This window comes from Trachypithecus francoisi, unplaced genomic scaffold (assembly GCF_009764315.1).
Source record: "Trachypithecus francoisi isolate TF-2019V2 unplaced genomic scaffold, Tfra_2.0 Lachesis_group0, whole genome shotgun sequence".
NCBI lineage: Eukaryota > Metazoa > Chordata > Mammalia > Primates > Cercopithecidae > Trachypithecus > Trachypithecus francoisi.
The window spans coordinates 90774167-90846255 of NW_022681453.1; the positions used below are offsets into that span (position 1 = coordinate 90774167).

A 72089-nucleotide genomic window follows, 5' to 3' on the forward strand; every position below is an offset into this window, starting at 1 on the left:
CATTTGAGGATGCTAATGTGAACACTTTAAGAAAATGTAACAATGTTTAGGAAGTAACCATATCAAAATGACAATTACATAAGTGACTTGTGTATGGACTAAGTATAGGCTTCTTCTAAACATTGGAAAAGACCAAGGAAAATTATTTGACTTGTCATTTTCCTTGTATATACCAAGCTCTTCTTGGGTGCCACTATTTCATTCTTTGATTAAAAAAAAAAAAAAAAAGCAACTATGTGGATTCTAAACTCCATGAAAAGCAAGTTCTGCTTCTACCTTTTAAACTCCTATAGAGTCAAATAAAGTGATATACATATATCACTCTATTTATTTATTGTGAACAAATACGAATATATATATATATATATATATATATATATATTTGTTCAACTTTTTTTTTTTGAGATGGAATTTCACTCTTGTTGCCCAGGCTGGAGTGCAATGGCACTATCTTGGCTCACTGCAACCTCCACCTCCCGGGTTCAAGAGATTCTCCTGCCTCAGCCTCCGAGCAGCTGGGATTACAGGCATGTGGCACCACGCCCAGCTAATTTTATATTTTTAGTAGAGACGTGGGGTTTCTCCCTGTTGGTCACGCTGGCCTCAAATTCCTGACCTCAGGTGATCCACCGGCCTTGGCCTCCCAAAGTGCTGGGATTATAGGCATGAGCCATCATGCCCGGCCTCAACCTTTGTTTTTTTTTTTAGATAGAGAGGGATCTCACTATGTTGACCAGGCTGGTCTCAAACTCCTAGCCTCAAGTGATCCTCCCATCTTGGCCTCTGAGAGTGCTGGGATTACAGGCCTGAGCCACTATACCCAGCCATGTTCAACCCTTTAGTAGAAATTTCAGTGCATTTATATGCTTTTTGTAATTGCTGATGTATTTATGCATACATATGCCATTTTATTTTGTGTTTTTTATTTACTATGTGTTTTCTTTGCTTTATTTTCTCCTTTCTTGCAGTCTGTATTTTGTCAGTGGATAAAATAGTTATATTCATCTCAAGTACTTCAGTCTGAATATTAACAGCATCATTCAATAGATGCTTTTCAGCTGCAACTGTATACAGTATGTCTGTGGGTTTGTGCATGTGTATAAGAGAAAGAAAGAGCCTGGGTGCAGTGGCTCATGCCTGTAATTCCAGCACTCTGGGAGGCCAAGGTGGGCAGATCACTTGAGGTCAGCAGTTTGATACCAGTCTGGCCAAAATGGTGAAACCCCATATCTGCTAAAAATACCAAAAAAAAAAAAAAGTAGCCTGGCATGGTGGTGCACACCTGTAATACAGCTACTCAGGAGACTGAGGCAGGAGAATCGCTTGAACCCTGGAGGCGGAGGTTGCAGTGAGCTGAGATTACGCCAATGCACTCCAGCCTGGATGACAGAATAAGTGAGACTCCATCTCAAAAAAAAAAAAAAAAAAAGAGAAAGAAAGAGATTTTGTGAATGTGTAACTGCAATATGCCTGTTTTAGAATCCACCAATTGCAATAAAAAGATTTAACAATTTTTATGGCTGTCATGGTGCATTGTGTACGATAGACATTTTGCATTCACAGTTTGATGTTTGAAATTTTGATTGAAACTCCACAGCTGTATGACATAAAAAGCAGACATTTAAACCACTGACCTATGAGGTGATACGAAATGAGTCACTTAACTAGTGAGTCAGGCCAAACACTTAGGATAGATACCTCCTTTCAACTTTTCTTTTTATACATTTTACAGTAGCTCTGAAAACATTACATTTTATTCAATTCGTATGAAGTAGATTATATGCTATATTGAAGTTGGTAAATTTAGGGATTTGTGGAGGTTTTACAATGGATGGTTATGAAATACAAAGGGTCTATATATACTCTGTAAGGAAAAGAGCAGTATTGCTTGCTGAAGGCTTTGCCACAGATATTTTTTAAATTAAAAATAAAGTCTCTAGTCATACATAATTTTTGATGCATAAAATGTTATTTTTTCTGTAAACATCACAATAATAGTTTGTATCTCCTGTTTTGTATATAATTAAGAGCAGATGAAAGAGTGCATTTATAGTGTACAGATCACAAATATGCTAGGCAGGAACACTTTTTTGTTTTATTTTGAACTAATAGAAACACATAAATAAAATATTTTAAATCAGCATTGATAGGACCTAGCAAGTAAAAATGTTAAATTTCCTATCAATGTTGACAAACATGAAGCACTCATAGATGATGTTTAACTCTCTCTAATATGAGAGTGTTAGAAAACTAGTTAATTATTATATATATTTAATTAGCAAATAAGAAAAATCACTGAATAATATCAAATTGACGAACATCCTTTACTAGGTTGGCAGATAATTATAATAATAATGTGAATATTTTGTCATAGATCTTTTTTTTTTTTTTTTTTTTTTTTTTTTTTTTTTTTTTTTGAGGCGGAGTCTCGCTCTGTCGCCAGACTGGAGTGCAGTGGCCAGATCTCAGCTCACTGCAAGCTCCGCCTCTGGGTTTCCGCCATTCTCCTGCCTCAGCTCCCAAGTAGCTGGGACTACAGGCGCCCGCCACCTCGCCCGGCTAGTTTTTGTATTTTAGTAGAGACGGGGTTTCACCGTATTAGCCAGGATGGTCTCGATCTCCTGACCTCGTGATCCGCCCGTCTCGGCCTCCAAAGTGCTGGGATTACAGGCTTGAGCCACCGCGCCCGGCCATGTCATAGATCTTTAAGCACATGCAGCTAACTCAGAAAGTTTCACGGTAACTTGAAAGTAGCTTTGGATCTTAGAAATTTGGTGCTTATATACATAAACCAGAAATTTTTTAGTTTAATAATGTCTGCCCAACTGGCAGAATACTTTCCCCCTACTCTTAGATTAACAATGAGCATTTTATGTAAATTTACATTTCACTACCATTTACCTTGTCATGAGAACCTTTATGACTAGTTTGATACTTTGGATATTTAAAGTAGGGTTTTTTTGTTTTGAATTTTGTTTTTAATGCTGTAGGTTTATCTTAGGATGCAATTTCCACTTGTCATATATGTTTAGGAAATACAGCTCTATTAAGGAAATGGCAAAGCTAACAAGAACCAATGAGTGTAACTCACCCTAGGGTGGATTTTTTGCATTTACAATATAAAATCAAGTCACTGGCACAGTTGTTTTTCCCTGTACACTTATACATAAAGTCTAGTCATAATCGTTTACTTCTAAAACTGATAAAAACAAAGAATGTTGGGTCAAAAAAAAATAAAAAAAGAAAAAAAACCTCTAAATAATAACCAGCATTTGCAGGGGAAAATCCAATTCACATCAGACTCCATGAAAGACAAAAGGAACTTGCAGTGGTATGTAACGGTTTGCAAATATTTTGGTAGTTACAATCATCCTCTTGCTTTTTCTTCTGTGGCACCTCTTTTTCTAATGGGGCTGGAGCCATTATCTTGCTAGCAGGTTACACCAGTGGTCTGGTTTTAGAAGCAAATTTGTACTTCTTTTAGTTTTGCCTGGCTTTTATGAATGAGCTCTGTAGGAAAATAGGTTCTTTGTGGCATGCACATTTGACGAGTCATTTCTCACTTCTGAGATCGCTAGGTAGAATAGAGAGTGATTTGAGGAGTCAAGATGAATCACAGAGGAAGATTTTTTTCCACTCACCTTATCATCATACTGTGCATTTCTGCATCTATTTAAAAATTAACTTGTGACCCCTAGTAATAGTCCATTCTCAGTCACGCACATAGCTTCCCTTTATGACTGTTGTTATAACTTTTCACCACAGAAGTGATTTTGACTTGTTAAGAGTGGACAGGTTAAGAAACTCCCAGGAATATCAGGTTAGTTTCAACCTTTCAATACAGCCCAAATGGAGTAAATATGTTTGGGACAATATTTGCGACCATGCCTGTCTTGAGTACATTTCTTTTAAAATTAATTGTAAAGTATCAGACAACACATTACCTAGGATTTAATGGAGAGCTTTTCTGGGGTAAGTTTAAAAAAGTTGTTTGAGAAATGCTTGAGAGATCACTATACTTTTATATTTGTCATTTACATCCTCACAGTAACTTTGCAAATGACAACAAATAATGTTAATCTGTAGTGATTTCCTTGTGTGTTACGCTGAATTGTAAAAATTTTATTTTGTTTTCCTAACTTTGGATATAACTGGCAAGGCATGATTGTGTTAGGATGATAGAGTAATTTTCTGGAAATTCTTGGCAATGTGTTGATTTGTTCTTTAATGACATTAAATTATCACAAACTAGCCTTTAGGCTAGTTTAATTCAGATAATAAAAATAATGAAAAGTTATAAATATGAGTCTGTGTTTCTGTGTATATCTGTATGTATATGTAGAACATCTAAATATGTATAGAAATAGAAATTGTTCAAATTAAAAATGAAGAAATATTATGGTTTTTTTTTTGAGACGGAATCTCACACTGTCACCCCAGCTGGAGTGCAATGGCGCAATCTTGGCTCACTGCAACCTCCGCCTCCTGGATTCAAGCGATTCTTCTGCCTCAGCCTCCTGAGTAGCTGGGATTACAGGCGCCTGCCACCATGTCTGGTAATTTTTTGTATTTTTAGTAGAGACAGGGTTTCACTATATTGGTCAGGCTGATCTCGAACTCCTGACCTCATGATCCACCTGCCTTGGCCTCCCAAAGTGCTAGGATTACAGGCGTGAGCCACTGCACCCAGCCTATGGTTTTAAAAATATGCAAAATGTCAGACAACTAAATAATTTGTAATACGTTTTTAATGCTATTATAATATAATGTAATACTGTAATATAATGTAAATGTAAATTACATTTCTTACCAGCAGAATCCATATATAACAAAATAATGTACAAACTTAAGCTTTGAACTTTTTTCTATTAGAGTTATACTACCTACAAAATTATAGCTATTTTTTTTTCAGAATTGGTACATTATGAATATAAAATACACTAAGATTTTATTAAAGCCTACCATTATTATATCTATTTAAAGTATTAAGAAACCGATAATACATATTTTTTGGTGTTATTTTAAATATTCTCAGCAAAATTAAAGTGAAGAAGTAGAAATAAAACAAAATCTCAGTATTTTAAAAATGAGAATGATTAAGAATTATTTGATGTTAGTTTGAAAATTTGTAAGTAGTCAATAATAACTTAATAATCAATTAATTAATAACAACAATTAATTATAATCAATAATTCATAAGTTTGCCAATTTATAAAACCGAAAGCTCTATTTTCAGCTTTTAATTAGGCTACAAGGAGATGTTTGATATTTCAGATTTCTCTTAATATGAAAGATACATGAGATGAAATTAAATTGGCTAGTCTTTGAAAGGATTCTAAGTTTTTTCTGATTTTCAAATCTAATATTTAGAAGTAAAATGGTCAAATCACTTTATACAGTAACTTTTTACTCCACATTTAAAACTTTATTTATATTTATTATTTTTACAGTATCCTTGATAATTCTATAGACATAGATATTACCCACTACATTTAGGTATGAAAGATTAAAATGACCTTATTAGTACCACAACATTAAGGGTGAAGCTAAAATTAATAGCACAGGTTTTCTCCTTTCCCAACCAATAACTTAGCTGATTGATTCAGCTATTTTTTAAAGGCAGTATTTTTCAAAGGCAATAACTTTCATGATTAGTAACGGTGTTTTTGCTGATTTGTTTTAAAGAAATGTGTGTCTTCTACCTTCTATACTTTGTTTTTGTTTAACTTTTGGAGATCTATTCAATTGCATTGAATTTAGTTTTGAAGTTTTCCAAGAATATTTATTTGTTAATATTTACATGGTCTTTTTTTCTATAACCATAATAATTTATTAAAAGGTTATTAGAATTAGGATTAATATTAATATGTTGTTAGAAATTAATACAGTTCAGAAGAATACTTATGTAAGGAAGTTATACTTTTATTTAATAATAGTTTAAGAAAAATTAACAAGTTTGCCAATTTATAAAACCAAAAACTCTATTTTCAGCTTTTAATTAGGCTACAGGGAGATGTCCAATATTTGAGATTTCTCTTAATATGAAAGACACATGAGATGAAATTAAATTGGATAGTCTTTGAAAGGATTCTAAATTTTTTCTGATTTTCAAACCTAATATTTAGAAGTAAAATGGTAATTCATTCAAGTCAACAGTGGAGGTAAAAACATAACCACTTTCCCTTGAATCAAAAGATGTTTACAGTAGCATGCTTGCTGCTACAGAGTCTTTTGTGATTGTCACTCTAATTACATGTTTTTCACATCAAAGTCTTCAAAAGTAATATAGGTACAAATTGACTCATAACTATTTATTGGGTAAAGGAATTCAAGAGAAGTTTTCTGTGTATGGAAAAAATGTATGTAAAATACAAGTGATATCTTTGTTAGATATTTTCTACTTCAGCTGAATACAGAGCAGCCTGTCTCCCTATATTACTGGATCTTATCTTGAAATTATAGGCACCAAGCAAATAATGCTATAGGGAATGTGTAGCACTACCATTTTAATTAAAATACAAAATGATAATCTGCATCGGGGTAGAGTTAAGGATTTGATGAGTTCCAATTATATTAGTAATAACATTTTCATTTGATAACCAGATAACTGGGTAATTAAAAACATGTGATTAAAGCAAAGTCAAATCCTAATTTATAAAGGCCATGAAAACAAAAGAGCATAGTAAAACCCCATTAAAAAGTAGTTGCTGCACCATTATGAATGAGATACATTTTTATCAATATCTTATAAAGCAAATAGAGGTTGAATCCTGCCATATGTTTATATGTTAAAATACTAGAAGACCATATGATAAAGTCCCAAATCACAAACACAATACAAAATCCCCATGAGTTGTTTTTGCCAATGCAAAGCCATTGTGAATAGGCGTAGGATGAAGTACAATGCTGGAAGATGATGAAGAATCACTGTACAAAGCTTCAAAGATTGAGGTCAGAATCTAGCTTAGTAACTCAGAAACAATTAATTGCAGAGTGCAGGTATATTATATTTTTGTTACCTGCATTGTTACTGCATTTCTCATCTGAAATAGGCAGATTCTAAATGATTCTGAAAGTAGGCAGAATCATTTAAATGTAGTCCAATTTGGAGCCCAGTATGAAGGGTGGTGGGGATGAAGGTACCGTGGTTTTTTAGAGAGGAAAGGCCCAAATGTGCATTAACAATCATGAAGAAAGGGACTGGTTCAAGCAGGAGCCTTTATCCAAGAGTTCAAGGACAGATGGGAATTGAATTTTCTCTGGTGGCCTTGATTGGCAAGGGTCGAAGAAGTCTGCTCAGCTGAGAAAACAGCACATGGCCTAATTATATCCACAACACAGGGATTTTTCAGTCCTCTCTTTAAAAACCAACTCTTCCTTGCATCTATGAAGCAACGTGAATCCTATCATTAACACTTCTTTCTTTGTTGCTGACAAAAATTAACTCCTAAACCCACCAACAGAGCTTGAAATGTCACAGTTCCCTTTAGAGGGACACAGACCTCTTCCTCCTCCTGGCAAAATCTTCTGCATGAATGAAGGTGGAGAGAGCCTTAGTGAGGTGACTATCTGATGTCTCAGTGCTACTCCCAAAGTCATAGTTTTTCAGGCAAGGGCACAAGCAGTGGACAATAGCCCGGCGGATGTAGCTGTCGAAGATATAGTAAATGAAAGGGTTGACACAGCTGTTGGCAAATGCCAAGGGTCCACTCACCTCCATACCAAGCTGAAGAATGGCTGAGGGAAAATAGCGTTCTTGCTGCAACCCAGAGACAATGGCCAGGAGCTTGAAAGTATTGAAGGGTAACCAGGAGACAAGAAAGGCTGCCACGACGATAAAGATGATCTTTATAGATTTCTTCAGCTTTTTGTTGTGCTTTCCTGACTGCTGGTAATGGGCACACAGCTTCCTTGCAATGCAACAGTAGCAGGTAACAATGCTCAACAAAGGGACAAAAAAGGTGAAAATTAAGGCCACCAGGGACCATATGAGTTTAACTGGAGTTGCCTTTTTCTCTGCACAGTATGGCTTATCATCAATCAGCGTGAGCTCCCTGGACAGAAGAGTAGGCAACCCCAGCAGGCAGGAGATAAACCAGATGCTGGCACAGACTACATATGCACAGTCTGTCCTTCTGAATTTCCTGGATACGACTGGGCACACAATGGCCAGGTAGCGGTCAATACTCATGCAAGTGAGCAGGAAGACACTGCAGTGCATATTGACGGAGATCATGTAGGAGCTCCCTTTGCACAGGAAGGAGCCCGTCCTCCACAGTCCTAAAGATGCTTCTTTATCCACCCAGAGAGGCAACGTGACAAGGAAAATGAAGTCAGAGGCAGCCAGATTGATGATAAAGATGTCGATCAGTCTTCGGCTGCCAGGTTTGAAATACAACGCTCCCATGAGAACAAGGTTCCCCAGCACTCCAGTCAGGAACACAGCTGTGTAAAAGACTGGAAGGAAGACAGAGGTGTAAGGAACATGGGAGTGGGTCTCCCTGATGTCAGGGTTTGGGCTTGTAGCATAGTAATAATCCAAATAAACTGAAGTTTCTTCTGGGTCCATCACCAAAGAGCAGATGCCAAATCTGGTGAGTTTCCTCACCTATGATGTTTTTGTGTAAATATTAGAAACCTCAAGGGAGTTTCTTTTATGCAGTACCTGCCTCTCTCTCTATTTTTTCCCCTCCCTTTAAAGATCTTGGACAAACATGAAAGCCGAGATTAAAAAATGCAGTTTCTGCCAATCCTCAGAAAGGGCCCACAAGGTGCACCACTCTGATTGGTGTTGGTTGGTTGTGGTTGTGGTTTTTTTTTTATTTGCATTTGCTCATGAAACTGAGATGCTTTTTGAGTTCTTTTTTCAAGATATTCAATTTATTTCTTTAAGGCCAGTAATTAAGAAGTGAATTAAGTTGATTTTTCCACTTCCTTTAAAGACGTCCTTTGCTTTTGACACTGAAATTTATTTTGATCTAGCCTTCTGCTTCACATAGAAGATACTGTTCTACTTTTAGAATTGTAAGGCAATGATGATGTATTCTTTTTATTTACTTTGTTGGTGAAATAGGAAGAAAACTAGTCTTTCATTGTGTAAAGAGTGAATGAAAATTTTCCCAAATCATACCAGTCTACAACTAGGTCAAACAACATGATTCCAATTAGGGCATGAGAATCTCCCCATCTATTTGGCTCTTTCCTTTCACATGTAATCAATTCTGTTTCATAAGTTTTTAAAAATCCCCCAAAGACTGGGACCACATTTTGTGCTCTTATTATTATTATTTTAAAATTTCCATTACAACTAGCATAGCATCTTGCACATAGTTGGTGCTTTGGAAATGGTAGTGTATTAGGTTTGATTGAGAACATTCTTTTTGTTATCCAGCATAACTAGCAGAAATGAATTCACTGGGGTCTAACTTCAGGTATTGTTGTTATTTATGTAACTTACAAACACAGGTTTAAAAATCTCAAATTGCTATTTTTACCCTCCTATCTGCTATTGTAATTCAACCAGTGAAGTTCCCTTTTGTTAAGAGTTAACATCATTGATTTGGAGATTTTCTTCCTATGAACCCTCAAATACGCTTCATCAGACTCTGGATCCCCTCTGATCTTCTCTTCATTATACCACACCTGTGTAGCAGTGATTTTTTTTTAGCTTCTGAGCCATGGCCTTCTGGTACCTCCACACATGAGTGAACATCACTTTTGGAATTGCTGGTTACTGATCTGGCAACAGATAGACCTATAAGTGACATCATAATGGAGGTGCCAGCATGGACACTATAAAAGGGAAGATTTTTTGGTACATATAAAACACTTGGGGAACAGGCTAAAACAGAAAGAATTCTATCACATTTTTCTCTCATATGTTTCCTTTTGTATTATGATGACCATAGTAAAATATAACACATTTTGAAGCGGGCTCCATTTATTTCAGCTCTTTACTGGCCAAAGTGACTCAAGGCTCTCTTGCACTCTCCTTCTCTCTTATCTGATTTAATCTTCAGAATTCTAGTTTCAGGTTGATATTGCTATTCATAGAAAAATGTATGTTTGTGGATGAAAATATAGTCATTAAACATTTGAAGTCCTTTCTTAAGTTGTTTTTTCATTTGTTTGTTTGTTTAATTTTTGAGACAGGGTCTCACTAGGGTGTCACTTTGTCACCCAGGCTGGAGTTTAGTGTTTTGAACACAGCTCACTGCCAGGCCCATGCAATCCTCCCACCTCAACCTCCTGAGTAGCTAAGACTACAGGCATGCACCACCATGCCGGACTAATTTTTGCATTTTTTGTAGAGATGGGTTTTCACCACGTTGCCCATGCTGGTCAGGAACTCCTGAGCTCCAGAGATCTACCCGCCTTGGCTTCCCAAAATGCTGGGATTACAGGCATGGGTCACCAAGCCTGGCCCTGCTGAATTGTTATTTCTTCAGTAATTAGTATATTAAAAAGAATCATCCCGCCGGTGGCACTTCCTCCTTCCCTCTTCCTCCTGATACGGTATAGTGTCACCTGAGTCTTAGGCAAGTAAGCTGAGGTCAGGGAAGGATGAAGGCTCCTCTGACCTGGGACAGTCCCAGAAGTCACTCTGGAGTTGATTTGTGGGCCTGAGCCTGCCTTCTCCTGTGTCCCTGACTGCTGTGCGCAATTCATTTAATTTCATGGAGGGCATATTCTTTACTAAATATAGACTACAGATCAGAGAAACTAATTAACCGCTTTGACATTTCTGGGACAGAAATCTTTCCCACTGGGTAAGCTTTAATTATTTAATAGAATCATTCATTTTGTCAAAAATTGGAGTAGGACAATATTTACTCGAAAAAGATTAATAGGGTAATATAGAATATTTAAACACATCATCTATATCTGTGTGCCTGTGTGTTAAAGCACTAATCATGTATATTCTTTAGGTGTACTAAAATTTTAATATTAGAATGTTGCACCCTAGAACCATAAGTTCTTTTGACATTTGAGAAAATAAGGTTGATTCTGGGTCTAAGGTTTTTCTACCTTTTTTTTTAATCCTTCGATATGTCTCAAGAATTCTACCTAAAGATATTATAAAATGGAAAAAGAGTTCATGCTCATACTGTAGAGGAAAATATTTGGCTGCACATTCATTCTGTATCTCTTACATTTTTTTTTTCAAATTTCAAATGTTCCTGGACTGCTGATGTAAACTATCTCAAATCCGATTTCCTCAGCAAACTATTGAAGTAGTTGTAGATAAAATCGTTTGCTTTATCATATATGGCCACTTTGAAGTATGATATTTAATGGTAGACTGCTACAGTGTGAGAATACCCACCGTCGATCAACAGTTTCTTGGTACCCAAATCAGAAAACAAATTAAATGTTTTAAGCCAAAAACGGACACATAGCATAGTGCCAGTCTTTGAGTACCTCAGAGTGCAATGCTAGTACAAGACAGAATTCACAATAAAGCTGGTTAAAGTGGGGTTGTAAATAAGCTGGTACAACGGTCAATTTTAGGAGTTTGAGTGTTCTTTCAAATAAACATGAAGATACTAACAATAAAATAGACACCCACACATAGATCAAAACTCAAAAGCAACACTGGGTTCCATAAACATACGAAAAGTCAGTGTAAACAGAGTGATGGCAAAAACAAAAAAAAAGAATAAGATGTAAGTATTAGTAACTGAATTAGAGCATATATGCCATTTCTCAGAAAATAACGCTCAACTTTCCCCCCTGACTCCTGGCAGAAATAACTGCTTCTTCCTTTGTATTTCCTAAGAACTTTAAAAATACTGGTTACAAAGTACTTGTCTCATTTCACACTGTTAGTTGTCTTTGTATCTGACCCTGCAGCTGATAATGAGCAACCTGAAGGCAGAGTCCATTAGTTATCTCTGGACTGGCCTCCAGCATACAGAAGTTACCCAACTGAAGTTCTTTTTGGACTCTTAAAAAAGCCATTGTTTTGAATCTGTGAATGTCAGATAGTATTACCCAGATTAGAGTCATCAGGGACTCTTGCTAAGCTGTAGATTGCCAAACCCTATTCTAGATGTCTTCAGTCAGAATCACTGGGGAAGAAGTCTAGGACTTTGTATTTAACAAGCATTCAAGGTGATTCTTACACACACTAAAGCGCTAAAGTTTAGAATCACTGTTCTAATTCACATACGTTAATCAACATTATATATTATGTTTTGTTATTATTTTGACTAATTTTTTAAAAAGATTTAAAAGTTACCTCAAAATTTGAAATTTGTGGAAGTCTTTTAGTCTGAATATCACAAAATTTGAAGAATTAATTTAGATTTCTAGGCCCTACTTATTCCATGTTCCAATTCCTGAGTTATGCCCCGAACTGGTTCAGGTGTTGAAGATGAAGACAGAGAAAGGTTTTCTCTACTGAAATGTCTGCTCAAGTGGATCCATTATTATTTGCTGTGGCTGCAGCCTCTGCTTCACCAGCAGGCTGAGGATTTAATAATAGAGCCACCCCAATTAGGCTTATTGAACTTATGATTCTATTACTTCGGCCTCTTCCCTGTCAACCACCGTATCAGGTGGAGACTCATCAGATTGCATGCATATAGCACAGAAGAAAGAAATCCCTGGATACAAAGCCTTTGACTCACACATGCTCTGCTGATATGTCCCAGAATAAATGGCAAAGAACGTGAAGCAACTAATTATTTCTCATTAATCTTATCAAACAGTGTCATTATATATTCACATGTTAGATACATTATCTTGTCCATTTCTTACAAGTATCATAAAGTGCAAAGTCAAATGGTTAAGTTTATACTCTAGGAGTTTATTTTTATTTTTAAATTCTCAGTTACTTGGAGAATTTAGTGCTATATAATTTAATATCATATCATGCCAAATTAAGGGGCATGTATTCACTATTAGGAGGGCCTCCACTTAATTTACTGGGTTATTTCCCTTGGTAACTAATACTTAGATAGAAATGATGTTACTATTCTAGGAATATATACTTTAGGTTTCTTCATAATAGTGGATTTAATCTGAATTTAGGTTGTGCATAACAAATTTTATGTTTATTTATGTTGGTGTCCTTGGCATCCAGCAGAGTGTCTGGCAAGCAATAGATAGTCAATACATGATTGTAGATCTGGGATGAATCATGCTTGAATTCTGAGTTATTTCCGAAGAGTAGGGACTTTTCACAAACTTCTTAGCTTCCGTTTTCTATTTTCCTGGGATTGTCACATCATAAACTAATATGAGGAGATGTTTCTAAGTTAATGCAGCATATTTTTTTGTCAACTTATGCTAATGTTTTCACTTAGCACATCTTGTTGAATCAGAAGCAACTTGCAAACGAATAAATGTGAAAAATATCACTATCAGGGACTCATAATAAGTATGATGGATAGTGATGAGAAGAGGACTCCCTCAATGAAGACTCTTAAGTTTATTAATAATTAAATTAATTTATTATATTAGTTTCTTATCTGCAATAAAGATTTTTTTGAAAAGATATTTTTGGGAGGTCCACAATTCATACTCATAACTCTATACTAATAAATGTCAATTAGAAGAAATCGAAAAAGTTTCCTTCTATAATTTTACCTTCATAATTACTGTTAATCTTTGAAATAGCAAGGGCTTTTTTTCGGTATCATTTCTAATCAGAATGCACATAGTCTTCCTCCTTTTCCTTTGCAAACTACAATTGCCACTATCTCTGCTTCTAGTACATTGCCTAGGCTTGAGGTATAGGGTATATAAATTCTGCAATGAAACTCTAATGCTGTGGATCTATGAAAAACTGTATTTTGTAGTTGCATTATTCTTCTTCCAGTAGAATTACAAACTGTAAAATTTTAGAGTGTAAAATCGTAAAGTGAAATTAATGATCATTAGTACAACTGTTTTACTAATGAGGACCCTGGGGTCCATAAAGGGATCATTAACCAAAGATCCATTGATAATTTTAAAATAAAGGATAATTTAAACTTAAACTCCGCATTTACATATGGCTCATTCGCTGTCTTTCAGAAGCATGGGCATCTAAAAATTATAGTTTTTTTTTACTACATGTGGCACTTTACTGGAACTGCTAAAAAAAAAAAAAAAGACATTTTAGATGCATTTTTCTATTTGCCTTGATCTTGATTCTGTTATTGTTCTACAGTGAATGGGTGCAAGGAAATTCAAAGATAGGTACATTTTTAAAAATGGTTTTTGATTGGAACCCAGAATTGTATATATTCCCATTTTCTTCCTTTCTAAAGTTCATAAGGAAAGCAAACAGGAAAAAAATTACATGAAAAAACATAATGTAAATATATCTTATAATGTAGATATAACTTTTAATTCCTAAAAATGTGCAATTAAAAATAAAATAATATTAAATGTATTGGAGAATTTGGTATTGATGGAAATTCTAGTGTGAAGGGTTGTTTTGTAAGTTCATAGTAAAAACAAGTTACAACATCTGAGTATCTAGATTTTCAGTTATCGGTTTGATTTTAAATGCGCTATAACTATAATGCCTTCCTGTTGAAACTAGAACCATCTTTAACAAGTTCAGCTAGATGCCTCATTTAACTTTGCTTTTAAACCTAAATTCCATAATCTCCACATGGTTGCACAAAATCATCTTTCATATTTGTGAAAATATGAGGCTAGCTACCGTTTCTCAAACAGCAGAGTAAGAAGCAGAAGTAGAAATTTAGCTCCATTAATTAAGGATTTATTTTACCTACTCATACAACAAACAAGCATAAACAGAAACTAGGAGACACTAAAGATGCAGCGATAAACCAGAAATACGGTTGTGTGGTTGGTGAAACTGGGTGTAAAGAGGCCGTTCAGGTCCTCTCTCAGGGTGATCGAAACCACAAACACGGAGACACCTCCAGGTTCACACTAGGTTGGTCAGTGAAATGCGTCCTAAGTGTTTTCTAGGCATTCTGAAGACTTGAAGGGTGCAAGTATCATCCTCCTTTGCAGGTTTTCCCAGAAACATCCACCTCCTGAGTCATGACGACTTGTGTATGATATGAACCCAGGCCTGGGAATCTACTGAGCAGGGCTAAATAAGGATGCCCAAAATACTAGCCCTGGCAAATCTTTCCTAGTCATTTGGTGGTCAGTCCAGAGCTTCTCAAACCTGCTGAAGCGAGCAGGAACACCTATCTCTATAAATGGCTTATCTCTATTTAGAGGTAGCCTCTAGGGTTAATCCAGGAGCTTTAAAAGCTGTTTGTCTTTTTTGTCCTTTTTTCCCGGTCGCTGCTCGCTGTCCCGGTCCGCGCCTGCTCCCTGCGTGCCTTTTCGCCATGCCTCCGAAAATTGAGGAAATCAAGGACTTTGCTCACAGCCCGACAAAGGATGCCAAATCTGTTAAGATCAAGAAAAATAAGGACAACGTGAAGTTTAAAGTTCGAAGCGGCAGGTATCTTTATATCCTGGTCACCAGTGACAAAGAGAAGGCAGAGAAAGTGAAGCAGTCCCTGTCTCCTAGTTTGGCAGTGAAGGAGCTGAAATGAACCAGCCACACTGACTGGAACTGTATTAGAATACAAAACCAAAACCAAAACAAAACAAAAACAAACAAACACACAAAAAAGCTGTTTTCACTAAGCTTACTCAGATATTGTAGACGTTCAACGAATATTTGCAAATACTAATAATTTAATGATTCTTTCCTAAGCCTCAGGTCCTGTGCTGGGCATTGTATATGTATTTTCTCAATCTTCTCAATGATCATGTGGGATAGATGTTACTGTCAACATCCATATTTTGGAGAAAAGACAACCGAGACTTAAAGAAGGTTAATTCTCCAAAGTCACAAAACGAGTATATTCAAGTGTGCTACCATGGCAGTCAGTTACTCTAATATCCAAGTTTGCTACCAAGTCAGTTACTCTCTCTAGTTCCTTTATCTATAGACTGAAGTTGTTTCTTCTTTACTCTCCTTTAAACTTCTCTTTTGCCTGGTTACTGACCACAAGATCTCAGTGGAGTGGTAAATCCGAAAGTAGGGGATTTCTCTTTTTTTTTTTTTTTTTTTTTTGCGACGGATCTTGCTCTGTCGCCCAGGCTGGAGTGCAGTGGCGCGATCTCGGCTCACTGCAAACTCCACCTCCCGGGTTCAAGCGATTCTCCTGCCTCAGCCTCCCAAATAGCTGGGACTGCAGGCGCCCGCCACCATGCCCGGCTAATTTTTTTGTACTTTTAGTAGATGCGGGTTTTCACCGTGTTAGCCAGGATGGTCTCCATCTCCTGACCTCCGAATCCGCCAGCCTCGGCCTCCCAAACGGCTGAGATTACAGGCGTGAGCCACCACGACTGGCGGAAAGTAGGGGATTTCTAATGAAGGCTAATGGATGAAGACATTTCCTGGAGTATAAAGGCATTTATGCGTCTTACTACACACTGACAATTTGCCTGTGCCCCTCCGCCACTTTCTCTAGTTGGTGCCTCTGACAAATTTTTTTTGATTGTATGCTGTATGTGAAAATCCAGAGTCAAGTTAGAATATATTTGGCTACTAGCTTATTATGTGCTGTATATGAATATCGGTTCACTCAGGTGAAAGAAATGTAACTACACTTAGAGAAACATATCATGCCTTTAATCTGTCCAAGTGGTAGAAATTTAGTATCAACTTGAAGCTCCCATCTTTCTCCTGTGCTAAATTACAAGGCATTAGGGGACACGGAGTGGAGGTTTGAGAGACCCTCTGGTCCTTGAGTCAGCTTTCTCTGTAGGTTACTGTTGAGAAATCCACCGTTTGCTGGTCCCAGGGCACGTTAATAGTTCCACTCATGTTATTGTTAAGATGTCCCTGCTTCCTGTCCATGAATTTCTGTGTTAAACCTGAGGGCTCAGAAACATTGTTGCCTGTGTGCCACACATCATCTGCAATCTCCAATGCTGTCCATGACCTTATCTGCTTGAGTGATGTTCCCCAAATTTCAGTCTTTTTCCTACTATACCCACAATTTTTTATTCATTTTTTGACATATCTGGTATTCTCAGTATTATTAACTTAATATTTTTTAAATTAAATGAAAAAAATTTAAAAGGAACAACATTACTGCAATAGAAAGCTAGTATCACTTGTCATAAAAAATAGGCAGCTACAAACACACATTTTATGAAACCCAAATAATGTCATTACATTCTTGATGGATACTGTCTGCCAGGTCACATACTTCTTAGCCTAAACTTATGCAATAAAACGAGAAGGACTCTGCTCCAATGGGAGGGATTCTGGGAGAGGGAAATAAAACGGGTCAACGTTTCACAAGTAGAATCCCATTTTTGTTCATTTATACTTAAATCTAGAGGCAGGGTGGTGTGATAGGGAAAGCATAGGCCTAAAAATCAGACCTAAGTTATACAGGTCACGGTCATTGACTATAGGTGACCGGAAACAGGGCCGCTTTACTTTCTGGACCATTGTTCCTTCCTCCCTAAAATGCAAGAATCCAACAGCCTAGACTTCCCTTCAGCGCACGGGCTTGCCCTGAGGAGCTGAACTACATCTCCCACAATGCGCCGCGCGCGGCGCCAGCATGCCTATCGCCGCCTCAGACAGCTTTCAGTCTGTCCCTCCTACAACTCCCACAAGGCCCCTCGGCCCCGGGCCGCGGCCCGGCCCGGAGTGAGGGTGGAGGCGGAGGCGCGGGAGTTATGGAGGGGGCGGGCTCTGCAGGGAAGTGCGTCAGAGGAGGCGCGGGGAGAGTAGGGTGCTGTGGTCTGAGCTAGAGGGTGAAGCTGGCGGAGCAGGAGGATGGGCGGTGAGTGAGCGGGACCTGCGTCGCTGGGCGGGGGTCGCGTCGCGGTTCGATGTTCCGGGCGGTTTGAAGAGGGGCCCCCTTCCCGGGCGTGGTCGGGACTGGGCGGGTTCCGAGCGGCGGGTTTGTCCCTGGGCCGAGCCCTCTAGGGCGGGGCCTGGTCGGGTACCGGGGGACTCTGGCTGGGGGCCGCGCACGGCTGCCCCGCCCCAGCCCTGGCCTTCTCCGGCCCCGCCGTGAGGCCCGGGAGGTGACCGCTCCAGGCGTCTGGCTTTGAAGAACCGCGGTTCCCAGTGCTGGGACCCTTTAAGGTCATTTGAGAGCACCAGGATGAAGGGGGGATTTTTAAAAAATCAAAATGCAAATCCAACTTTTTGAGTTATCGTTGTCATTGCCCTTATCTTTCCTGAGTCACTTCCAATTTTCCAAACTCAGCAACCCCAGTTTGCGAGTCTGTTTTCGTGCACCTTTGTAAGGTGTTTGGTGTGGTCATGGTGTATACTTGCCGTGTAGTATTTGGCTCAGCGCGATCCGCCTTGAGTCATTTTACCGCGGCCATTTACTACTGCCGTTGAGCCCTGTCCACGCCTTGGGAGTGTTGATATTTTGAGAGTTTTCTGTCTGGCTGAGGAGGGATCATTTAGTTTTTGCGGACATATGTTGCATTTAGGGTTTAGGGAGAGAGCAAGGTTTCAGTTGAGGAGGTTCAGAAGTATAAGGACTAGGGAGAGTAGATAGGAGTGAAGCATTTGGCAACGTAAAGAAGCGTGGCTTAGCTTTAATGGATTAGGGAGAGATTGCTATCTAGCATTATTATATGTTATTGTTCTCTTTGCTATTTTATACACCTAGAACAACCTTTCCCTCGGGGTTAACAAACTTCTTCAACTCTGTTTTCCGTATGGCTCCTGACTCTTACCTTTGTTTTAGGAGGCTTCCCTCTTCAGAGGAAACTGGGAGAAGCCAATTTCCACTGCTTTTTCCTGTGTCTTTTTAACACTCAAACCCAGAACACTTAATCCTCTGCAGCTCGTGCAAAAATTCAGTCTGTGATTTAAAATGTGTGCACGGTAACACTGCTGACCATGGGCATGTCTATTGTTTGTATCTGTAATGTGTATGTCCATTTCAGTGTTGTCTGTTTTAGTATGCAGGTGATAGACTAGAGAACAAGACCTCTGTCTCCGTAGCATCCTGGGTATGTGAGCATTCAATAAGTACTTTTATGAGAATGAGTTTTGTTTTAAGCTTAATTAAAAACGTGCTTGCTTTCTAAAAAAAAAAATTCTTAATGGTTATATGTACGAAGGGATGGGGAATTGGGTAAAGGGTGCATTTGGAATAATTCAAAATAGTCTTTCTTATTTGTGCTTTAAGACTAACTTTCTTCTTTCTTCAACTTTTAAACAGAGCAGTCTGAATGCCAGAATGGATAACCGTTTTGCTACAGCATTTGTAATTGCTTGTGTGCTTAGCCTCATTTCCACCATCTACATGGCAGCCTCCATTGGCACAGACTTCTGGTATGAATATCGAAGTCCAGTTCAAGAAAATTCCAGTGATTTGAATAAAAGCATTTGGGATGAATTCATTAGTGATGAGGCAGATGAAAAGACTTACAATGATGCACTTTTTCGATACAATGGCACAATGGGATTGTGGAGACGGTGTATCACCATACCCAAAAACATGCATTGGTATAGCCCACCAGAAAGGACAGGTATTTCTCTTCTTTTAACTTCTCTCTTCTTTACCTGATTAATAATAGACAAAATGACCTAGTGATTGCCCAGTTACATGTAAGCAGGTTTATTGGTTCTCTCTCTCCTTAAAGAAATAAATCATGTGTATCTTCTCTTTCTACTGCCTTCTCTCCCCAACTTCTTTGCATTACCATGGTACTCATCAATATTGGTTGGATGAGGAACTTTTCTTATCTTGGGAAAGCCATTAAAATTTTTTTTATTTACTCACACATTAAAATACTTTTTATTAATCTAACACATGTCATAAAGAAATAGTTGGAAAAGTACATAGAAAGACTTTAAAAATATTTGGTAACTAGTAAAAGGACTACCATCGAAAATCAGCTCAACAAATTGTCCTTTTATGGGTTAGCTGTATTATAATACATATCTATCATTTACCCCTATGTCTTAGGGGATATAATTTGACCAGCTCTACATTTAAATCTGTGTAATTATGAGACTGTTTTACAGCAATCTTGATGCAGAGTTTGTAGGTTACGAAATTTGTATTACAGAAGTATAAAACAAAACAAAACTAAGTTTTTCAGGTTTATTTTGCAGGCATTCTTATTTAACACTTAAAGATTTTAAATTCCAGTTATTAAAATGGTAGCCTTAGAACTCTTTGTAAGGAACAACGTTAGTGACTACTTCTGTTGTCCACTTAGTGGGGAAGCATTGTATTCAAATCATAGCAGAACAGGCTTGTGTTACCATATATCAAAAGGATGATAACATGTCACTGTATCTGGGAAAAAAAGGAGGTAATTTGGAAGGAAAGGAGAGAAAGTTGGTTAAAATTCATTGTAAAATGTTCAGTTTGACTTGTGAGGTTACAGGAGCACTTGATATTGGAGTGTTACCATTTAGTCATTCGTTAAACAAATAATTTATTGCATGCCTCCATGTTCCAGGGCCTTTTAGCTGAGAGAACATCAGGAAAGAGAACAAAGTCCTTACTCCTGGGGAGCTAGCATTCTAATAAAGGATGACAGGCAATGAACAGAATGTAACAGTATAAACAGAATAAACAATTATTTAGTATGTTAAAAAATGACGTGCTATGGCAAAATAGAACACAAAAGTGATTTGGAAATATGTGGGAAAAGGAATATTGGTGGCCATAGGTTATGATTTTCAATAGGATACTTAAGGTAGGTCTCATTGAGAAGACACCACTTGAGTTAAAGAATGTAGTTAAAGACTAGACAAAAGATTTGGCCATATGGGTAAATGGGGAGGAAGTCATTTAGGTTGGAAAGGACATCTACTGCAAAGGCCCTATGGCAGGAGCATGCCTGAAATATTCAAGGACCAGTAAGGAAGCCACTGGGCTGGAATGGAGGGAGAGACGGAAGTTGGGTATATTGTCAAAGACCTGCTTTGGGAGTGGGTCTGGGGCAAGTCCTGGAGGACTGTAGGTATAATGAGAACTTTGGCGTTGACTCCAAGTACAATGCTGAACCATGCTTTGGTCACCCTGGTTGAGAACAGAGGCAGCAGACAAAGGTGGAAGCTAGAGGACTATGGTTAGGAGGCTATAGAAGTAATTCAGGTTAGGTGATGGTTATGACTCACACCAGAATGGTAGCACTGAGCAGCAGCTGGATTCTGGACATAGTTTGAAGGAAGAATTCCTGGGATTTCCTGATGGAATGTAAATGTACAAGAATTCTCTAAAGTTTCTGGTCTGAAGAACTGGAAGGGTGGAGTTGGCATTCCCTGAGATGGGGATATGGTTGGTAAAGCAGGGTTGGATGAGAAGATCAACATTCCTATTTATTTCTGTCTTTGTCCCCTCCCCTTCTTCCTAGGCTTTCTACATAGCTATTCTGCCATTCATTTTACTGCTTCTACTTTATTTTTCTTCCTTGTGTCTATGTCTTCACTTGCCACTGAGAACCAGTGGCATCTATTGGACATCTATGAAACCTATGTGTCAGTCAGGGCCAGAGAAGTTGCTGACCCCTCTGGAAACATCCTTTACTTTTTACTTCAGAGAATAATTACTGAAAGAGATTTTTGTTAAATGTTTATAATTAAAACAACAGGCAATTGTTCTTGTTCCAGAGTCATTTGATGTGGTCACAAAATGTGTGAGTTTCACACTAACTGAGCAGTTCATGGAGAAATTTGTTGATCCCGGAAACCACAATAGCGGGATTGATCTACTTAGGACCTGTGAGTATTTGATTTCACCAGGACAGTTGGGGGAACAAAGATAATTTTATTTGTCTCTTTTTGGACTATGTTTTTGGAATAAGATGAGTTAGTAGATTGTGCCAACTTGAAATGAGATCTCTAACAGTATCCAATGAACTCTAGTCTGTTGATATTTTAGAAGGTAGATACTTGCTTACCAAATTTCAAATGATTTGAAGTTGACAGGGGCAACTACTTCATTGGATGATGAGATCTAGACCTTTAAAAGATGTTATTAGTGGGCCCATTTAATAAGAGGAAATTTAATTGAGATAACTTATAAATTCCTCTGCTTGAATTAAACACTTTCCACTGCTTGAGTTCAGATACGTATATGTGAAAAAAGTTGACTGCAAGCTCTAAATGAGTCAGTGAGTTGTCAGGCCTGCCAGAAGTGTTTATCCAGTCTTAGGTGATAGTAACTAAAGGGCAGATGTCAAAAAATATGAAAGTATTTATTAGGAACAGCCTATTCCTTGATGATCAGGCAGCCCATGAAATACTGTCTTCAGATTTGAGCCTCAGTTTTCAGGGCTATAGGGACTTGCCCAGAAGAATGACCATGTTTGTAAGAGAAAAGGGTGAATAAGGTGTAGGTATTCAGTTTTATAAAGAGAATGTGTAGCAAGCAGTTTATTACCAGGAGAGTTTGAAAAAAGTAAGTTTGAAAAACACTTAAGAAGTTCCAGAAAGCAAAACCAGCACCAAAAGGTAAAGTTTGGTGAAGATCGATGTGAATACATTTCTAATAATGAATATTGTCTGAAACTGGAATGGCATTTTTTGTAAGGTCATCAGGTTTTCTTCCCCTGTTGCTGAGGGATTTATGATAATTAAAACTACCTTTAGATTCTCAGCTTTGTGCTTTATGTATATTCTTTCAACAGCCCTATAAAACAGGTCATTTATAATTACCATTAATTTACCTGTTATTACTGCCTTTAGATCCTGTAAAGACCTAGATATTGTTGGTAGGTAGAGTCAGACTGATATTTGTATCAAATCCTGGCTCTACCACTTACTGTGTAATTTTTACAAGTTATTTATGACTCTTGCCTCAGTTTCCTAAATTACAAAATGGAATTAATAATAATACAGCTGTAGCTATGAGGGATTGGATTCAGGATCCCCTGCTAATTCCAAGGTTGCTAAAGTACCTTATATAAAATGGCATAGTGTTAGCATATTAACCTACACAATCCTCCTGTATACTTTAAATCATCTTTAGATTGCTTATAATACCCAACACAGTATCAATGCTATGTAAATAGTTGTTATACTATATATTTGTAAATTTGTATCATTATTTATTTTCTGAATATTTTTAACCCTTGATTAGTTGAATCTGTGGATGCAAAACCTGCAGATATGGAGGGCTGACTGTACCTACTTTCTAGGGTTGTTGGGAGGATTAATACAGAAAATGTGTAGACAAACATAGCATGGAACATAGTGAACCCTCAGTAATTGCTACCTGTTAGTGTCCTTTTACTTTTATCAGGACAAGGTTAGCATCCTTTTGAATATTGTGCTTTAGAAAAGAGGCCTCAATGTTAAAATACTTTCTCACTTTTTGAGAAAAGATCTAATTAGAATATGAAAGAAATTGCCATTGTGGGGAAAGTGGTCTGAAATCATGGTAACATTTCTATTCTTTCTTTTTAAAAATCAGATCTTTGGCGTTGCCAGTTCCTTTTACCTTTTGTGAGTTTAGGTTTGATGTGCTTTGGGGCTTTGATCGGACTTTGTGCTTGCATTTGCCGAAGCTTATATCCCACCATTGCCACGGGCATTCTCCATCTCCTTGCAGGTAGGTTTTGTCATCATAGTTACCTTTTAGCTTCTTCCTGTCTCTTTAGGGACCAAAGAATTATAAATCTTAAATGTTCATGTATTAACTGCCCTGTCTCATTGCCTGAAAAACTCTTTACTGTGCTTTTACCCAGCCATGTTTTGTTTTGTTTTCTACATTTTCCCCCAAGGTCTGTGTACACTGGGCTCAGTAAGTTGTTATGTTGCTGGAATTGAACTACTCCACCAGAAACTAGAGCTCCCTGACAATGTATCCGGTGAATTTGGATGGTCCTTCTGCCTGGCTTGTGTCTCAGCTCCCTTACAGTTCATGGCTTCTGCTCTCTTCATCTGGGCTGCCCACACCAACCGGAAAGAGTACACCTTAATGAAGGCATATCGCGTGGCATGAGCAAGAAACTGCCTGCTTTACAATTGCCATTTTTATTTTTTTAAAATAATACTGATATTTTCCCCACCTCTCAATTGTTTTTAATTTTTATTTGTGGATATACCATTTTATTATGAAAATCTATTTTATTTATACACATTCACCACTAAATACACACTTAATACCACTAAAATTTATGTGGTTTACTTTAAGTGATGCCATCTTTCAAATAAACTAGGCGTAGACAGAACTGGATAAAGACTTGACACAAATTTATGAAAGAAAATTGGCAGTAGGAATGTGACCCGAAACAAGTTGTGCTAATGTCTGTTAGACTTTTCGGTAAAACTAAAGCAACTGTATTTGTTCAACTAAAAACTCTATATTAGTTTCTTGGGGAAACCTCTCATCTTTGTCAAAACTTTATGTTCACTTTGCTGTTGTAGATAGCCAGTCAGCCAGCAGTACTAGTGCTATTTTCAAAGATTTAAGCTCTGTAAAATTGGGAAATTATCTAAGATCATTTTCCCTAAGCGTTGACACATAGCTTCATCCGAGGTGAGATATGGCAGCTGTTTGTATCTGCACTGTGTCTGTCTACCAAAAGTGAAAAATACAGTGTTTACTTGAAATTTTAACTTTGTAACTGCAAGAATTCCAATTCAGCTGGGCGAGGATTAATATTACTATTATTATTTTTAACTCTCCATAGGATTTTCAGTACTACCAAATTGTTCTGGATTTTTTTATTTCCTCTTCACATACCAGGGTTATTAAAAGTGTGCTTTCTTTTTAACATTATATTACAGTTACAAAGTAAAATTCCCCAACTGCTATTTATTTGTTCCAGCCCAGTACCATAAAGAACGTTTCACCATAATGACCCCTCCAGAGCTGGGAAACCTACCACAAGATCTAAAGTTTTGGCTGTCGATTAACCTCCAACTATGGTCTTTATTTCTTGTGGTAATATGATGTGCCTTTCCTTGCCTAAATCCCTTCCTGGTGTGTATCAACATTATTTAAATGTCTTCTAATTCAGTCATTTTTTTTTATGTCTGTAAACATTGAACTTTTAAAAAATCTTATTTATTTATTCCACTACTGTAGCAATTGACAGATTAAAAAAGTAACTTCATAATTTCTTACCATAACCTCAATGTCTTTTTTAAAAAATAAAATTGAAAATGAAAAGAGACTCAAAGAATTGTATGTAGAGTCTGAATTGATTTAAATCTCAACACTTTAGGATAAAGAAGTAGAGGGAATCTCTGGTTGACTGTGGAAAGTGCATCTTGCTGTACGGGGCTGTCATGTCCTGTGTTTGGGTCTTTTGTTTTATCTTCTGGAAAATGTGGGAACCCCTTCCCCCTATTAGAAATAAGAAAATCTTTATCTTTTATTTTTCAGAATTTTAAGCTATGTTCTCAAAAGTAGTTTTGCTATCACTACATGTCATACTTAATGTGGCTAGTTTTCTGTAAAGTCATTTAGTGGCTGTGGATGTTTGTGTTCTATAGTAAATAACCAAGTCAGCTTCTGACTTAGAACAAAGCCAGCATTACTCAGTAGCCAATTATTGCCTGTGAAATGGCTGGTTACTCAGGTTTCTATCTAATCTTAATTCTTGAAGATTCATTACCCTTCAGTCCCTTCTGTGGAAGGTGGAAAAGGGAAAAGCTAAGTGAACAAACAAAACACCTTTGGGAATGGGATAAGAAAATTTTTGGCAGCATGACATTTTTGTATTGGTCGGTTATTTTAAGCTATGTCCCTGCTTCTTACTACCCCAGAGTTACATGGGAAGCTAGCACCGTAACACCTGGTGCTGCATATGTGTTGTAGTTGGTATTTTTAGCATGTTGCAGGGTAGCTGAGGTTATCTTTCCTGCAAAGACTTTTTTCTTTGGAATATATAGGGCTGCATTGTTTCATTTAATGTGAAGCTGATTCTAATCAGGTTGTACCGTATGAAACTGCTCATATTCAAGCATTTTTGATCAACCTAATAGATAAAATCTGGCAAAGCAGATCCTATTAAATTTAATCTTTGAAAGCAACTCCGAAGTAAAAAATTAATTTTCAGATTTTTCAGAACGAAATTTTTTTTTTTTTTTGAGACGGAGTTTCAGCTCTTGTTGCCCAGGCTGGAGTGCAGTGGTGCGATCTCAGCTCACCACAACCTCTGCCTCCTGGGTTCAAGCGATTCTCCTGCCTCAGCCTCCCAAGTAGCTGGGATTACAGGCATGCACCACCATGCCCAGCTAATTTTGTATTTTTAGTAGAGATGGAGTTTCTCCATGTTGGTCAGGCTGGCCTTGAACTCCCGACCTCAGGTGATCCACCCGCCTTGGCATCCCAAAGTGCTGGGATTACAGGCATGAGCCACCGTTCCCGGTCTCAGCATGAATTTTGTGGCAATTTAAGAAATGTGTTTTAAGACCTTAATTCTAAAGCTCCTAACTAAATGATGTGGGTAAATATCCTCTATGATTTTTAGCATAAGACTCATTTCAAAATTTATTAAGTATAGCCATAAAACACTAGAATTTAGTACAACAACAACAAAAAGGAATTCCAGAAGAATTTATTCAGATAACACTAAGTGTGCCTTCTGTCTGCATCATATTACACTAGGATTTCAAATTCATAATGTAATGGGAATGTGTTAAAATTTTATCTGCTGTAGTTGTGTGTGTGTGCGCGTGCACATGCACACGTGCATTAAGGATAGAGTTGACAATCACTCCTAGGTGAACTCATTTAGTCATATGATTTGAGAAGAATGAGATGACCACAAATCTTATCAATTTAGTTTGTTTTTCCATTCCAGAAACATCACCAAATTGCAGACTAGCACAGTTAAAACCTATAGACCCTGTCATGTTCAATTGACTGTAACATAGATAGATCAGGTCATTTTAATGTAAAATTTCACCAAAAATGGAAACGTGTTAACCTAATTTTGCTCATTGCAAAACTTTCTTTTTTGTGAAATGGAGCCTCACTCTGTCACCCAGGTTGGAGGGCAGTGGCTCAATCTTGGCTCACTGCAACCTCCACCTCCCAGGTTCAAGGGATTCTCCTGCCTCAGTCTACGGAGTAGCTGGGATGACAGGTGTGTGCCACCATGCCCCGCTAGCTTTTGTATTTTTAGTAGAGATGGGGTTTCACCGTGTTGGCCAGACTGGTCTAAACTCCTAACTTCAAGTGGCTCATCCACCTTGGCCTCCCAAAGTGCTGGAATTACAGGCGTGAGCCACTGCATGCGGCCTGATTGCAAAACTTTCTCGAATTCTCTAGCAGCTAAAAGAGCAGTTAATGGGTGCAGCTCTGAAGATGCAAATTGTTATACCACAGGCTTAATGCAGCTGTGTCCTGGCATAGATGGGTGGAGGCTTTTGTCCTCCTTTCAGCACTCTTCTCAAAGGGAACAATGATTCATACCTTGAAAAGCAAGGAATAAACAAGGAAACTAAATTATTTTGCTATTGCTCATCAGGTGTTCTTTTACTCCATAGTAATAAGATATGCTTTTCCCTGGGGCCAAATTATATGCCATCATCCTGCCAATTCATAATGTGAAAATGCTCAATTGTAAAAAGAATAACAATTATTATTTGCCCTATAGAAGAAGTTACCATATAGTCATTACATTCTCTTCAGTGCCAGAATTTCTATTACTAGCATTACATGTATACAAATATATGTTATCTGACATATAAACATTTACATACTTTCAGCAAACTTTTATAAAAGCAAGATCCAGTTTATATTTGTATATTTGCAAAGGTTTAGAGATGTGAAATGAGATTTTTTTTTTTTTCTGCTGTACACCTTTTAAAATAGCTGAGTTACTAAGTGATGTGTCATCTTTACTGGTCCAGTGTTAGTGTCTCAGTATGTGAGCTTTACCTCACCTGTCCTGCAGCCTTTCAGCCCCTCCCAGCCTTTTGTTCGTTTTTTTCCGCCCTTGGCTTGCATTGTCATTGTATGTTCACAAGCATCTTTGGTTCTCTTGCTCCCACAATTTCCCATGACACCTTCCTTCACAATCCTTAGCCCTATCTTCATAGACTGTGCGGTCCAGTTTTCTTAATCTTCGGATATCAAGGATGGCTGTTCAGAACTACTAAGTTGATTCTATAAAAAAATTATGCTGTATGACTTCAACTGCTTTATAATTCTAAGCATATCTATTGATGTTTTAACACCCTGCCACACATTTTCCAAGTCTCTACAAATGTTAGTTTTTGGAAACCTTTATTCTTCCTGCTTAACTTCCATGGAAGGAGTTTATGCTTTCTTTTAGAAGGTAATACTGGAGTCAACTCTTGTAGTATCTCTAAGCCTTATTTGCTTCTCTCTATAAAAGAAGAATGTATTATGTGGTTGGAGAGATTGCTGGAATCAGGGCATCCACAGGAGCAGCATGGCATATGGTGGTTAAGTATTTAGCTTGGGAGACAGAATACGAACTTTGTAATCCCAGGTCTGTCTCTTGTGTCTCAGCCTTTTTCCAAGCACCACTTTTCCAATCTGTGAAATGCTGTGATTATCATGTGTCTCTTAGAGTTGTGATGAGGATTATGCAAATTGCTTAGTATAGTCACTCAAAAACTGCTAGTTATGACTGGCTGCATTATGAGGGACTGGGGTTGCCAAGCCTATAAAGTGGTGGCTCTTAGTCCAGGCTGCACATTGGAATTTCCTGGAGAACTTAAATGTTTTCGTTCCAGAGAATCTGATTTAGTTGGCCTGGGCTATGGTCAAGTCATTGCAATTTTTAAAACCTTTCCAAGTGATTCCAGTGGGCAGTTATGTTTGAAAGCTATGTTTAAAAGCAAGAAATAGGATTCTGTCTCTCCTAGGCAGATGATGAAAGAGATAGTGGCCTGTGGAGTAAACAGACCTGGCTCGGTATCTGCCTTCTAAAAGCCGTTTCTCTACTATGCTTTCCACACTCTTCTGTTGACTGGCTCTGTGACAGGTCCCAATCCATCACACCACTGATGGTTGGAGATACGTATGAAGAGTCTTCCCCGCAGATCCAGTGCACCCCTGGTTTTCAGGTTCAGATTTGGTGGGATGTAATAGGAAGCCTTGTTTGTTTTGGCTTCAAGTCCAAATTATTTTCTCTAATGAGGTACTTTCAGGGACCCTGTAATTTGAGGTCATTAGGCCTCTGTAAAGAAAGTGAATATTCTGATCCCTGTCTGCTTCATTGTGTTCATACTCTTGGTTAGAACTAGGAAGGAAAGAGGCATGCATGAGTGATTGATATTAACTTCTACCCAAGCTAGAAATTCTGAGGATGAACATATAATAGCATTGTCTATAAAAAGGGATATTTTCTGCCTCAATGGGTTTTTGTGATGGTTAAATAAGAAGGCATACGTGTAAGTGATTAGAACAGCTCTGGAAGCATAAGAGCGCAAAAAGTGTGTGGTACTGTTATTTGGAGATTAATGCAGTGCACGGGAAGGAGGCAGCCTTTGCTTGCCCTGTGTGGTCCAGCTCTAGGGCATGCAGGACTCTGATCTGTTGTGGTTTACCACAAGGCTACATTCCAATAGGGATTAGAACTGGGGCTTGTGTTACTTTATTGGAGAAGTCTTCTGTTTCCAGTAAAGTTTTGTTTCAAAACAGAAGGAACTTCATTACATGGACTTTTTAGCCATACAAGCCTCTCAAGGTGGAAGAAGTTTTACTTTTAAAACTCACATTTTAATCTTTTTTTTTCAAGTAGGATGGCAGTGGGGTGGAACTTTTGGCCTTTCAATAATTGTGCTATTGGTAAATCAAGATAAATGCATCAAAAACCTTTCTATTAGTCCATTTGTGATTCTGTAACAGAACACATGAGACTGGGTAATTTATAAATAATAGATATTTTTTATGATTCAGGAGGCTGGAAAGTCCAAGGTGCCAGCAGATTTGGCAATTCTGATTCCAAGACAACACTTTGCATGCTTCATGCTTCAGAGGGGAGGAAAACTGTTCCTCACATGGGAGAAGAGTAGAAGGGCAAAGAAGGTGAGAGAGGGCCAAACTGTACCAATTCCATCCATGGGGGTGGAGCCCTCATGGCCTCATCACCTCTCAAAGGTCCCACCTCCTAATAGTGTTACAATGGCAATTGAATTTTGACATGTGTTTTGGAAGGGGCAAACTTTCAAACCATAGCACTGTCTTTGTGTTGTTTAAAATTGAACTCAGGTCCATCGAGGGAAGTGGAAGAACTCGGATTCCTGTGGCTTGTTTGCAGGCTCCTGAAATCAGCCTCTACCACATGCAATCCAATTAGATTTGGATGGTTCATTTTAAGTTCTGAGGGTGGAAGTAGATTTCAGGGATCCACACTATGGTTCCACTGCTGAGTAATGGTGGGTATTATTCATGAGCACTTAACAAGATGCCAAGTGGCACTTGTTACCATGGACTTAAAGGAGGATTCAAAGATATGAAAGATAAGACATTATCTAAAAAATTCTAGAGAGAGTTCCAACACTTGACACTAAAACACCCTTGTAATGGTTAATATTAAGTGTCAACTTGATTGGATTGAAGGATGCAAAGTATTGTTCCTGGGTGTGTCTTTGAGGGTGTTGCCAAAGGAGATTAACGTTGGAGTCAGTGGACTGGGAAAGGCAGACCCACCCTCAGTCTGGGTGGGCACAATATAATCAGCTACCAGGACAGCCAGAATAAAAAGCAGGCAGAAGAATGTGGAAAGACTAGACCGACTGAGTCTTCTGGCTTCCATCTTTCTCTCGTGTTGGGTGCTTCCTGTCCTTGAACATCGGACTCCAAGTTCTCCGGCTTTGGGACTCTTGGACCTTTGACCACCGACGAAAGCTGCACTGTGGGCTTCCCTACTTTTAAGGTTTTGGGACTCGGACTGCCTTCCTTGCTCCTCAGCTTGCAGACAGCCTACTGGGGGACCTCACCCTGTGACCATGTGAGTCAATACTTAATAAACTCCCCTTTATAGAAACATCTATCCTATTAGTTATGTCCCTCTAGAAAACCCTGACTGATACAGCCCTCAAGGACTAATTTAGAGCAGCAGTACCCAATTTATCATCCTAAACTTTCACCCCAGGCCTTGCACCCTCCACCTAAAACTCCCCAACCCCCAGGCATTTCAAATAAGATGTCTGGGGGAAGGAAAGGGAGGGAAAGGCCTTGAGCCTTTGAGTGGGGAGTGCTGTGGCCTCTCCCTCTTCACCACAGAAAGTTAGGTGTAGACTCCCTCCTATGCGCTAGACACTATTCTAAGTGAACAAGTAGGGCTGCTCTGTAATTAATTCCTAACTTTAACATCCACAGAACTACTCTGGATTTAAACAGATCTGTTTGCAATCCCAATTCTTTTTACTAGTTGAGAAACTTTGGGCAAGTTCTATCATTCTTTAGTTCTCAGTAGAATAATAATGCCTATTTTTCATGTTAACTGTGAGGCGTATAAGGTAATATATGTAAAGTGCTTAGCATGGAGTCTGGTACATTTTAAGCTTTCAATAAATGGTAACCGTTACTAATCTTCAGATGATTTCAAATCTCCAACCCTGCCTTTTCTTCTAAACTCCAAGTTCCTAAGTGCCTTCAAGACAGCTCCATTTGAATATTTTCATGATACCTAAAATGTAATATGTTTAAATTTACACTCATCTGTCTTTTCGTAGCTACACCAATTCTCATTTGTTTTACATGTTTTCCCATCAACTAGACTTTTAATGTTGACATAATCTTTGACTCCTCCTCTTCCCTGGCCCTCTATATCCAATTAGTTATCAAGATTTTTTGATTCTATTTCAGTAATGCCTATCTCACTGAAATTCTGTGTAGTCACCTTAGTTCAGGTTCCTTCCTGGATGACAGTAGACTCTCTGCTGGTCTCCTTGCCACTAACTAGCTCACCTGAAACCCATTTTACACATCCTGCCAACCTAATTTGCTAAAGCATAGAAGTTATTGCATCAGTCTTTTACCCCAAAACCTTCAATAACTCTCTCCTGCTTAGAAAAACAATCTAGAATAAAGTCTAGGTTTTGTCTAACATCAAAGCTGTAACATTGTCTAGCTCTATCTTTGGATCTTTTTCTCTGATTCCTTTCCTTATACTTTAGTCACAGTGATTGTTACTTATACCCAGTTTGGACTTTCTTATATCTGTGATTCATCTTATATTGTCTTTATTTATGGAATGCTATTCTCCACATACTCAAATCTTGATCTGTACCACTTCACTGCAGTTCCAGTTGCAAAAATCATGATCACTTCTTTACCAATTGAAATAACTGAAGACTCGTCTCAAATGTCTTGGTCTTCTGAATCCCTGTAGCATTCTGAGTAACCCTCTTCTTGCTGCTTTTGCCACTTTCTACTTTTTGTATAACAGTGATTGTTGTGCATATCAACCTTCCTACTAGAACTTATTGCCTATTTAATCTTTGTATCCCTCCAACATCTTCCACATTGCCTTGCAAAGAATAGTCCCTCAATAAATGAGAGAGTGGCTTCTGAGTTATAATCCTTGACATTATCAGAAAGCTGCATTGTAAAATATATACATGAAACTAGATAAGCTAGGGAAGAATTAGAATTGATAGACAAGAGCTCAAATTGAACACCTTGAAGAGACTAGGCTATGCAATGGGTCCTTCAAGGTAATTTTGAGATTTACACCTCCCCTACTTCTTGCCCTGGAGCTGGAAGAAGAAGAGAGTTTGGTTGTTTGTCTATTGTGATATCACATCCACAATTTTACCCAATCACATAGGCTTTTGTGATTTTTGTTCACTTCATATAAAGTGCTTATACTAGAAAATGTTTAAAGATTTTTGATGACATAGTTAGAAGATAAAAACTCAAAGCTGACCATTGTTGGCAAAGTTTGATGAAATAAATGTATCCTAATCTGTATTTAAACTATGAAGTAAAATGCTACAATGAAATCAGAGTATTGTTAGGTACAAGTTTAAGAGATGAATGGAGGGGAACATAAATACTTTAACAAATCTCAAAATGATGATGGCTCTTATTTCAAATGCACATTCATCAAAAGGTAACTTTTCATCAAGAGGAAACTTTACCATACATTTCTAATCTGTCCTGGTTACCCCCAAATCTGCCCAATATTATACAGTCTGTCTTGATTACTATAGTGGTGCTTGTCTTGATTAAAAGTAGATTCTTAACAGGCAATAATTTATTTCTTTTCACAGGAAATTACTCAGATTCTTGGCTCCATGAATAATTTTAACGATCTTCTACATTATCCTTGATAATTACTCATTTCTCAGTAATCTTTTAATTTCATCCTATGATTCTAAGGATAGCTTCCAAGCTCTTTAAATGGCCTGAAAACTCATTGGCAATTTCTATACTTCAGACACACTGAATTTTTAGTTTTTCCATTGGGCCATGACTATGGTAGTTTAAAAACATGGCCTTAAAATCCTTTGATCAGTCTTGCATTGAGATTCCCATCCTCTTGAATGTAGGCTGGCTTGTGATGGTTTTGACCAATAGAATGTGCCTGAAACGACACTCTTCTCATGAGGTCATAAAGATCATGGGTCCTTAAACCAGTTCCGGAACACTCAGTCGTAGAACACTCCCACTCCAAACCCAGATACCATGCTGTGAAGTCCAGGCCACATGGAGGGGTCCTGTGTAGATGCTCCAGCTGAAATCCCAAGCTAAGCTCCCAGCTGATAGCCAACAGCATTTCCAGGCATGTGCGGGAGCCATCCTGGATGTCCAGCCTTAACGAGCCTTCAGGGGACTTCAGCCACAGCTATTATCTTACTACATCCTTGTGAGACTCTAATAAAGAACCAACTAGCTGAGCCCAATCAACCTATAGAACTGATAGAAATAAAATGAATTGTTGTTTTACGCTGCTATGTTTCAGGGTCATTTGTTATGCAGCCACAGTATCTGCAACAATGCCATTTCCTACCACAGGCTTTCTCACGGTTTTTTTTCCCCTTTTTTCTGAACAGCTTTTTCTGACCTTTACGCTCCTGCGTCCCTCTCCTTTTACCCAGGTAACTCTTATTTTTCAGATCAAAACGTAATATTTGCTACTTCAGTCAAGTTTCCCTAATTATCTATTTTGGGTTAGTTCTCTTACATTTCATCGCACTGTGAAGTTCTTGAATGTGGTAGTTTATTGACTGCAGTAGACAGTTAAGTCCAAATATAAGAGTGATTCCACTTGCTACTGCTCCTTTGAGACTCTGTAGATCCATTTTTTCTATACTGCCATAAAATCTAAGGTAGGGTTTTTAGTCATTTAATAATTAATTAGCCAGGCATGGTGGTTCATGCCTATAATTCCACTTCTTTGAGAGGCTAAGATGAAAGAATGGCTGAGGCCAGGAGTTTAAGACCAGCCTGGCCTTTGTCTCTACAAAAAATTACCAAAACAAAACATAGAAGTAACCCCTTTTGAGGTAGAGAAGCACTAAAAAGTCAGTCTAATAATCACACTCCAGTTCAATTAGGGAGGTATAAAAACTCACTATTCAATGTTAAAACTCTTCTCTCCCTTAGCTTCGGTTTGCCTGTCGTTGGGAGACTCACAGTAGGGGAGGAGGCTTTCTCAGCCTCTTCTCTCTGTCCTCAGTCACTGACTGTTTCTGATCTCTCTGTGGTCAAACCAGTGGAAGAGTAGATTAGGGCAAAGTATATTTCCATTGTGGCTGGTACTGTTGTCATCTGAACCTGGAGCCATGGAGAGCCCATGCATAATGCCGGCTCTTTCACTTTTTAGAGCCATTCTGTGAGTTTCTCAGGGACTTTTTGCAGATCTTCAGACTGCAGCTTTGCTAACATGTAAAATCAGTATCTGTCCTTCAGGGGGCTGCCCCTCAATCCCATTCCTGGCAGGCTGGTTCCCCTCTGTTGGGACCACACTGAAGAATTCTCTTTGGGTCTGGGCACAGTGGCTCACGCCTGTAATCCCAGCATTTTGGGAGGCTGAGGCAGGAGGATCACTTGAGGCCAGTAGTTTAAGACCAGCCTGAGCAACAAGGCAAGACTTTGTCTCTACAAAAAATTTAAAAAATAGGCATGGTGGCACATGCCTGTTGTCCCTGCTACTGGGGAGGCTAAGGCAGGAGGATCGCTTGAGCCCAAAATTTGAGGCTGCAGTGAGCTATGATCTTAGCCTGGGTGACAGAGTGAGATCTTGTCTCTAAAAACTTTTTTAAAAAGAAAGAGTTCTCTTTTATTAGGGCCCCAGGCCAGCTCCTTCTCTTAGGAAGACTTTTAACCCACAAGAATCATGAAGGATTAATGGATATCTGGACAGTGGGAGTGCTGGTCTCTCTCAACTCACCTTGGGGTCTCACTATTTCGGGGCTGTCTAATCAAGCCCTTTCACCTTTGGACCCCTCAAAGGGGAGTCATATATTCTTCCACGGGTTTCCAAAACTCCAGGGAACATGTATCAAATTCTCAATTGGGTAAGTAGAGTGAGCGGAGACAAGCTTCCTTATTGCAATGGGTGGGACTAGAGGAAAGCCCGTAAGTCGTTCTAGAGAATGTCTGTGTCTGAATTCTCCAAATTCTGATTAATTCCCAAGACTCATAGATAGTTGAGGGGGATAATGAATCAAAGGTCACAAGATAGGGTTTTAAACCACTCTCTGAAAATCCTGCACAGGAGTTGGTGTCTTAATTTGGAATGCGGAGCTTCTGATAAAACTAAATTGAGATGTCAGGAGAAATTGCACATAAATCTTAAACATTTATTAAATTGTAATGATTTTAGTTTAACATCTTCCTCCCAAGACTTTTGTAAGACCCATGACAGAAGAAATCTTGACTGACTTTACTCATAGTGTGTAGTGTATTTTAAAAATGCTCAGTATTTATTGAATGATGGATGAATAAATAAATATATTTAGATTATGCCACTGGCATTTCATTGTCTATGAACTAATTATTTGGTTATCCATAATACACATATTTCAAATGTAAAAGTACATAGTCATACTCATAATTATTACATTTTGAGCTTCATTGTTTTCTAGCAGTCCTTAAACAAATAAGTTACTTTGTTGGTATATATTTTCTCAAGGAGAGTAATCAATCTTTCTATCTCAAAAATAGTAATTTCCCTTTAAATAAGGGTTATGTATTTAAATATGAAGTTAAATAGAAGAAAAAATTGAGAAGGGAAGTATTGTGGATAAGGTTCTACTAGGTTTACTGTTGGTCAATTATATTAAATGTGCTATAAATATCCTACACCATTTTCTTTTGTTTTTTAATAGCCTGCATTAGATACATTTCTATGAGCAGGGATTGTGCCTATGTAATTCTCTTTACTGTGTGTGTAGCCCTTTATCATTACCCAAGCGATATGATTTGGCTGTGTCCCCACTCAATTCTCGTCTTGAATTGTAACTCCCACAATTCCCACGTGTTGTGGGAGGAACCCGATGGCAGGTGATAGAATCATGGGGGCAGGTCTTTCCTGCACTGTTGTCGTGATAGTGAATGAGTCTCACCAAATCTGATGGTTTTAAAAATGGGAGTTTCCCTGCACAAACTCTCTCTGGCTGCTGCCATCGCCATATAAGAAGTGCCTTTCACCTTCCGCCATGATTGTGAGGCCTCCCCAGTCGTGTGGTACTGTTAAGTCCATTAAAGGTCTTTCTTTTGTAAATTGCCCAGTCTCGCGTATGTCTTTATTAGCAGAGTGAAAACGGACTAATACACCATGTTAAGAGGAACTAATTCAATACATACTTTGCTGGGATGAAATGAGACATGCGTTACAGGAGGGGATGAGGAGGCAAGGAAGAGCAGCAGCAAAGGAGAACAGCCATCAGATTGCTGAGGAAATTATACCAGATTTCATCCCTTTGGTGCTCATTGCATGCCTCTCTGCAAGAATTCTCACCATGATACATTTCAGTCTTACTTTTTGTGTGTGTGTGACAGTATGAGACTGAGAGTGCTCAGGTAATGGGGTTTTTGGAGAGTCACACTCCTAGTTCAGTTGATATAAAACTAAGAATAGAACTTGTATGAGGGTCCTCCTCCCACCCACTTTTAGAACTGCCTCTTCCTGTGAACCCAGCTGCCCCCAGTCTTCCAGGAACCTCAGTTTGGGACATTATCTTGTCTTGATCTCTGAGAATTAGTGACTTCCTTGATATGTGCCTCATTCATCTGGGCTGTTTCTTGTTGAAGAGCAAGCAATATAGATTAATTGATGTGTGCTACTGAGACAATGAGTCACAACTCCCAAAGTTTTTGCCATTTTGACACTTGAACTTTCAAGACCTTAGTCTTACTTTTTTGCTTCTTGTCTTTCATTCTTCCTTTTTTTTCCATTTCTTTATTATTATTCTTATACTTTAAGTTCTAGGGTACATGTGCACAACATGCAGGTTTGTTACATATGTATACTTGTGACATGTTGGTGTGCTGCACCCATCAACTCGTCAGCACCCATCAGCTCGTCATTTACATCAGGTATAACTCCCAGTGCAATTCCTCCCCCCTCCCCCCTCCCCATAATAGGCCCCGGTGTGTGATATTCCCCTTCCCGAGTCCAAGTGATCTCATTGTTCAATTTCCACCTATGAGTGAGAACATGCGGTGTTTGGTTTTCTGTTCTTGTGATAGTTTGCTGAGAACGATGGTTTCCAGCTGCATCCATGTCCCTACAAAGGACACAAATTCATCCTTTTTTATGGCTGCATAGTATTCCATGGTGTATATGTGCCACATTTTCTTAATCCAGTCTTTCACTGATGGACATTTGGGTTGATTCCAAGTCTTTGCTATTGTGAAAAGTGCTGCAATAAACATACATGTGCATGTGTCTTTATAGCAGCATGATTTATAATCCTTTGGGTATATCCCCAGTAATGGGATGGCTGGGTCATATGGTATTTCTAGTTCTAGATCCCTGAGGAATGAATCCCCATATTGTTTTCCACAATGGTTGAACAAGTTTACAATCCCACCAACAGTGTAAAATGTTCCTGTTTCTCCACATCCTCTCCACCACCTGTTGTTTCCTGACTTCTTAATGATTGCCATTCTAACTGGTGTGAGATGGTATCTCATTGTGGTTTTGATTTGCATTTCTCTGATGGCGAGTGATGATGAGCATTTTTTCATGTGTCTGTTGGCTGTATGGATGTCTTCTTTTGAGAAATGTCTGTTCATATCCTTTGCCCACTTTTTGATGGGGTTGTTTGTTTTTTTCTTGTAAATTTGTTTGAGTTCTTTGTAGGTTCTGGATATTAGCCCCTTGTCAGATGAATAGATTGCAAAAATTTTCTCCCATTCTGTAGGTTGCCTGTTCACTCTGATGGTAGTTTCTTTTGCTGTGCAGAAGCTCTTTAGTTTAATTAGATCCCATTTGTCCATTTTGGCTTTTGTTGCCCTTTCTTTTGGTGTTTTAGACATGAAGTCCTTGCCCATGCCTATGTCCTGAATGGTATTACCTAGGTTTTCTTCTAGGGTTTTTATGGTATTAGGTCTAACATTTAAGTTTCTAATCCATCTTGAATTAATTTTCGTATAAGGAGTAAGAAAAGGATCCAGTTTCAGCTTTCTACTTATGGCTAGCCAATTTTCCCAGCACCCTTTATTAAATAGGGAATCCTTTCCCCATTTCTTGTTTTTCTCAGGTTTGTCAAAGATCAGATGGCTGTAGATGTGTGGTATTATTTCTGAGGACTCTGTTCTGTTCCATTGGTCTATATCTCTGTTTTGATACCAGTACCATGCTGTTTTGGTTACTGTAGCCTTGTAGTATAGTTTGAAGTCAGGTAGCGTGATGCCTCCAGGTTTGTTCTTTTGACTTAGGATTGTCTTGGAAATGTGGGCTCTTTTTTGGTTCCATATGAACTTTAAAGCAGTTTTTTTCCAATTCTGTGAAGAAAGTCATTGGTAGCTTGATGGGGATGGCATTGAATCTATAAATAACCTTGGGCAGTATGGCCATTTTCATGATATTGATTCTTCCTATCCATGAGCATGGTATGTTCTTCCATTTGTTTGTGTCCTCTTTTATTTTGTTGAGCAGTGGTTTGTAGTTCTCCTTGAAGAGGTCCTTTACATCCCTTGTAAGTTGGATTCCTAGGTATTTTATTCTCTTTGAAGCTATTGTGAATGGGAGTTCATTCATGATTTGGCTCTCTGTCTGTTACTGGTGTATAAGAATGCTTGTGATTTTTGCACATTGATTTTGTATCCTGAGACTTTGCTGAAGTTGCTTGTCAGCTTAAGGAGATTTTGGGCTGAGATGATGGGGTTTTCTAAATATACAATCATGTCATCTGCAAACAGGGACAATTTGATGTCTTCTTTTCCTAACTGAATACCCTTGATTTCTTTCTCTTGCCTGATTGCCCTAGCCAGAACTTCCAACACTATGTTGAATAGGAGTGGTGAGAGAGGGCATCCCTGTCTTGTGCCATTTTCAAAGGAATGCTTCTAGTTTTTGCCCATTCAGTATGATATTGGCTGTGGGTTTGTCATAAATAGCTCTTATTACTTTGAGATACATTCCATCAATACCAAATTTATTGAGAGTTTTTTAGCACGAAGGGCTGTTGAATTTTGTCAAAGGCCTTTTCTGCATCTATTGAGATAATCATGTGGTTTTTGTCTTTGGTTCTGTTTATATGCTGGATTACATTTATTGATTTGCATATGTTGAACCAACCTTGCATCCCAGGGATGAAGCCCACTTGATCATGGTGGATAAACTTTTTGATGTACTGCTGGATTCAGTTTGCCAGTATTTTATTGAGGAATTTTGCATCAATGCTCATCAGGGATATTGGTCTAATATTATCTTTGTTTGTTGTATCTCTGCCAGGCTTTGGTATCAGGATGATATTGGCCTCATAAAATGAGTAAGGGGAGGATTCCCTCTTTTTCTATTGACTGGAATAGTTTCAGAAGGAATGGTACCAGCTCCTCCTTGTACCTCTGGTAGAATTCAGCTGTGAATCCATCTGGTCCTGGACTTTTTTTGGTTGGTCGGCTATTAATTATTGCCTCAATTTCAGGGCCTGCTATTGGTCTATTCAGGGATTCAACTTCTTCCTGGTTTAGTCTTGGAAGAGTGTAAGTGTCCAGGAAATTATCCATTTCTTCTAGGTTTTCTAGTTTATTTGCATAGAGGCATTTATAGTATTCTGTGATGGTAGTTTGTATTTCTGTGGGGTCAGTGGTGATATCCCCTTTATCATTTTTTGTTGCATCTGTTTGATTCTTCTCTCTTTTCTTCTTTATTAGTCTCGCTAGCAGTCTATCAAGTTTGTTGATCTTTTCAAAAAACCAGCTCCTGGATTCATTGATTTTTTGGAGGGTTTTTTGTGTCTCTGTCTCCTTCAGTTCTGCTCTGATCTTAGTTATTTCTTGCCTTCTGCTAGCTGTTGAATGTGTTTGCTCTTGCTTCTCTAGTTCTTTTAACTGTGATATTAGGGTGTCAGTTTTACATCTTTCCAGCTTTCTCTTGTGGGCATTGAGTGCTATATATTTCCCTCTACACACTGCTTTAAATGTGTCCCAGAGATTCTGGTATGTTGTATCTTTGTTCTCATTGGTTTCAAAGAACATCTTTATTTCTGCCTTCATTTTGTTATGTACCCAGTAGTCATTCAGGAGCAGGTTGTTCAGTTTCCATGTAATTGAGTGGTTTTGATTGAGTTTCTTAGTCCTGAGTTCTAGTTTGATTGCACTGTGGTCTGAGAGACAGTTTGTTATAATTTCTGTTCTTTTTCATTTGCTGAGGAGTGCTTTACTTCCAACTATGTGGTCAATTTTGGAATAAGTGTGATGTGGTGCTGAGAAGAATGTATATTCTGTTGATTTGGGGTGGAGAGTTCTGTAGATGTCTATTAGGTCTGCTTGGTGCAGAGTTGAGTTCAATTCCTGGATATGCTTGTTAACTTTCTGTCTCATTGATCTGTCTAATGTTCACAGTGGGGTGTTAAAGTCTCCCATTATTATTGTATGGGAGTCTAAGTCTCTTTGTAGGTCTCTAAGGACTTGCTTTATGAATCTGGGTGCTCCTGTATTGGGTGCATATATATTTAGGATAGTTAGTTCTTCCTGATGAATTGATCCCTTTACCATTATGCAATGGCCTTCTTTGTCTCTTTTGATCTTTGATGGCTTAAAGTCTGTTTTATCAGAGACTAGGATTGCAAACCCTGCTTTTTTTTGTTTTCCATTTGCTTGGTAGATCTTCCTCCATCCCTTTATTTTGAGCCTATGTGTGTCTCTGCATGTGAGATGGGTCTCCTGGATACAGCAAACTGATGGGTCTTGACTCTATCCAATTAGCCAGTCTGTGTCTTTTAATTGGACCATTTAGTCCATTTACATTTAAGGTTAATATTGTTATGTGTGAACTTGATCCTGTCATTGTGATATTAGCTGGTCATTTTGCTCATTAGTTGATGCAGTTTCTCCCTAGCATCAATGGTCTTTACATTTTGGCATGTTTTTGCAATGGCTGGTACTGGTTGTTCCTTTCCATATTCAGTGCTTCCTTCAGGGTCTCTTGTAGGGCAGGCCTGGTGGTGACAAAATCTCTAAGCATTTGCTTGTCTGTAAAGGATTTTATTTCTCCTTCACTTATGAAACTTAGTTTGGCTGGATATGAAATTCTGGGTTGAAAATTCTTTTCTTTAAGAATGTTGAATATTGGCCCCCACTCTCTTCTGGCTTGTAGAGTTTCTGCCGAGAGATCTGCTGTTAGTCTGATGGGCTTCCCTTTGTGGGTAACCCGACCTTTCTCTCTGGCTGCCCTTAAGTTTTTCTCCTTCATTTCAACTTTGGTGAATCTGACAATTATGTGTCTTGGAGTTGCTCCTCTCGAGGAGGATCTTTGTGGCATTCTCTGTATTTCCTGAATTTGAATGTTGGCCTGCCTTACTAGACTGGGGAAGTTCTCCTGGATGATATCCTGAAGAGTGTTTTCCAACTTGGTTCCATTTTCTCCCTCACTTTCAGGCACCCCAATCAGATGTAGATTTGGTCTTTTCACATAATCCCATACTTCTTACAGGCTTTGTTCATTTCTTTTTCCTCTTTTTTCTTTAGACTTCTCTTCTCACTTCATTTCATTCATTTGATCCTCAATCGCTGATACTCTTTCTTCCAGTTGATCGAGTCGGTTACTGAAGCTTGTACATTTGTCATGTATTTCTCATGTCATGGTTTTCATCTCTGTCAGTTCGTTTATGGCCTTCTCTGCATTGATTATTCTAGTTATCCATTCTTCCATTCTTTTTTCAAGATTTTTGGTTTCTTTGTGCTGGGTTCATAATTCCTCCTTTAGCTCTGAGAAGTTAGTTGGACTGAAGCCTTCTTCTCTCAACTCGTCAAAGTCATTCTCCGTCCATCTTTGATCTGTTGCTGGCAATGAGCTGTGTTCCTTTGGAGGGGGAGATGCACTCTTATTTTTTGAATTTCCAGCTTTTCTGCCCTGCTTTTCCCCCATCTTTGTGGTTTTATCTGCCTTTAGTCTTTGATGATGGTGATGTACTGATGGGGTTTTGGTGTGGGTGTCCTTTCTGTTTGTTAGTTTTCCTTCTAACAGTCAGGACCCTCAGCTGTAGGTCTGTTGGAGATTGCTTGAGGTCCACTCCAGACCCTGTTTGCCTGGATATCAGCAGCGGAGGCTGCAGAAGATAGAATATTGCTGAACAGCGAGTGTTCTTGTCTGATTCTTGCTCTGGAAGCTTCGTCTAGGGGTGTACCCTGCCGTTTGAGGTGTGGGATGTTGGTCTGCACCTATTGGGGGATGTCTCCTAGTTAGGCTACTCAGGGGTCAGGGACCCACTTGAGTAGGCAGTCTGTCCATTCTCAGATCTCAACCTCCATATTGGGAGATCCACTGCTCTCTTCAAAGCTGTCAGACAGGGTCATTTGCATCTGCAGAGGTTTCTGCTGCTTTTTGTTTAGCTGTGCCCTGTCCCCAGAGGTGGAGTCTACAGAGACATGCAGGCCTCCTTGAGCTGCTGTGGGCTCCACCCAGTTCGAGCTTCCTGGGGGCTTTGTTTACCTACTTAAGCCTCAGCAATGGCAGGCACCCCTCCCCCAGGCTCACTGCTGCCTTGCAGTTAGATCTCAGACTGCTGTGCTAGCAATGAGGGAGGCTCAGTGGGTGTGGGACCCTCCTGGCCAGATGTGGGATATAATCTCCTGGTGTGCCATTTGCTAAGACCCTTGGTAGAGCGTAGTGTTATGGTGGGAGTTACCCAGTTTTCCAGGTGTTGTGTGTCTCAGTTCCCCTGGCTATTAAAAGGGATTCCCTTCCCCTTTGTACTTCTCAGGTGAGGCAATGCCTGGCCCTGCTTCAGCTCTCGCTGGTGGGGCTGCACCAGCTGACCAGCACCAATTGTCCAGCACTCCCCAGTGAGATGAACCCGGTACCTCAGTTGAAAATGCAGAAATCACCTGTCTTCTGTGTCTTTCATGCTGGGAGCTGGAGACTGGAGCTGTTCCTATTCGGCCATCTTGCTGTGGGTCCCATCCTTCATGCTTCTTACTTGCTTGCCTTTCTTTCCTAATATAGTGCTGAATGCTTCAGCTGGTGTCATGCATTTAATAGATCCTGAGACACAGACTGCACCCTTCCCCTCACAAATAACATGGAATATGTGCCACCACATTTGTTTTAAAAATAAATACTTTCTAAAAAATATGGAAGCATAACGCATTTCATTTCTGAGTCCAATGAATCGTCCTCTTACTCATTTGGCAGGAAAGATAAAATCCATCCATCATGTTTGCCTCAATTTAGTATTCTAATAGTAGAATATGTACTTGCTATAGAGTTGGAGAAGTATTTTGACTAGAATAGTTTAGGTGCCCCTCATATTACATTACTTGACCTACACATCAGGTTAGTCTATACATATTTGCCTTCCAGGCATGAGTAAATAAATTTTCCCTGCCCTGTTATCCCCACTTGTGGTAACCTAGAGTAACTCATTTAGTCTATATTCAGATTGACTGCAAACATTCAAAACATGTTTCCTCCCAACCCCTGACTGCCCATCTTAAATGGTATACCAGTAAGCTCCAACACCTGCATTCAGGTTAGAATGTCCTAACATGCCCATCAGGGCATCATAGCCAAAAGGCTGTTGTTTACTTTTCTCACGTTAATTCTCTGGTTTTATGAAGAACTAGTTCCACATAGATACATATCTCTGTATAAAGTCATGTTTAAAACAATCTCCAGTAAGTTTAAAACAATCTTAAGTAAGTTCTCCCAGTAGAAATTTTGTGACTTTTGTCTCAGTCAGTTTTCCTTCATTTCATAAGTATTATTTTATCCTGATCTTCTAAAGGGAGCATCAAACAAAATAGACCTATAAGTCATATCAGTATATGACTCATTTCTCCAAAGTTCTCACACTGATTTGATAATACATGCTGTCCTACATTAGTATTTGGCTTTCTTTCCTTTATGAAAATGGAGGTACCTTTATTGTTAACACCTTAAACAGGACTAACTGGTATCTGTTCTCTCTGTTCCCTGGGATTGATGTTGATTCATCAACATAAACAAAACATAAAATTATAATGCAGAGATGAAACTAATTCAAACCAAATAAAATGGCAAGTTTCTAGTTAATAAAAGGGTTGGTCAATAACCATATTTAGTAAAATGTATTTACTTAAAATGAATTATATTGATTATTGTTCTACCATATTTCTATCAAGTTCATACCTATATCTCCTGCTCAGTAAAACTGAATAATTTTTTTATAAAGAATGTACAGCTCAACAGTTAACTGTTTACTGTACAAGATTTTCTTTTTTAAAATAATGTATTTGGCTTATTTTTTTCTTTTAAAGTTTTCTTAAAGTTTAAAGGGACAATTAATATTTTATCTCTTTTTTTGTTAACCTCAGTACAAAAATGCAGTTGATGACTTGACAAAAAGGCTGCATCTATGGCTTGAAGGTGCAGCACTTTCATCAAGTCATCAATTGTATTTTTGTACTGTTGAATTTGTCCAACAGTCACAAAGGAGAGCATGATTCCAGCTGGAGCTGAGTCAAAGCACACAGCCATTCCTGCACACGCATGCGTGCAAACAGGGAAGCCCAAGTAGGAGAAGAGGAAAAAGATTGTAGGGATTTGGGAAGAAATCTGATTATTCCCAGGAGGAAAAGGCAAATCTACTTCCCTGAAATCGCCCTGAAATCTACTTCCACCCTCAGAACTTAAAATGAACTGCATCCTTCTTTTCATCTTCATTTCTTCCCCAGTGAATATGATCTCCAAACCATTATTTTTTCTTTGAACTGTCAATTTTCCACTCATGGACGATGTAACCAACAGATGCAATCTCTGAGAAGATGAAAGTCGGGGCCTCTTACTATAACATTGACCTAGTTGGACTCAAGAAACCAGGGAAGAAGTCAATGCAGGCATTTAAAATGTAAAGCTTTTTCTGGTTAAATCTATTTATATTTCTTGTAGGTTGAGTATTTCTTCCCAATTTTTCTCCTCTGGTGTATAACAAACAGGTCAAAATTTCCCATCTTTCCTCCTGGTACTAGCTGAATCCTACATTGCATACTTAATGCATAGTGAAAAGCCATCTAGCAGAAATACACACCCCAAAAACACACCACCGTTTTATTAGGTGCCCAATACATTCTGTATTTAGCTTATTTGTTTATTGTTATTTTTGCTTTTTCTTAACCCACTACATGTGACTGCAAACGAATTAATAAATTATCCCTTCGGAACTTTTTGGTCATTTCTTTTTTTAAATGTTTTCACTATAAAAGATAAGCTGAAACATTGAGAAATTCTTCAAGTCAGCATATTTTATAATTCACAACTACAACTTGGTAAATATTTTTACTGTAAGTAAGCCCTGAAATAATGAAGTATGATGAGAGGCAGTAGTTTTTAATGCAAAGTTTTAAATTTAAATGTTCAGAGGGGCCAGGGAGGTGACATAAGAATTGTTGCCAGTTTTTCAAGAAAAGTCAAATTTTGCTTTTATAAAAATTTTTAATAAATATTCTCCTGAATTTTAAATCTGTTAAAATTAATTTTCCAAAGAACACTATGCTGTTCTGCATTGTGTGGGATGCATAATTCTGTGCAATATCTGGGTGACCTTTTGTGATTTCTTATGTAATAATTGAGAATGTAGTTTTTGTAGTTAGGCAGCCTGGGGTTCAGGTCATGCAGACTCCTGTGGGTCATTGAACAAGTGACTCAACCATACTGCTCTTCATATTCTCACCTGTCACATGGGATAATAATTGTAGTTCTCTCACAGGATTTATGAGGGTTAAATGAGGTAATAATGTGTATATACAGCTTAGCACAGGATGGACACATAGTAAGTATTCAAATCCATTTGGTGATGCTGATGGAAGTAAATTAAGCAAAAACTCAATTGATGGGGTTTAAATTTGAAACAGGCAAGGAAATACTGAAATGTCTGAGTATAACTGGAATGAACTAGGATAGGTTTTCTTGGAGGTTACAAATATACACTATATTTTTATAGTTTTGCATTCATGGTTTAGGGAATTCTATCTAGAAAATATATCTGTTTTCTGCTCCTTTCTCTATATAGACTCAGCATGCTGATTTTCCATGTGATGCCAGCCTCTGGTGGCTGGCTAGCTTGAGACCCACTGCAACCTGCCAATTGCCTTCTGAAAATTTAGATGTGACCACAGAGCATCAAGAGAGGAGGTGGAAGGGAGAATTTTTCTGTTACCTGTTACGGGTCCTCCTTGTTCCAGAAGTTAGTAATTAAAATAATACCAATGTTCCATTATTTAAGAAGATGAAAAGAGTGGTGTCTTGGTCATTAATATGTCTTAGCATCTAGAACAGTGCTCACACATAACAGAATCTCAATAAACATATATAGAGTGAATAATTGGAAATTATTTCTTTATGATGTCACATAATATTATTAGGTTCTATCCATATTAAACAACTTTAAGTTTTGCAGTGGTGAAGGAATAAAAGAAAGTATTTGAGATAAGCCCTGCCTACAGTTCAACAATCATACTTTTTGACATGTCTATATATAATATACCAACAGGTTGTGTCTCCATTGTTTAACCCCTTCCTCACCTCTCAGGAAGGGGCACAGAGAAGTTTAGCCTAACTCACTGACAGTGAAGGCTCTTCAGATCTATATGAAGCTTGAACTGTTTGTCTAGAACTTTATGATATGGTATCTTTATGCATGCAGATTTTGGAGTAAATAAAACTTAATGTAACCTATCTTGAAATTTGACATTCTGATTTTAATTATTTAAATGTTTAAATCATTTAACAACAACTTCAATTTGGAAATACAACATTCACTTTTATTGGGCACAATCATTTCCTGACTACCCCATTCTAACTACGACAATGTCCCCCACACATGATTACATTTTCTTTCTCAAAATCCACTTGCCATTTTTGTTGCTCATGGATGTAAGTAATTTCATTGGTTGACTGTTCACATGATCTTAAACACTTAACTGTAATGCTCATATTGGAAGCTATTAGAATGGGCTGGTTATCAAAGCCCACTTTGTAAATGGAATAGCCTTTTATATTTGTAGCCTGTAGTTTTGCTGTTGTTTTGGGTGTTAATCATAATTGTTACTAACATAGTCTATAGGCATGGTGGCATTCTACATTGCTGCTTGAATGAATTCAATGTCTAGATGTGCTTTTAAATTCTGAGTAAAGATTTAGCACAATTCACTCCTTTCCATGAATCTTCTCTGTCACATATTTCTGCTTAATTTCATTGCATTTTGACATGTTTTAATATTTTGTATACAATTAGCACACTTCCTCTGTGTAATTTTATTTAGAAGGTTTTTGAGCGTTAAACCATTAAGCTAGGATAGATGTCATTTGTTCACACTTTGAGATTTTATTTTCAGCAGAATGTCTCTTAAGACACTTATTACTTCCTTGTTTCTCAGACTATAAATGAAAGGATTTAGTAAGGGAACTACTATTGTAAATAAAATTGCAGCTGGTATATCATTACCTCCTTCTTCAAGCAAATTCGGTCTAATGTATATGAAAAAAATAGATCCATAGAATAATGAAACCGATGAAAAGTGGGATGCACAGGTAGAAAAGGCTTTGGCCCTTCCCTCTTTGGATTTCATTCTGAAAATAGTAAGAAGAATATAGAGATAAGATATTAAGACACTACCTATGGTAAAGACTTGAATTGAACCTGAGAAGATGAATAGAACCAGTTCATTGATGAAAGGGTCAACACAGGAGAGTCTATACAAGGGAAGAATATCACAGTAAAAGTGGTTGATGTGATTCGATCCACAGAAAACTAACCTAAATACAAGCCCTACATGAATCATGGAATGCAGGTTTCCAGCTATGAAGGCCCCTGTGGTCATCTGAATGCAGAGTTTCCTGGACATCATGATGTGGTACTGCAGTGGGCTGCATATAGCCACATAGCGGTCATACGCCATTGCTGCCAGAAGAAAGCAGTCTGCAGTTTCCACAGTGCAGAGAAAATAAAACTGTACTGTACATTCATAGAGGGAAATCCTTTTGTCCTCAGAAAAGAAGTTCTGTAACATTTTGGGGGTAATGGCACAGGCACAGCAAGAATCCACAAGAGCCAGGTTTCCCAGAAAGATGTACATTGGTGTGTGAAGTCGACGGTGTATAAATATCAGTGCCACCATACCAATATTCCCCACCATGGTGATCAGATAGATGGCAAAGAACACCACAAACAGCAGAGTCTTCAGCTCTGGGTGATCTGTAAATCCCGTGAGGATAAACTCATTTTTCATGGTATGATTTTCTTCAGCCATTCCTGACCTCTCTGAAAAAAACGGTGGAGAAATAAGGCACTAATTTTTAATATGCCACAATTATTGAGGTCTCCTTGGCTTAAAGGAAGGAGAGCATCTTCCACAATGCTTCCTCATGTTGCTTGGAATTTGGTGCGTGCCCAATGCACGGTGAGAATGAATCTCCTGAGGCTACTGGTTGAACATGTTTCTAGCATATTTTGAAAAAAAAAATCTGATTGGGTTCACAAAGATGGCTTTTGAGATCTTGAGAGAAATACGCAGAGCACAAAACTTCCCTATATAGGATAGGTAAAGCTGATTCATAATTTAAGTGCCAGTAATTGGTACCAGTGTTCACAATTTCAATGTTTGTATATGTAGTGATTAACAATGTGTTTAAAAGATTATTTTTGTTAACAGCAGCATTACTCTCAGTAGCCAAAAGGTAAAAACAACCAAATGTTTGTGGACAAATGAATGGATAAATAAATTATGGTGGAATATTATTCAGTCTTAAAAAGGATTGAAATTCTCATACATGTTACAACATGGATTAACCTTGAGGACATAATGCTGACTGAAATAAGCCAGACAGAAAAGGACAAATACTGTATGCTTCCAGTTACATGAGAAAGCTAGAGCAGTCAGATTTATAGTGACAGAAAGTTGAATGGTAGTTGCCGGGGGAAGGGCTCTACAGGGAGCTGTTGTTTAATGGGTACAGTGTTTCTGTTTGGGAAGATGAAAAAAAAGATGAAAAAGTTCTAGAGATAAATGATGGTGATCATTGCACAACAATATTAATGCACTTAATACCACTGAACTATACACTTAAATCTGACTAAAATGATAAATTTCATGTTGTGTATAATTTACCCCAATAAAAATATTTTTAAAATACTATTTTCATCTGCTTATTTCTAGCAAATTACTATCTTCAATACTAGTGGAATATACACTTACAAATAAGATGCTCTGGGGGAAAGGGGAATATTTACAAGATACTTATAGTCCTGGGAGTTGGGGAGTAAAAGTGTTATGGATGGAAGGTGGGACAAATAACAAAAGGTTGTATTTAGAAAGTCCGGCCAGTACAGTGGCTGACTTATGCCTGTAATCCCAGCATTTTGGGAGGCTGAGGAGGGAGGATCACTTGAATCCAGGAGTTCCAGACCAGCCTGGGCAACATAATGAGGCCCTGTCTCTACAAAAAAAAAAAAAGAGAGAGAGAGAAAAAAAAGCATATAAAATTACCAGGGTATGGTGATATGCTTCTGTAGTGCCAGCTACTGGGGAAGCTGAGGTGAGAGAATTCATTGTGCCTGAGAGATGGCGGTTGCAGTGAGCCATGAAGGCATCACTGCACTCCAATCTGGGTGACACAGCGAGGCCCTATCTCAAATAAACCAAACCAAAACAAAAAAGCCTCCCATGTTACTAATGATACTATGAGTAAAACTACTTATGTGCATAAAGAAATTAACGCTATTAAGAGCAATTGGAGAAATCCTAAGAGTTAAAAATACATTCAATTGTCTAACTACATATCGAAAAATTATGAATAAAATAAAATGTCAAACAAAAACTGGGAGATTATCTGCAGCAAATTTGATAAAGTTTCTGTACCTTTGTTCTATAAAAATCTCATACAAGTGACTAGGAATAATTACTAGAAAATCGGTAAAGCTCAGGAATAGAAAAATCTCAAAGAAAATAACCTTTTTTCTTTTTCTTTTTCTTCTTTTTTTTTGAGACGGAGTCTCGCTCTGTCGCCCAGGCTGGATTACAGTGGCGCAATCTCGGCTCACTGCAAGCTCTGCCTCCCGGGTTCACGCCATTCTCCTGCCTCAGCCTCCCGAGTAGCTGGGACTACAGGTGCCGCCACCACGCCCGGCTAATTTTTTGTATTTCTAGTAGAGACGGGGTTTCACTCTGTTTTCCAGGATGGTCTAGATCTTCTGACCTTGTGATCCGCCCGCCTTGGCTTCCCAAAGTGCTGGGATTACAGGCGTGAGCCACTGTGCCCTGCCAGAAAAAAAACTTTTTTAATAAATTAAAAATGTTTGATTTTATTTCTAATCAGAGAAACATCCTTCAAAAACACCTGTGAAGCTGTATTTATTTTGTCTATGAAAATAAGAGTTTAAAAAAACTGACAATATTGAGTGTTATCTAGGATACAGTAAAATGGCAACCTAATTGCATTCCTGGTAAATGTATAAATTGGTGTACTTATTAGAAAATAATTTGGTAATAGATTAAAAAACTTTTAAGGTTCATACCTTTTAACCAGTAAAAATAAATCTGTCAAAAAGAAATAACTAAAACTTCAGAAAATATGTACATATAATGATGTTCATTGTAATCTCATTCATAATAGTGAAAAATTTGAACACCTAAATGGTAACCATTTAGTTAACCAGTATGATTAAATAAATGTGAATCATCCGTATAAATGTATACTGTCAAATATTTTAAATGGTATTTAGCTAGAATATTTATTATAATAAAACAGACACAAAATATTGAATAAAAACAAAATAAAAGGTTTTACATGCAGTATAACCTGAATTTCCAAATAAATATTTACATGTAAATGTAACAGAAGGTAGTAGAGAAGCACATCAAAATGTTTTTACTAGTTTTTGCTATGTATACAAATTATTGGTCATTTTTTCCTCTTTATATTTTCCTCTATTTTAAATTTCTTTTTTTTTTTTTTTTTGAGACGGAGTCTCGCTCTGTCACCCAGGTTGGAGTGCAGTGGCCGGATCTCAGCTCACTGCAAGCTCCGCCTCCCGGGTTCAGGCCATTCTCCTGCCTCAGCCTCCCAAGTAGCTGGGACTACAGGCGCCCGCCAACGCGCCCGGCTAGTTTTTTGTATTTTTTAGTAGAGACGAGGTTTCACCGTGTTAGCCAGGATGGTCTCGATCTCCTGACCTCGTGATCCGCCCGCCTCGGCCTCCCAAAGTCCTGGGATTACAGGCTTGAGCCACCGCGCCCGGCCTATTTTAAATTTTTATAATAATTATTCCTCATATTCAGAAAACGATATTTATTAAGTACATAAAATTAAGTACCCTTAGAACTGCTATGCTTTATACTTCGATAAATCCATAAAAATCATTGGGGATTCAACTAATGTTTTCTGCACTTTAGAAATCTACAGTGGAGAACATCACAATGCACTTACTGAACAAGTGCCTGCTTCATTCTCATGACGATGACATTGGTAGTTACAATAATTATTTGCTGACAGTCTTGCATGTATCTCAAAACATTCAGGGATATGTTCACATCTGGTGGTAATGCATTCTTATGATCCTTTACCTATGAAAGCAGTATCACCTTAGTGTCAACTTTTGCTCTTTTGAACATCATGATTTTATGGTATTCCTAGATTCTATTTGGAATAGATTCTAGATCACATTTGTTAAAATTTGAGGATATTTTTTAAACTTCCATTACTAACCCCTTAGGTAGGTCCTTAAACATGGAGTTCTAATCTGTTGGGGCATGTTTTATTTCAATCTACCTTCATTTATTATAGTTGCTTTTGGAAACATGTATGCATGCACTGGTATTGAATGCCTGTTATTATGTTACTTTCTTTAAAAGATAGTTGAGACTGTTCTAGACATTTACAGATTGATAATTTTCTGGATAGTAAGTGACCACAAGTACACATCAAATTTCAGGAACAGAGAAAATGTTTTGGAGAGACATAGAAAGACCTCTTCTATTTTAGTTTCCTGAAAATATTGCTGACTTTTAAATATCAGATTATTTGGGGGAATGATATCTTTAGAAACAATATTTTAAAATGAACTTTGAAATATATATAAATATAATTTGAATACTTTTCCTTAACTAGTTACCCTTGCCAGTTTAAAGTCACATAACATAAGATTTCCGTCAGTTTTCTCGGTTGATTATAGTAAATTAAACAGATATAAGGTTTATATTGGTATTTGATTTCTCTAAGAATCAAAAGAGAAACAAGAACACTCCCTAAAATTACATCAGGGGTTTAAAAGATTGGTTTGAAATTATAGTCCTTGCTCATATGTTTTTTTAATACATAGGGAATGCACAATACATTTTCAATACTATTTCATTGTAGAGGTTACCTCATTTTTAAAAGTTTAAACATCTTCCCTAATGTATTCTGTTATTACTACAAAAGTGTGCTCTTATTTATTTTTGAATCAATGTAGGCTCCTCTTGAATTCATAAGTGATACAAATGAATTATAGTAAATTGTCAAGAGTTTACACAATAGACTTTAGATTTAGAAAAAGAATATAAGAATCTTAAAAAACTGAAAAATTAGAAATGTAAGGAAAAAGGAAACCATAAATAACTCAAAGAAAAAATGTTTCAGGATATCAATTTTTTTAAGCAATAATAAATGTTAAATTCTCACCTCGATTTTCCTGATAAGAGTTTTATAGAGACCATCTTGTTGCCTGGTATTAGTTTTAAAATTAGATGCAGCAATTAAACTATCTTTTTGATCATTTAGGAGACTATATGTACAATGAGATCAATGTTAATATTTATATCATTGTAGAGAATGACCCAACTGTTCAAAATAATTCTAAGAGGATTTATTTGCCATTGACATCAAGGTATAGCCTAAGAGACTTAATCTTCTGAACATTACACACATACTAAACTGGGTTAATTAGACATATCCTTTGAGACCTGGAGAATAAGCCAAAAACTGACTAATAAACAAATTTTAAGGGCCGATATTTTGATTTTCATTCATTTGAGTTTATACCACTTATCCTTATCATCAATCTGAATATATAATCCTTAGTGGGAAGAAAATATTCATACTGGAGCAGTCAGCAAAGGCTTCATGGAGGAATTGTCAACTGAGCCAGGATTGGTTGCCTTGGAGGGGAGATTGCTTGTTGTGAGCAGAGGTTGGAAATTAACACATTCTCCATATTTTTTTTTCTTTGGTTGGTGATAGTATTTTCTTTCAGGAGCTCTGACCTTACTGTATTTTTTTAAATTTATTTTTAATTGGCTCATAAAAATTGTATATGTTTATGGCATACAACATGATGGGTTAATATATGTATAGATTGTGGAATGGCTAAATCAGGCTCATTAACATGTATTGCCTATACACTTATTATTTTTGTATGGGTGATAACTTTTAAAATTTATACTCAAATATTTTCAAGAAATCAATACATTGTTTTAACTATAATCACCATATTGTACGACAAATCTCCTGAACTAATTCCTTCAGTCTAACTAAAAGTTTGAATCATTTGATCAATATCTACCCACTTCACTATCCAACCATTCATAACCACTCTGTTGTATTCTGCTCTATGACTATTTTAGATGCCACATATAATCAGATCATATGGTACTGGTCTTTCTGTGCCTGAATTTTTCCCTTAACCTAATGTCCTCTAGGTTGGTCCATGTTGTTGCAAATGACAGAATTTTCTTCTGTTTTAAGCACAATAGTATTCCACTGGGTATATTTATGATGTTTTCCTTATTAATTAATTTGTTGATGAACACAGGTTGATTCCATATCTTGGCTATTATAGATAATGCTACATGGTCATAGGAGTGTAGATTTTTTTGACATATTGATTTCATTTCCTTTGACTATATACCCAGTAATGAGATTGCTGGTTAATATGGAAGTTCTATTTTTAATCAACTCAGTTTCATTAATATATAATTTTATTTTTCTAGTTTTTTGTTTTACTTATTGATGATCTGGTATCTGTTATTTTGTTCTAGTTCCTTGAGAGGTAAACTTATGATTTTTATTTGAGATCTTTCTTCTTTGTTAATATTGGCATTTATTGCTATAAACTTCTCTCTTAGAACTGCTTTTGCTGCATCCAATATGTTTAGGTATGTAGTTTCCATTTTCATTTGTCTCCAGATATGTTTTTATTTCTCTTTTGATTTTCTCTTTGTCCTATTGGATGCTTAGGAGTGTGTAATTTAATTTCTACGTGTTTGTGTGGATTTTCCAATTTTCTTCCTGTTATCGTTTTCTGGATGCATACCATTGCTGTTGGAAAAGACACTTGATATAATTTCAATCTTCTTGAATTTTTAAAGACTTGTTTGGTGGCCTAACATATAATCTATCTTGGAAAATGTTTCATGTGCACTTGAAGAAAAATAATACTGCTCAAGTATACTGCTGCTGTTGGTTGAAATATTCTGTATATGTCTGCGAGGTTCCTGTAGTCTATAGTGTTGTTAATGTCTACTGTTTCTTTATTGATTTTTTGTGTTAATTATCTGTCCATTGTTGAAAGTGGGGTATTGAAGTCCCTCACTATTATTATATTGCTATCTATTTCTTCATTCAGTTCTGTTAGATTTGCATTATGTATATTTAAGTGTGTCAAGATTGGTGTATACATATTTACAATTGTTACATCATTTTGTTGAAGTGGCTTCTTTATCATTGTATAATGACCTTCTTTGTGTTTTATGTCAGTTTTTGACTTAAAGTCTAATTTGTCTGATAGAAGTATAGCCACTCTTGCTCTCTTTAAGGTCAATAATTAAGTACTTATTGATAGGTAAGGACTTACTACTACAATTTTTTAGTTGTCTTCTAATTATATCATCTTCCTATGTAATTTAATGATTTTTTTGTAGTGGTATGCTTTAATTTCTTCTCTTTATCTTTTGTGTATCTGCTGCAGGGCTGCAGTTGTTGTTGTTGTGGGTGTGTGTGTCTGTACTTACCATGAGGTGTACATAAAATATCTTATATCTGATGAGCTTAAGCTGATCACAACTTAGCTTTGACTGCATACGAAAACTATACATTGTACTTACTACTCCCCTCACATTTTATGTTGTTAATGTTACAATTTAATTATTTTATATTTTGTGTACCCAAACCTAAATTATAGTAGCTATAGTTATATTTATCCTTTTATCTTTTAACTTCATACTAGAGTTAAATGTGATTTGCGTATCACCTTTATAGAATGAGAGTATTCCGGATTTGATTATATTCTTACCTTCACAATGAGCTTTATATGTTCATATATTTTCATGTTGTTAGGTAGCATTCATTTGTTTCAACTTGAAAAACTCCCTTTAGTACTTAGGCTTTTTTTTTGTCTGAAAAGTTATTGTCTCCTTTATTTCTGAAGGACATCTTGCTGAGTATAGTATTCTTTGTTGGTGGTTTTATCCTTTCAGCACTTTCAATGTATCACTCACTCTCTTCTGGCCTGAAATAATACTGCTGATAAATCTACAATTAGTCTAACTGGACTTCTTTTGCACATAACAAATTGCTTTTCTCTCGCTGCCATCAAAATTTTAGGTTTGTCTTTGACATTTTGAGCATTTTAATATAATGTGTCTTAGTGCAGATTTCCATATACTTAATATATTTAGAGTTCTTTGGGATTCATGGATTTGGATGTTTATTCCCTTCTTCAGATTTGAGAATTTTTTCATCATTATTTTTCTAAATAATCTTTCTGTCTCATTCTATTTTCCTGACACTTCTGGATCTTCCATAATGTATATATTCATTCACTTAATGATGTCCCATAATTTTCATAGATTTTATTCCCTCTTTTTCATTCTTTTTGCCCTCTGTTTCTCTGACTGGCTGATCTCCAGTGAGTTTTCTTCAAGCTCACTAATTCATGGTTTACTTTTTTAAGTCTGCTGTTGAACTCTTTATGGAATTTTTCATGAAGCCATCTAAAGCTCCAGAATTCCTGTTTGGTTCTTTTTAATGGTTTCTATTTCTTTAAGTTTCTAATTTTATTTATTGATTTCATTATTACGTTTATTTGTTTATCTGTGTTCTCTTGCATCTTACTAAGCTTCTTTGAGATTATTATTTTCATTCTTTTTAGGCAGTTCATAAGTATCCATTTCTTTTGGGTCCAGTTAGTGGTGATTTATTTTGTTCCTTGGTTGGTGTCTCATTTTCCTGATTGTTCATGTTCCTTGTGGCTATGTATTAGTGTCTGTACATTTGAAAAAGTTGGCACCTATTTCAGTGTTCACAGACTGGCTTTAGCAGGAGATGCCCTTCAGAAGCCAACCAGTCTAGAGATTCTTGTTAGGCCATTTGGTGGAGTTCATGGGTGGGTGGACTTACTGTTGGAGTTCTTGGCAGGTTGGCCTGGAGCTAGTGTTCACTGGGATCAGTCAGGATCTTGGATCCATAGGGGAATTGCCTACATAGTTGGGCTACAGGGTTTTGCCCGGATGTTGTGTTATTCTGTGTCCTGGGGCTCTGGATGCCAGCTTGGTCCATGGAGCTGCAGGTGTTATCCTGGAACTGGGTTGGGCATGGAACCTGGGTTTGTAGGAGGCTGGGCTGGAGTCATGGGTTTTGCAAACAGGTATGTCACAGGGGTCTGCTTGAAGCCTGGGGCTGCAGGAGCTGGCCTTTTGATGTGGTGGGACTGAGTCTAGGGCTGCAGGGTTGGCCTGATACCTGGGTCCCTGCATACTTACCTGGAGCCTGAGGTTGCAAGGTCCAGCCTAACATGGATGTCAGCTTGAAGTGTGGGACTACAAATGGGGGCATGTCACAGGGATGAGCCTGAATTCGTGGACTGTGGGTGCTTGTCTCATCTGGATCTGCAAGGGCTGGCCTGGTTCTGGGGTGGGTCTGAGGCCTTGGAATGAGAGGCAATAAGTAAATGAGGCCAGCCTGGAAGCTAAGTTCCTGTGTGCTGTGTAGGAGTCTCAGGTCATAGGGGATGGCCAGGCACTTGGGTCCATGATAAATTTGAGTGATTATTTCAGTCTCCTTTCCCCAAGCAGAGTCTACCTTTCTCACAGCTGTGCTATGCAGGCATACATATGTGTTGGGAGGGCGTGACATGAGTCATATGAAATTGTCCTTTTCATTCGCTTTAGTCTGTCTTATTTCTGTTTTATGCCCATGTTCTGTAACCTTCAACCTAGTTTCCTTAGTTTTTGTGAAAGTATTTTCACGCATGGATAGTTGTTCTAATAGATATTTTTGCTAGGAGACAAACAATGGAAAGTCTTATTTCACCATTTTGGTCTATCTCCAAGCTTTGTCTTCAAATTCTTAATTTTTTAAAAAAATTTGCTTTTATAATTTAAAATTTCAAAATTTTTAATATTGTTTCACTTTTGTATAGTTTCTATTCTTGTATTTTGAATGCTATAAATTTTAATTTGTGATATGATTACTTTTGGAAATTTTATTTTGTTGTCTGATTTGTGTCTTTTCCTCAAAGTATATTTCTTTCCTTCTTTTTTTTAAAAAAAAGTTTGTTTGTTTTCCCATGAGATCTATGAAGCCCTTCTATGTCCAGGACTCCTGTGAGATTGATTCAGGCTGTCAAGTGTCTATTGTATTGAATTTTGCTTGCTACCAAATCCTTTTTTTTTTTCATCCTTTCCATAAGAATTGACTCCAAGGGCATTCCCTATTAAATATCTACACACTAAACTCTATCTAACATCTTATTTGCTCTTGAAATCCAATCACTGACAATTAGTTTTGAGAGAGATGGATTTGGCATGAGAAGGAGAATATATTTTTCATTTCTGGTATACCCCCTACTTGATTGAGGCCCCTCTAGAGAGAGATATAAGGCAGAACTTAAAGTCTGCATGAAGGATCTGCTGAAACTGTCAGCAAGGGCTGAGGGCCAATCTGCTTATGGAATATCTCAAAGATATTTTAATGAGATTCTAGGTTTAAGAAAAGTTTGATGATCATGTCTCATATTGGAATTATTTATGAAAAAATATATTTTGACGTGCCGGTAAGGTGCCAGTATTATATCGTTTTTTTTTTTTTGGTTAACAAAAAGGTTTCATATGGGTTAGTCTAAAACATTTTAGCTTCTTGAGTACAAGTTTTACTCTTTCAAGTTGACACTAGGTCTTATTTAATTTTTGTTTTAACTCAGCACCTCTACCTTAATGCTTCACATGTTGCAAACCTCAGAAGTGGGTTGGCTGAATAAAGGGATAGATCTTGCACATATGGAAAAAATAAAAATGAAAGAAAAAGTCTTCTGAATTGATTAATGGAAAAACAGTAAACAGGGAAATAGTCAGATAGCATAATAAGAAAGGGGTGATGTTTTACATCAGTCTTAGGTGAAAACTGGAATTGCCATTTATATGTTATCTCCAGGGAAGGTGAGAAGACGCCATGTGGAAAAATATTTGTACCATATAATACTCTGAACGTATCCAACTTAGCACTATAAGAAGTATAGACAGCAAAAGAGCAGCAGAAACCAGAAGCTTAGCCTAAGATAAATTTTGAAGAAATAAAAATGACTGATCTTTGCTACTGCCTAGGAAACTACAAAGTCCTTGGTTAGGCAGAGCCAACATGGAAAGACTCAGGTATAAGTTGCAGGCTGTATGTTTAATGTTTAATAGAATGAATAATTAGTAAATATTTCTTTAAGAAATATTAAAAAACAAATTGTCATTATAGACTCTTAAAGTTTTTACAATTATTTAAAAAATTATCTTTAAAATTCAGTTTTCTGAAGTTTTGAAAGTGGGTTATTCATTAACTACCAAGGCCCAAGGAGGATGAATACATTTTGATAGTATCAGGACAATATAAATGTTTGTACGAAAATATAACCTCTTCTACTTGTGACTCAAGAGCTACAGAAAATGGAACAAAGTTATGAATAAATGTATTATGTATATGCACGTGAGATATCTTTTGAATACAGGTAGTTAATTTATTGTATATTTTTGTTGTTTTTATCACTGCATACATTTTTTCTTGCTATAATTTAATACATATCTTTTGAAGAAAGGAATAAATCCAGCCCACCAGCAAGGCTATCCCCTTTGAAAAAGTAGTAGAAAATTATATTTTCAAATAGTTAAAATTTTATTATTTATTTTTAATTTTATTTAAATAACACATTTATGAGATTTCAAGTTGATAGAAATAATTCATCATAATATCAGTTTTAAATCTTTGAAAGACATATAAGACTGACACACCAGAAGGTAAAATAATGCCTTTTATTTGCTCTGATATAGAAATAATTTCCTACTATTGCATATAACTTTTTTCTTCTCCTGTACATAATCTTAATAGAGTCCCATCTTAATATATTATAATTACAATCTGAGAGTTACATTAAACTGAAAAATTAATATTTCAACAGTTAGTATGACTCTAGAGTTGAATGGGCTATAGCTATTACATTCTTCTTCTCAAATGTTTAATCAGCATCACTTATGACCCAGCATTTAAAATTATGTGTTAGCTGGGCATGGTGGCTCACGCCTGTAATACCAACACTTTGGGAGGCCAAGGCAGGCAGATCACTTGAGGTCAGGAGTTTGAGAACAGCTTGACCAAAATGGTGAAACCCTGTCTCTCCTAAAAATACAAAAGCTAGTTTGGTGTGGTGGCAGGCACTCGTAATTCCAGCTACTTGGGAGGCTGAGGCAGGATAATTTGAACCCAGGAGGCAGAGGTTGCAGTGAGCCAAGATCACACCATTGCACTCCAGCCTGGGCAACAGAGTGAGACTCTGTCCCAAAATAAATAAATAAAAAATAAAATAAAATTATGTGTTGAAATAGACTTGCTGATAAAGCAGACTTGTACAAATAAGTAGTGCCAACTTTAGAGCACTTTTCCTGAGCTGGAAATGTGTAGGAATTGGAGACTAATATGATCTGAAGGGGCATGATCTGTAGAAGGGAGATAAATGGTGTCCCCAGAGATGAATGTATAAAATAAATATTCTCTAGTCCACCAAACTTTGGATACTCAGATAGTTGACAATTCATCCTGAATGACAGGAAATGGCATATTAGGATTTAGGTAATACGTCAATAATTAAAATGTAAAAAGAAAGTGTTAGCAACATTAACAATTTCTACAAATTAGTTTTTGTTTTTTGAAAAAATGGCAGACAGGAGGCGGGACTAACTTGCAGCTCCCCCTCGGATGAACACAACAGCATGTGGAGACTCACATAGTGAGTTCAAGAATTCCAAGAACTAGGACAGGCATATGAGGAAAACTGGAAGAGCCCACAGACCTTTTGAAAGAAGTGGCTTGCTGATGCACGCTTTGTGAAACAGCTGAAAAACTGTGAGTGCCCAAAGTGTGAGTGGGGAAAGTTCACCTCCTAACACACATCCTCACATCCTCACTGGGGCACCTGAAAACCCAGGTCATGGAAGAAGGATTTAACCTTACCTAGAGCTGAAAAGAATTTAGAGAGCTGAGCAAAATACAAAAGCAGAAGAAGTACAGAAAAAGCCCTGTAGGCACTCCTGGTTCCCAGGGAAGCCATTTCTGACGTTTTCTCACAGAAGTCAATGGGTATGGCTGCCAGTGGAATTGGGGAAGGATCACAGGTAGAAGAAAGCTATCAGCTGAACTCTGTAATAATTTTAACCAAGTGCAAATTTTCCTGGGCAGAATCCGGGGTGGAGGGAATGGGAAGTGCAGATAGCAGCACAGAAGCTGTGATAGGCAAGGAGGAGTGGGACCTGAAAGCCCTGTTTGCTTTCTCAGCTAGAAAGCATGTAGCCCGGGGCAAGATCGCAGCACTGCTCATTGGCTGCCTGGATATAAACTAGGTGCTATTGGTGGGGCATGGTGGGATTGAGACTGGCCTTGCTCGCTGCATAGGAGACCAGGGAGGCTTGTCATTGCCAGCTTTCCCCCACTTCCCAGGGAACCCGTATGATGCAACAGAGGCAGCCATTATGCCCCTGGGAATATAGCTCCATTGGCCTGAGAACACCACCCCCATCATCCACAGCAGCTGCAGCAAGCCCCACCCAAGGAGAGTCTGAGCTCAGACACCCCTAACCCTGTCCCGACCTGATGGTCTTTCTCTATCCACTCTGATAGCCAAAGAAAAAAGATACAATCATTTGAGACCTCTATGGCCCTGCCCGTCGCTTGAGAAATCCGAATACTTTTCCAAGTGACATCACAGCAAGCTTGTATCTCCCCTATACTACTGTAGCTGATGCTGTCTTGAAAGTGCTGTCTCCTGGCTGGAGGCCAACAAACTCAAGCCATTATAGCAACTCATAAAAGAAAAACCCTGCTCCAAGAAAGGAGAAAACAACAGCTAATTCCACCACTGAAACATCCTGGCTAACCACAGGTGCTGTGTCTGTCCAGGTGACAACTTCACTGCTAGCACAACCAACATTCAAGAAAATCAGCACACTAAAAACTACAACCATGGACCCTCAAAGAGTCTACTTCAGTACCCTGCTACCACCATGGGAGCAGGTGCTGGTATCCACAGCTGACAGACTTAAAGATGGATCACATGACAAGACTCCTTGCAGACTCTTCAGTACCAGCCCAGAGCTCAGTAGCGCTGCTGGGTGGCTAGACCCAGAAGAACAATGACATCCACTGCAGTCTGAATCTCAGGAAGCCCCATCCTTAAGGGAAGGGGGAGAGCACCACATCAAGGGATCACCCTGTGGGACAAAAGAATCTGAATAGCAGCTCTTGAACCCCATATCTTTTATTTGATATAGTCTACTCAAATGAGAAGAAACCAGAAAAAATAATTCTGGTAATACGACAAAGCAAGACTCTTTAACACCCCCGGAAGATCATACTAGCTCACCAGCGATGGATCCAAATCCAGAAGAAATCTCTGAATTGCCAGAAAAAGAATTCAGAAGGTCAATTATTAAGCTATTTAAGGAGGCGCCAGAATAAGGGGAAAACTAACTTAAAGAAATTAAAAAATAATATAGAATATGGATGAAAAATCTCCAGAGATATAGGTAGCATAAATAAAAAACCATCACAACTTATAGAAATGAAAGACACTCTTAGAGAAATGCAAAATACATTGGAAACTTTCAAAAATAGAATTAAACAAGTCAAGGAGAGAACTTCAGAGCTTGAAGTCAAGGCTTTTGAATTGTCTTTGAACAAGGCTTTGAATCTGAAAAAAGAAAAAAATAATAAATGAAAATGACCAAAGCCCCCAAGAAGTTTGTGATTATGTTAAGCGATGGAACCTAAGAATAATTGCTGTTCCTGAGGAAGAAGAGAAATATAGAAGTTTGGAAAACTTATTTGAGGGAATAATCAAGAAAAGTTTCCCTGACCTTGCTAGAGATCTAGACTTTCAAAAACAAGAAGCTAAAAGAACACCCTGGAAGTTCATCACAAAAACATTTAATCACCTAGGTACTGAAGAGAGCTATGAGGCAAAAGCATCAGGTAACCTATACAGGAAAACCTATCAGACAAACAGCAGATTTGTCAGCAGAAATCCTACATGCTAGAAGGGATTGGAGTCCTACCTTTAGCCTCCTTAAACAAAACAATTATCAGCCAAGAATTTTATATCCAGCAAAACTAATCTTCATAGTGAGGGAAAGATGCTGTCTTGAAAATTAACAAGGATATTCAAGACTTGAACTCGGCTCTGGACCAAGCAGACCTAATAGACAGCTATAGAATTCTCCACCCTAAATCAAGAGAATATACATTCTTCTCAGCACCACATAGCACTTATTCTAAAATCGACCACATAATTGGAAGTAAAACACTCCTTAGCAAATGCAAAAGAATGGAAATCACTCACTCAAAACCACACAACTAAATGGAAACTGAACAACCTGCCCCTGAATGACTACTGAGTCAATAACGAAATTAAGGCAGAAATAAATAGTTCTTTGAAACCAGTGAGAACAAAGACACAACATACCAGTATCTCTGAGACACAGCTAAAGCAGTGTTTAGAGGGAAATTTATAGCATTAAATGCCCACAGGAGAAAGCAGGAAAGATCTAAAATTGATACCCTAACATTACAATCAAAATAACTAGAGAAGCAAGAGCAAACAAATTCAAAAGCTGGCAGTAGACAAGCAATAACTGAGATCAGAGGAGAACTGAAGGAGATAGAGACACGAAAAACTGTTAAAAAAAGGAATGAATCCAAGAGCTGGTTTTTTGGAAAAGATTAACAAAATAGACCACCAGCCAGACTAATAAAGAAGAAATAGAGAAGAATCAAATAGACACAATAAACAATGATAAAGGGGAATATCACTACTGATCCCACAGAAATACAAACTACCATCAGAGTATACTAAAAACACCTCTATGCAAATAAACTAGAAAATCTAGAAGAAATGGATAAATTCCTAGACACATACGCCCTCCCAAGGCTAAACCAGCAAGAAGTTGTATCCCTGAATAGACCAATAACAAGTTCTGAAATTGAGGCAGTAATTAATAGCCTACCAATCAAAAGAAGCCCAGGACTAGATGGATTCACAGCCTAATTCTACCAGAGGTACAAAGATGACCGAGTACCATTCCTTCTGAAACTATTCCAAACAATAGAAAAAGAGAGACTCCTCCCTAATTCATTTTATGAGGCCAGCATTCTCCTGATACCAAAACCTGACGGAGACACAACAGAAAAAATAAAATAAAATTTCAGGCCAATCTCTCTAATGAACATGGATGCAAAAATCCTCAATAAAATACTGCCAAACCAAATCCAGCAGCACATCAAAAAGCTTATCCACCAAGATCAAGTAGGCTTCATCCCTGGGATGCAAGACAGGTTCAACATATGCATATCATTAAACGTAATTCATCACATAAACAGAACCAATGGCAAAAACCACATGATTATCTCAATAGATGTAGAAAAGGTCTTTGACCAAATTCAACACCTATTCATGCTAAAAACTCTCAATAAATTAGGTATTATTGGAACGTATCTCAAAATAATAAGAGCTATTTATGACAAACCTGCAGCCAATATCATACTGAATGGGCAAAAGCTGGAAGCATTCCCTTTGAAAACCAGCACAAGGATGCCCTCTCTCACCACTCCTTTTCAACATAGTATTGGAAGTTCTGGCCAGGGCAATCAGGCAAGAGAAAGAAATAAAGGGTATTCAAATAGGAAGAGAGGAAGTCAAATTGCCTCTGTTTTCAGATGACATGATTGTATATTTAGAAAACCCCATCATCTCAGCCCAAAATCTCCTTAAACTGATATGCAACTTCAGCAAAGTCTCAGGATACAACATCAATGTGCAAAAATCACAAGCATTCCTATACACCAATAATAGACAAAAAGAGAGCCAAATCATGAGTGGACTCTCATTCACGATGACTACAAAAAGAATAAAATACCTAGGAATACAACTTAGAAGGGATGTAAAGGACCTCTTCAAGGAGAACTACAAACCACTGCTCACGGAAGTAAGAGAGGAGACAAACAAATGAAAAAACATGCCATGCTAATGCATAGGAAGAATTAATATCGTGAAAATGGCTATACTGCCCAAAGTAATTTCTAGATTTAGTGCTATCCCCATCAAGCTACTAATGACTCTTCACAGAATTAGAAAAAAGCTAATTTAAATTTCATATGGAACCAAAAAAGAGCCCATATAGCCAAGACAATCCTAAGCAAAAAGAACAAAGCTGGAGGCATCACACTACCTGACTTCAAACTATATTATAAAGCTACAGTAACCAAAACAGCATGGTACTGATACCAAAACAGTTATATAGACCAATGGAAAAGAATAGAGGTATCAGAAATAACGCCACACATCTACAACCACCTGATCTTTGATAAACTTGACAAAAATAAGCAAGGAGGGAAGGATTCCCTATTTAATAGATGGTGTTGGGAAAACTGGCTAGCCATATGCAGAAAACTGAAACTGGACCCCTTCCTTACAACTTATACAAAAATTAACTCAAGATGGATTAAAGTCATAAACAGAAGACCTAAAACCATGAAAACCCTAGAAGAAAACCTAGGCAATACCATTCAGGACATAGGCATGGACAAAGACTTCATGACTAAAACACCAAAAGCAATGGCAACAAACGCCAAATTGGCAAGTGAGATCTCATTAAACTAAAAAGCTTCTGCACAGCAACAGAAACTATCATCAGAATGAACAGGCAACCTACAGAATGGGAGAACATTTTTGCAATCTATCCATCTGACAAAGGGCTAATATCCAGAACCTACAAGGAATTTAAACAAATTCACAAGAAGAAAACAAACAACCCCATCAAAAAGTGGGTGAAGGATATGAACAGACACTTCTCAAAAGAAGACATTTATGTGGCCAACAAACATGGAAAAATGTTCATCATCACTGGTCACTAGAGAAATCCAAATCAAAAGCGCAACGAGATACCATCTCACACCAGTTAGAATGGTGGTCATTAAAAAGTCAGGAAACAACAGGTGCTGGAGAGGATGTGGAGAAATGGGAACACTTTTACACTGTTGATGGGAGTGTAAATTAGTTCAACCATTGTGGAAGACAGTGTTAGATAGATTCCTCAAGGATCTAGAACCAGAAATGCCATTTGACCCAGCAATCCTAATACTGGGAATATACCCGAAGGATTATAAATTATTCTACTGTAAAGACACATGCACACATATGCTTATTGCAGTACTATTCACAATAGCAAAAACTTGGAACGAACCCCAGTGCCCATTAATGATAGACTGGATAAAGAAAATGTGGCACATAGACACCATGGACTACTATGCAGCCATAAAAAAGGTGAGTTCATGTCCTTTGCAAGGACATGCATGAAGCTAGAAACCATCATTCTCAGCAAACTAACATAGGAACAGAAAACCAAACACTACATGTTCTCACTCATAAGTGGGAGTTCAAAAATGAGAACACATGAACACATGGAGGGAAACAGCACACAGCGGGGCCTGTCGGCGGTTTGGGAGATTTAGGAGAGGGATAGCATTAGGAGAAATCACTAACGTAGGTGACAGGTTGATGAGTGCAGCAAATCATCATGGCACGTGTGTATCTATGTAACACACCTGCACATTTTGCACATGTATTCCCGAACTTGAAGTATAATAATAATAATAAAAAATAAGGAAAGGGAAAAAAGATACTGTGTTTTTTAGACAAACGCATGCTGAGGGAATTTGCCACTTCCAAACCAGCACTACAAGAACTGCTAAAAGGAGTTCTAAATCTTGACACAAAACCTTGAAATACATCAAATTAGAACCTCCTTATAGCATAAATCTCTCAGGGGCTATAAAACAATAACACAATGGAAAAAACCCCTGGGAATTCAGGCAACAACTAGCACATTGAATAGAATAATACCTCACATCTCAATAATAGCATGAAACATAAATGGCTTAAATGCTGCATTTAAAAGATACAGAATGGCAGAATAGATAAGAATTCACCAACCAAGTATCTGCCATCTTCAAGAGGCTCACTTAACACATAAGTACTCAAATAAACTTAAGGTAAAGGGGTGGAAAAAGCTATTCCATGCAAATGGACACCAAAAGCAAGCAGGAGTAGCCATTCTTACATCAGACAAAACAAACTTTAAAGCAACAGCCATCAAAAAAGACAAGGACATTATATAATGATAAAAGGACTAGTCCAACAGGAAAATATCACAATCCTAAATGTTTATGCACCCAACACTGGAACTCCAGAATTTATAAAACAATTACTACTATACCTAAGGAATGAAATAGATGACAACACAATAATAGTGGGGGACTTCAGTACTCTACTGGCAGCACTAGACAGATCATCAAGGCAGAGAGTCAACAAAGAAACAATGGACTTAAAATATACCCTAGAACAAATGGACTTTGCAGATACTTACATAGCATTCCACCCAACAATTGCAGAATATACATTCTATTCTTTGGCTCATGAAACATTCTCCAAAATAGACCATAGGATAGGCCACAACACAAGTCTCAATAAATTGAAGAAAATTGAGATTATATCAAGTACTCTCTCAGACCACAGTGGAATAAAATAGGAAATCAACTCCAAAAGGTACCCTCAAAACCATGCATATACATGGAAAGTAAATAACCTACTACTGAATGATTGTTGAGTCAACAGTAAAATGAAGATGGAAATTAAAAAATTCTTTGAACTGAACAATAATAGTGACGCGACCTATCAAAACTTCTGAGATTCAGCAAAAGCAGTGCTAAGAGGAATGATCATAGCATTAAATACCTACATCAAAAAGTCTGAAAGAGCGCACATAGACAATTTAAGGTCACACTTCAAGGAACTAGAGAAAAAAGTACAAACGAAGCCCAAACCCACAAGAAGAAAGGAAATGACCAAGATCAGAGAAGAACTCAATGAAATTGAAACAATAACAAAAAATACAAAAGATAAATGAAACAAAAAGCTGGTTCTTTGAAAAGACAAATGAAATTGATTGACTGTTAGTGAGATTAACCAAGAAAAGAAGAGAAATCTAAATAAGCTCAATTAGAAATGAAATGGGAGATATTACAACTGATATCACAGAAATGCAAAACATCATTCAAGGCTACTATGAGCATGTTCACACGCACAAACTAGAAAACCTAGAAGTGATAGATAAATTCCTGGACATATATAACCCTCTTAGATTAAACCGGGAGGACATAGAAACCCCGAAGAGACCAATGAGAATCAGTGTTATTGAAATGGTAATTTAGGGGGGCAGAGCAAGATGGCCGAATAGGAACAGCTCCAGGCTCCAACTCCCAGCGCCAGCGACACAGAAGACCGGTGATTTCTGCATTTTCAACTGAGGTACTGGGGTCATCTCACTAGGGAGTGCCGGACAATCGGTGCTGGTCAGCTGCTGCAGCCTGACCAGCGAGAGCTGAAGCAGGGCAAGGCATCGCCTCACCTGGAAGCACAAGGGGGAAGGAAATCCGTTTTCCTAGCCAGGGGAACTGAGACACACAACACCTGGAAAATCAGGTAACTCCCACCCCAATACTGCGCTTTAAGGAAACAGGCACACCAGGAGAATATATCCTACAACTGGCCGGGAGGGTCCCACGCCCACGGAGCCTCCCTCACTGCTAACACAGCCGTCTGCGGCGATCTATCGGATCTATCCGCAAGGCAGCAGCGAGGCTGGGGGAGGGGCGCCCACCATTGCTGAGGCTTAAGTAGGTAAACAAAGCCGCTGGGAAGCTCGAACTGGGTGGAGCTCACAGCAGCTCAAGGAAGCCTGCCTGTCTCTGTAGACTCCACCTCTGGGGACAGCCCACAGCTGAAGTCCAATAGGGGAAGCAGCGGGCGCTGGTGCAGACGCGAACGACTCTGTCTGACAGCTTTGGGGAGAGCCGTGGATCTCCCAACGCAGAGGTTGAGATCCGAGAACGGACAGACTGCCTGCTCAGGTGGGTCCCTGACCCCTGAGTAGCCTAGCTGGGAGACATCCCCCACTAGGGGCAGTCTGACACCCCACACCTCACAGGGTGGAGTCACCCCTGAGAGGAAACTTCCAAAGGAAGAATCAGACAGGTACACTCGCTGTTCAGCAATATTCTATCTTTGGCAACCTCTGCTGCTGATACCCAGGCAAACAGGGTCTGGAGTGGACCTCAAGCAATCTCCAACAGACCAACAGACAGTCCTTCTGACTGTCAGACGGAAAACGATCAAACAGGAAGGACACCTATACCAAAACCCCATCAGTACGTCACCATCATCAAAGACCAGAGACAGATAAAACCACAAAGATGGGGAAGAAGCAGGGCAGAAAAGCTGGAAATTCAAAAAATAAGAGCGCATCTCCCCCTGCAAAGGAGCACAGCCCATCGCCAGCAACGGATCAAAGCTGGTCAGAGAATGACTTTGACGAGATGAGAGAAGAAGGCTTCAGTCCATCAAACTTCTCAGAGCTAAAGGAGGAATTACGTACCCAGCGCAAAGAAACTAAAAATCTTGAAAAAAGAGTGGAAGAATTGACAGCTAGACTAATTAATGCAGAGAAGATCATAAATGAAATGACAGAGATGAAAACCATGACACGAGAAATACGTGACAAATGCACAAGCTTCAGTAACCGACTAGATCAACTGGAAGAAAGAGTATCAGCGATTGAGGATCAAACGAATGAAATGAAGCGAGAAGAGAAACCAAAAGAAAAAAGAAGAAAAAGAAATGAACAAAGCCTGCAAGAAGTATGGGATTATGTAAAAAGACCAAATCTACATCTGATTGGGGTGCCTGAAAGTGAGGGGGAAAATGGAACCAAGTTGGAAAACACTCTTCAGGATATCATCCAGGAGAACTTCCCCAACCTAGTAGGGCAGGCCAACATTCAAATTCAGGAAATACAGAGAACACCACAAAGATACTCCTCCAGAAGAGCAACTCCAAGACACATAATTGCCAGATTCACCAAAGTTGAAATGAAGGAAAAAATCTTAAGGGCAGCCAGAGAGAAAGGTCGGGTTACCCACAAAGGGAAGCCCATCAGACTAACAGCAGATCTCTCGTCAGAAACTCTACAAGCCAGAAGAGAGTGGGGGCCAATATTCAACGTTCTTAAAGGAAAGAATTTTCAACCCAGAATTTCATATCCAGCCAAACTAAGCTTCATCAGTGAAGGAGAAATAAAATCCTTTACAGATAAGCAAATGCTCAGAGATTTTGTCACCACCAGGCCTGCCTTACAAGAGACCCTGAAGGAAGCCCTAAACATGGAAAGGAACAACCGGTACCAGCCATTGCAAAAACATGCCAAAATGTAAAGACTATCGAGGCTAGGAAGAAACTGCATCAACTAACGAGCAAAATAACCAGTTAATATCATAATGACAGGATCAAGTTCACACATAACAATATTAACCTTAAATGTAAATGGACTAAATGGTCCAATTAAAAGACACAGACTGGCAAACTGGGTAAAGAGTCAAGACCCATCAGTCTGCTGTATTCAGGAGACCCATCTCACATGCAGAGACATACATAGGCTCAAAATAAAGGGATGGAGGAAGATCTACCAAGCAAATGGAAAACAAAAAAAAGCAGGGGTTGCAATCCTAGTCTCTGATAAAACAGACTTTAAACCATCAAAGATCAAAAGAGACAAAGAAGGCCATTACATAATGGTAAAGGGATCAATTCAACAGGAAGAGCTAACTCTCCTAAATATCTATGCACCCAATACAGGAGCACCCAGATTCATAAAGCAAGTCCTTAGAGACCTACAAAGAGACTTAGACTCCCATACAATAATAATGGGAGACTTCAACACTCCACTGTCAACATTAGACAGATCAACGAGACAGAAAGTTAACAAGGATATCCAGGAATTGAACTCATCTCTGCACCAAGCGGACCTAATAGACATCTATAGAACTCTCCAACCCAGATCAACAGAATATACATTCTTCTCAGCACCACATCGCACCTATTCCAAAATTGACCACATAATTGGAAGTAAAGCACTCCTCAGCAAATGAAAAAGAACAGAAATTATAACAAACTGTCTCTCAGACCACAGTGCAATCAAAATAGAACTCAGGACTAAGAAACTCAATCAAAACCGCTCAACTACATGGAAACTGAACAACCTGCTCCTGAATGACTACTGGGTACATAACGAAATGAAAGCAGAAATAAAGATGTTCTTTGAAACCAATGAGAACAAAGATACAACATACCAGAATCTCTGGGACACATTTAAAGCAGTGTGTAGAGGGAAATATATAGCACTCAATGCCCACAAGAGAAAGCAGGAAAGATCTAAAATTGACACTCTAACATCACAATTAAAAGAACTAGAGAGGCAAGAGCAAACACATTCAAAAGCTAGCAGAGGGCAAGAAATAACTAAGATCAGAGCAGAACTGAAGGAGATAGAGACACAAAAAACCCTCCAAAAAATCAATGAATCCAGGAGTTGGTTTTTTGAAAAGATCAACAAAATTGACAGACCGCTAGCAAGACTAATAAAGAAGAAAAGAGAGAGGAATCAAATAGACGCAATAACAAATGATAAAGGGGATATCACCACTGACCCCACAGAAATACAAACAACCATCAGAGAATACTATAAATGCCTCTATGCAAATCAACTAGAAAATCTAGAAGAAATGGATAATTTCCTGGACACTTACACTCTCCCAAGACTAAACCAGGAAGAAGTTGAATCCCTGAATAGACCAATAGCAGGCTCTGAAATTGAGGCAACAATTAATAGCCTACCCACCAAAAAAAGTCCAGGACCAGATGGATTCACAGCTGAATTCTACCAGAGGTACAAGGAGGAGCTGGTACCATTCCTTCTGAAACTATTCCAATCAATAGAAAAAGAGGGAATCCTCCCTAACTCATTTTATGAGGCCAACATCATCCTGATACCAAAGCCTGGCAGAGACACAACAAAAAAAGAGAATTTTAGACCAATATCCCTGATGAACATCGATGCAAAAATTCTCAATAAAATACTGGCAAACCGGATTCAGCAGCACATCAAAAAGCTTATCCACCA

At 38.1% G+C, this 72089-nt stretch overlaps 4 protein-coding genes across 9 annotated transcripts; 2 read left to right on the top strand and 2 right to left on the bottom strand.

Annotated features, from left to right (window-relative positions):
* Nucleotides 1-5202: 5202 nt before the first annotated feature.
* Nucleotides 5203-8699, bottom strand: GPR15 (G protein-coupled receptor 15). Its single transcript, XM_033211524.1, has one exon. The coding sequence runs from the start codon at nt 8567-8569 to the stop codon at nt 7487-7489; it is 1083 nt and encodes a 360-aa protein (XP_033067415.1). The 5' UTR covers nt 8570-8699; the 3' UTR covers nt 5203-7486.
* A 5729-nt stretch (nt 8700-14428) lies between these two features.
* LOC117083618 (60S ribosomal protein L38-like) lies at nt 14429-15599 on the top strand. The gene has a single exon (XM_033211525.1). It carries the CDS (start codon nt 15174-15176, stop codon nt 15516-15518), a length of 345 nt encoding a protein of 114 aa, XP_033067416.1. The 5' UTR covers nt 14429-15173; the 3' UTR covers nt 15519-15599.
* Nucleotides 15600-17562: 1963 nt separating this feature from the next.
* Nucleotides 17563-45678, top strand: CLDND1 (claudin domain containing 1). 6 transcript variants are annotated; one of them, XM_033211528.1, is made up of 6 exons: nt 17563-17777; nt 18922-18972; nt 19185-19494; nt 21593-21703; nt 23397-23534; nt 23707-25110. In XM_033211528.1, the coding sequence occupies exons 3-6, from the start codon at nt 19203-19205 to the stop codon at nt 23925-23927; spliced, it is 762 nt and encodes a 253-aa protein (XP_033067419.1). In that variant the 5' UTR covers nt 17563-17777; nt 18922-18972; nt 19185-19202; the 3' UTR covers nt 23928-25110. The 6 variants fall into 6 exon arrangements, with proteins under 6 accessions (XP_033067419.1, XP_033067421.1, XP_033067422.1 ...); XM_033211529.1 differs by having other exon boundaries at nt 17775-18085; nt 18929-18972; XM_033211530.1 differs by lacking the exon at nt 18922-18972 and having other exon boundaries at nt 17563-18085.
* Nucleotides 45679-47796: 2118 nt separating this feature from the next.
* LOC117083619 (olfactory receptor 5K1-like) lies at nt 47797-48841 on the bottom strand. Its single transcript, XM_033211526.1, has one exon. The coding sequence runs from the start codon at nt 48768-48770 to the stop codon at nt 47823-47825; it is 948 nt and encodes a 315-aa protein (XP_033067417.1). The 5' UTR covers nt 48771-48841; the 3' UTR covers nt 47797-47822.
* Between the last annotated feature and the right edge of the window lie 23248 nt (nt 48842-72089).

What these genes read in the sequence shown, in the direction of transcription:
- GPR15 (XM_033211524.1), bottom strand. Translation starts at nt 8,569, where the DNA reads ATGGACCCAGAAGAAACTTCAGTTTATTTGGATTATTACTATGCTACA.
- LOC117083618 (XM_033211525.1), top strand. Translation starts at nt 15,174, where the DNA reads ATGGCTTATCTCTATTTAGAGGTAGCCTCTAGGGTTAATCCAGGAGCT.
- CLDND1 (XM_033211530.1), top strand. Translation starts at nt 19,203, where the DNA reads ATGGATAACCGTTTTGCTACAGCATTTGTAATTGCTTGTGTGCTTAGC. An exon ending in TAGCCCACCAGAAAGGACAG is followed by an intron (nt 19,495 to 21,592) that starts GTATTTCTCTTC and finishes TTCTTGTTCCAG; the next exon opens with AGTCATTTGATGTGGTCACA. An exon ending in GATTGATCTACTTAGGACCT is followed by an intron (nt 21,704 to 23,396) that starts GTGAGTATTTGA and finishes TTTAAAAATCAG; the next exon opens with ATCTTTGGCGTTGCCAGTTC.
- LOC117083619 (XM_033211526.1), bottom strand. Translation starts at nt 48,770, where the DNA reads ATGGCTGAAGAAAATCATACCATGAAAAATGAGTTTATCCTCACGGGA.